The sequence below is a fragment of the Aristolochia californica genome, unplaced genomic scaffold (genome assembly GCF_029961685.1).
Source record: "Aristolochia californica isolate CCGP_79_NKW_82.1479 unplaced genomic scaffold, dmAriCali1.0.hap1 SCAF_16, whole genome shotgun sequence".
Lineage (NCBI taxonomy): Eukaryota > Viridiplantae > Streptophyta > Magnoliopsida > Piperales > Aristolochiaceae > Aristolochia > Aristolochia californica.
Genome location: NW_027181837.1, coordinates 11,728,793 through 11,800,881, shown reverse-complemented (window position 1 = coordinate 11,800,881; position 72,089 = coordinate 11,728,793). Strand labels below are relative to the sequence as shown.

General features: G+C 40.7%; 2 protein-coding genes, 1 long non-coding RNA gene and 1 pseudogene across 4 annotated transcripts in view; 2 read left to right on the top strand and 2 right to left on the bottom strand.

Moving 5' to 3' along the window:
- The window catches only part of LOC137952515 (uncharacterized), a 7,091-nt gene extending 2,925 nt beyond the window's left edge, over window positions 1-4,166 (top strand). The window contains exons 2-5 of one of the 2 annotated variants that reach the window (XR_011112295.1): window positions 2,595-2,726; window positions 2,839-2,898; window positions 3,589-3,753; window positions 3,823-4,166. This is a non-coding gene — a long non-coding RNA (uncharacterized lncRNA). Of the gene's footprint in view, window positions 1-2,594; window positions 2,727-2,835; window positions 2,899-3,588; window positions 3,754-3,822 lie in introns of both variants that reach the window. The other variant, XR_011112294.1, reaches the window with a different exon arrangement.
- Window positions 4,167-35,032: 30,866 nt separating this feature from the next.
- Window positions 35,033-35,638, bottom strand: LOC137952588 (uncharacterized). Its single transcript, XM_068799666.1, has one exon. The coding sequence runs from the start codon at window positions 35,636-35,638 to the stop codon at window positions 35,033-35,035; it is 606 nt and encodes a 201-aa protein (XP_068655767.1).
- A 1,661-nt stretch (window positions 35,639-37,299) lies between these two features.
- On the top strand, window positions 37,300-58,851 carry LOC137953738 (large ribosomal subunit protein bL28m). Its single transcript, XM_068801232.1, has 3 exons — window positions 37,300-37,553; window positions 39,312-39,510; window positions 58,251-58,851. The coding sequence occupies exons 2-3, from the start codon at window positions 39,314-39,316 to the stop codon at window positions 58,660-58,662; spliced, it is 609 nt and encodes a 202-aa protein (XP_068657333.1). The 5' UTR covers window positions 37,300-37,553; window positions 39,312-39,313; the 3' UTR covers window positions 58,663-58,851.
- Window positions 58,852-69,302: 10,451 nt separating this feature from the next.
- The window catches only part of LOC137953216 (serine carboxypeptidase-like 42), a 3,579-nt pseudogene continuing 792 nt past the window's right edge, over window positions 69,303-72,089 (bottom strand).

Sequence of the window (72,089 nt, the reverse complement as noted above, 5' to 3'; positions counted from 1 at the left end):
GACTCTGCGACTGGTCTCTGAAGTCAGTTCTAGGTGGTTTCTGTTCTCTTCTGTATTCTTCATTGAAACAGATTTTCCTCCTGAAATCACTCTTCTTTCTGTAATCCTTCTAATATTTATCTGCTCGGTTAAGGTTCTGTGTGCTCTCAAGGTCTGTGCATGTCTGTTGTGTCGCCTGCTGCACTCTTTGGTGAGTATCTTTTTGGTTTTTATTTCATAGAAGCAAATATAGATTTCAAAAAATTTTATTGATATTTTCCCTTATCTGGAATGCTAGTGAGGTTTTTTTTTCTTACCCTTCATTCTCTTTTCTTTGTCAAAGGGGATTCAATTTACACTTATCTAATAGGGGATTCAATCATGACTCGGTCAAGTTAAGTTATCGTGGCTGATTGGAACACACCGAGTCAACTAAAGGATAGGTGTAGCTCGGGTTAAATAAATTTTTAGGAAGCAAACAGAGCAAAAGAAGTAAAGGAAATGTTGGTAATCTCCATTAGGCTACTTTGCTAGTTCCTTGTAGCCATGCAACACAAGTTTCTTGAAGATTTGGAATTGTGTGTAGGAGACTTTTATCTAGACTTAATGCTTATGGGCCAGCGGACCAAAGAGCTGATTAGACGTTTATAATTTATCAATGACCATGGCTATATGAGAAATGAATCAAATTTTGATAAGCTAGCTGCACCTCCTTACTATTTTACCCGTTTCATTTAAATTTAATTTTTTCCAAGTCTATTTTTTTCCTTTACTGTGTTTTCATGGTAAATTTTTGTTCCAAAACTTATAAAGTATTTTCTATTTTTTATGTTGAAATGAATCTAGGGGTATATTTGAGTTATAATGAATGAGAAGTAATTTTGGCCAAAGATACGTCATATAACAGTCTCATAAATTGTAGATAAAGCCAAATGTGAAAAGCAATAGCAGCCTGGTACCAGGCCATAAGAATAATAGTTATATTTCATAAGGTTAGTCGTGGAAAATGGAATAAGATAAAAAGATAGGGGCATTTTAGTACTTCTGAAGAAAAGGATTTTAAAAAAACCACGAAAAGGGGGAAAGAGGAAGTAAAATGCAAGGGAGAAGTGTAATTGATTACACTGTTCATTCACTTGAACCTGTTAGTGCAGTACCCGGAGCCAACTTCAAGTGGATGAACCAATTCATTCACTTGAACCCGCTCCTGAGTAAAGTGGGTGAATCAGGATTCCCACTGAAATCTTGGTTCATCACGTGAACTCATCGGGTCGTGAAAATTTCTCCCGACGCTCGCTCTCGACAACCTCATTCGGCACCCTCTCCTTTCTCCCTCTCGCACTTGCTCTTGCTCTCGGCACCGTCTCCCTTCTCCCTCGCGCACTCACTTTCGCTCTCGGTACCCTCTCCCTTCTCCCTCTTGCTCTCGGCACCTCTCGCTCGTGCTCTCGCTTTCGGCCTCCCATCTCCCTCTCCTTCTTGCTCTCTCTCTCAGCGACTCTTTTTTTTTCCTCATCTTCCTCTTGCTATCAACAGTGATCATCTTTTTTTCATCGTTACTTCCCAAATCTTCAATTTCATCCCAGCCAAGATCATCTTCCTCATGAGAGGACTGTTGGCTCGAAACGACTGAAAAATCACTATCTTTGCTTGACTCACTAGGCTCCGCCTTTCCTTCCAAAGATTTCTCATCAGACTTTGCAGCGGAGTCATCATTATTGGGTTCAGAAGAATCAGTCATTGTCTCTGAGGATAATTTCTCCTCAATTCCGTGGATTCCGACAGTCTCCAGAGATTCTTGACCAACACAGTCACTGGCTTCTAGAGATCCAGGGGGGTCCTAGATGACTTCTGGAAGAATGGATGTTTCCTTTTTGAGTTTGGAGCTGAACTCTTCTAAATCCTGGCGGTAAGTTTGGATCACTGTATCGGACCTTGCCGTGATTGTTTTGATGAGACCACCGAAGGACCAAACGCCAGCACTCTAGACAAGGAAGAATTGGGGCTAGGGCTTTGGTCAATCGATGATTTTCCATCATCCTATTCCATACTCTCCATGTTTCACTGATTGTGATTGCTTAATATTCCATATTTATTAATGCGATTTTATCCCTTGAGCGAGTGGGCAGTGAATTTCATTGTTATTTGAAGTGCACCTGGTAAATCAGAGTGCCGGCGCCCCAACAAATACTTCTCCCTCCTTTTGGCGTGTCTGGACTCGCTTAAGTGGCTGTAGATTTAGTAAACACAGCAGAAGAAAGCAGAAGAAGAGGAACGGTAGCTGTAAGGGTTGCATATATGAGCTCCTTAGCATGCTTATCTCTGTAATCTTCTTCGGGTTCTCTTTTATTTTACTGGGTGTGGTAGTATTCTGGGTTGGCGTTTTATGGCTTGCTCTGTAGCCTTGCATACCTTATGATTGGCAAAATTTTGTACAGAGAATTCATAATGCGACCTCTGATATTTCTCAGATTTCTTACTTATTTAAGGACCCCATGGGTTGAATTTTGCTTTGTTTAGTGTTGGAGATTATTTGTTCTGGATTTTGGCTCACGTTAATTGTTTCCCTTTTTCGTTTTTAAGCGAGAGTGAATTGTCCCACTGCTTATGTGCAGAGGTGCCCAAGTTGTTGAAGCTACTGCTTCTGTGTAATCTCTTGTTGTGGTGGATTTCTAAATAATGACTAAGAAAAAATCCCGGAAGGTTCTTGAAGCTTCGAAGCTTGGTTCTGCAGTCCAGGAAAGCCAGTATGTCCTTCATTTTCTCGGTTCTGTTATGGTTTAGTTTTGTAAAACTGTTCCTGTTCGTAGCAGCATTGATGGTTTCCTAATACGTCTCTTGTTTGTTTTCATTAAGTAGCTCAAGGACCATTCACTATGAAGGAGAGCGCCTTGCTGCGCTGTTGCAAAGACTCTCAGGGTTAGTAGAAAAATACTGGATAATGTTTTGAATCAGCTCCATTCAATGTCATTCTTAATGTTTATACTATGTGCTCTTATCATCTTCTATATTTTAAACTTGTTAGGGAAATAGAAACGGCAAAACTTAAAAGGGGTTCCCTGCCTAAAAAAATATGGAACTCTGTTTTCTGTATTATTTTGTCAAAAAAATTTCACTTCTGAAATAACTTAAAAGAACTACAGATATGATACAAATTTGCCCTTTATAGCAACAATTTTCAATTGGGGTCAATGATTTCACGCGTATCCTGGAACGAATGCCTCCCGCGGAGAGAGGAAGTTCAGATAAAGAATCTCCTCCTCTTCAAAATTGGTCAAAAACCAACTTTAGTTCAGGTTCAGGTTGGAACCACCCCGATTTTCTTTTTTCATTGTAGCCTATTGTGATTAATCAACACTTTCCTTGGTCTTACCATTATTTTGTTTTAATATGAACTCTTATTTCGATATCATTAAGTGATTTTGTTTTCCTGCACTAAAACAAATTGTGCTCCGGTAAGATTTAAACACCCATACTGGTGTGTATGTAACGCTTATTTCCATGAGCTGTTCCTGTGATTATTGAGTTTCTAACAAAAATAAAAGATGAGAGTTATCTTTTAATTTGTGTAATTTCTGTATTTGGTGATTTAATGCTTATTTGGTTCAGGCTGTTCTTTTGGCTTCTGATTGTAATCCAAGATGGCTAACAAAACATCTTCCAAGTTTGGCATCCTCTCGTAAAGTACCATTGATACTTGTTAAGGATCGCAGAGGTTCCCTGAGATTAGGCGAAGTGGTTAAGATCAAAACAGCTATAGCTCTGGGAGTAAAAGTGAGCTATATTTCCCTCTTCTCCCTGTGCCTGTGTAGAACTTGCGGTAATGTTCTTCTTTCCTTTCAGGCACGCGGAAGTGGAATCAACAAGATCATTGAGCAAATTCTTCAGACGTGAATCAAGATAATATCTATAATGATTGTAAAATGCGCAATCAATCATATATGTATACAGCATCTGATTTGTTGCTAACAATTTTTTCAGTAGCATGCCTGCTGACTGCTGAGAGCATCGTGTAGATTGAATGGTAGATCAGAATGGAGTAGAAAATGAAAGTTTGCTGAAAGTTGATCTCTTGCACATTACATTTCTTGTGTTCGATTACTTGTGCAATAACTGTAAGAAAAAATAACAGGATTTACAAAGAACTGTGATTGAATATTTTTGTTTATTTCTTCTATTTTTGTCATTAATTAAACTAAATATTGTTAATTTTGTGGAAATATATTATTAATATATATGACGTAAAAATTTATCTTATGTTATTAATAAAATAATATACATATTATATATATATATATATATTTGTTATTTATTTATTTATTTATTATTTATAATTAATTAGTGCACCGTTTAGGGGTTAAAATAAATTGTAATAATTTATAAATGAAATATTTTATTTAATTAATTAATACATTTTAATATTACATTACATTACTTATTAGTATAGTAAATATGTTTGTTTTAATTAATTATCTGTTTAGGTATAAGTTCAATTTAGATATATTATAAAAATTTATTCATTCTTTTATTTACATTATATTTTTTATTTAGACACTAACACAGTAAAAGTATTTTCTAGTGCACTTTACAACTACCGTATTAACACCAACAAATGATTTAATTTTACTTACATTGGGGGTGTTAATTAACTTGAAGGACGAGATGATCTTCAACCGCATAACGCCCTTCAACACTTGAAGTCGTTAGTGGAGCGCAGATGAAGCTTCATCTCGATACAGGGGATGAAGGGGTCCTTCATCTCCATGCTTTAATTTCGATCATGTGGAAGAAGGCCTTGTTTGATCTTCTTTGAATTGAAGGACGGGCGATGCTCGGTTTTTCCCCTCTCTCCTCGCACCTCCCCATCGCGCGTCGTCATTTCTCATTTTTTCTTCCTCTCTCCCGCACTCCCTCTCTCGTCTCCCTACGCCCCCGACGTCGCTGCTGCTAAAATCGATCTCGTCCTTCGTCTCCGGCCATCGTCTCAGTTCCCTCTCGCCTCCGACCTCATCTCTCGGTCTTCTCTCAGCCTCGCCCTCTCTCTCGTCACTGTGACTCCCTCTCTTCTCCCTTTCGGCCTCCCACTCCCTTCTCTCTCTGGCTAGTCTCCTTTTCCCCGAAAATACCTTCCGATTTCGTTCGATTTTCCCATTTCTATTTCGATTTTCTTCGATTTTGGACATTTGGGCATCAATTGCTTAATATCTACTTCGATTAGGCATCGATTTCACCCTTCGGCTTCGGATTTCCCCAAATTTCAAAAGGTATGCCTAAACCCTAATTTTTTTCATTAAATTAGTGTTTTATTTGATTTAAATTTATTTTCAGTGCGTAATTGGGGGTTATTTGTGCATTATTTTGGGATTTAGGGTTACGGTTTATAGTTCTTGATTCGTGTATGGATTATTTTTAGGGTTTGCTGCTCGGTATTTAAGGGTCCAGTAATTAGGGTTTAGGGTTTATGGTTAAGGATTTAGGGTATTTTGGGGATTAGGGCTTTTAAGGTTTAGGGGGTTTAGGGTTTTTAAAGGTTTTGGGAGTTTTGTGTTTTTAAGCTATAAGTTTTTTTGGGTTTAGGGTTTGGAATTAGGGTGTAGGGTTTAGGGTTTAGGGCTTTTAATGTATTAAGTTATGGAATTAGTGTTTAGGGTTTAGAGTTTAGTAGGTGATAGGGTTTTTAAGCTCTAGGGTTTTTTGGGTTTAGGGTTTAGGATTTAGGGCTTCTAAGGTTTAGGGTACTGTGTTATGGAATTAGTGTTTAGGGTTTAGAGTTTAGTAGGTGATAAGGTTTGATTTTAGGGTTTGATGGTTTATGGTTTAGGTTTTATTAGGGGTTTTTTAGTCCAATTCAAACAAGGCTGAGTCGCCTACACAGGCGTCCATTAGCCAACGAAACCCGACCCCATCACTGACGAGGTACAGTTCGTAGTGACTACGAAGTTATATGGGGCTCTACCAGGGGTGTTCGGTGAATTTGGACTTGATGTGTGTGTTTTCTCATTGTTTAGTGTATATGCAGTAGTGAAAATAGTTTAATTAATTTTGAAATATTTTAGAATGTTGTTGAGGATTTTTGAAGTGTTATGGAATGTTTTTGCCATGTAGTGAGGAGATTCGCGTGTTATACATATCCACCACATGGTATTTTCTTTTTTTTGTGGTTTCGATTTAACCCTTCGGCTTTGATTTTTCTCAAATTTCATAAGGTAAGTCTAAACTCTATTTTTTTTATTAATTTACTGTTGTATTTGATTTGCCTTATAGACAACTACTTGTGATTGATATATCCTACTTTTGATATTATTGAGAACTTGTTGACCAATGCCATTTCAACCATTGTTCTAAGATTTTGTTTTCCAATCTTATTTTTTTGAGTAGGAGACTTTTGAGTCCGGAGGCTTGCTTGAGAATGTCTTATCAGGGCAATATTTATATCCCTATTCAGAATTTTTAGATTGTTAAAAGTAAACTAGTAAAGAATTGGCCCTTTTTTTTTTACCATAATCACGGATTTATTCTGGATGTTCTTACTTGCATGTCAGGGCAATGTGGATGAAGTAACAATTGCAGTATTGAAGGAGTTGCCTCCTCTACAAGAGAAAGATCAATCAAGGGGAAGATTTGGAGATCAGTTCTTAGGGGGAAATGGGCGAGGAACAACTAGCATGAAGAGAAACAATTATAGTTTGTAAATTTATAATGGTTTTATAGTTTTTATTTGGGCGATTGTAAATTGATAGTGATATTTCATTTAATTTTGTTGTGTTTGATTATTGTATGGAGTTTATTTATAATGTTATGCAGTGTATGGAGTGTTTAGACTATTTTATGGAATGTATATCAGCAATGAAGAAATCCAAATCAGGATACAAAAGATAGAAGATAGCCTTGAAACAGCACAACCAGTATTGGGAAAGGTTTGTGGTTTGGAAGAAGAGATGAGCTGAATTATTAGCATGCTACAGGAGTTGAGAACAGAGAGACATCAGAGTCCAGAGGTGAGAGAGGTTGCTCAACCATATCACAGAAGAGGGGAGCAGTGGCCTGGGCGCACTGCTGTCCAAGCACCTCAGCATGGAGGCACAATCCCAAGGTACACCAAGTTAGAGTTTCCCTCTTTCAATGGTTCTGTGGATCCCGTAATTTGGTTGCATAGATGTGAAATTTTTTTTTTTGAACCAAGGGACTACTGAATGGGATAAGGTGCAACTAGCCTCTTTCCATATGACAGATGAAGCCATGTTATGGGTGACTCAAGTAGAGAAAGAGAGACCGGGAATGACTTGGGGAGAATTTAAAAATCTATGCACAATTAGATTTGGGTCTCCCGCCAACAGCAACCCATGTGACAGATGAAGCCATGTTATGGGTGACTCAAGTAGAGAAAGAGAGACCGGGAATGACTTGGGGAGAATTTAAAAATCTATGCACAGTTAGATTTGGGCCTCCCGCCAACAGCAACCCCCTGGGAGAGTTAGCCCTATTGAGACAAACGGGTTCGGTGGAACAATATCAAAAACTATTCCAGGAAAAGTTGGCTCGTGCTGGGGAGAGGGTATTGATTGACCAGTAGGTCTCCTTATTCACAGCAGGTCTCAATGAGTATTTACGGATAGAGGTAGAACTCCTTATGCCCACGGATCTAGCTCATGCCATGAATATGGCCCAAGCAATGGAACAACGACAACAACTGCAGCAACGTAAGCCGAGTTGGTCGAGTGATAGGAACACTTCCTCCACGTGGCAAGGGCGCCGCTATAATTCATCTCAGGGAGCATCTACAGCAGCACCATCCAGACACACTCCAACTACGACTCGGGTAGCCGATCCCCGCCCTGGTAATTCCCTACCTAGCTTTATAAAAAAAATTGACTAGTGTGGATATGGCAGAAAGGCGGTCCAAAAATCTCTGTTATAACTGCGATGAGCAGTATCGGGTCGGACACCAATGTAAACGATTATTTTGGCTCGAGGTGGAGGAGTCGGAGAATCCAGAGGAACCAGAAGATATTATCGAGGAGGAATCACCAGAGATATCCTTGCATGCTATTACTGGGCAGAAATCGCCTACTATAATGCAAGTCAGAGCTCATGTCATCGACCGCGAACTGGTGGGACTAGTCGACTCGGGGAGTACACACAATTTTCTGAGTTTGACAGCCGCACAACATCTCCAGCTCCAGATACACACTCATCCTACAGCCACCGTCTCAGTGGCCAATGGCGAGAAGGTCCCTAGCTATGGGATTAGTAAGGCGGTAACTTTTTCCATTGGATTTACTTCATTTAATGCAGAATTTTTTGTTATTCCCTTGGCGGGATTTGATATGGTTTTAGGCATTAAATGGTTACAAACGTTGGGGCCCATTTTGTGGGACTTTTCGGCTTTAACCATGAGCTTTGATTTGGCCGGAAGTCGGGTGCTCTTACAGGGCTGTCAGGTGGACAGGGCCCACCGCATACACACTTTACAGACACAGGATCAGCCTGACAGTACTAGTGCTGGTCTGGTTGAGGAGTTCTCTGACCTCTTTCAGGAGCCTTCGGGGTTGCCTCCCATGAGGCACTATGACCATAGGATCTGTCTGAAACCAGGTTCTGAGGTAGTGGTCGTGCGACCATACCGTTACCCACACCTTCAGAAGGACGAGATAGAGCGTCAGTGCCATGAGATGTTGAAACAGGGTCTTATTCGTCCCAGCCGCTCCCATTCTCTTCACCCGTCTTACTTGTGAAGAAACATGATGGGACATGGAGGTTCTGCGTGGATTATCGGGAGTTGAACGTGCAGACAGTAAAAGACAAGTTCCCGATTCCGGTAGTGGATGAGCTTCTGGATGAGTTACATGGGTCGTGGTTATTCACTAAACTCGACTTCCGTTCGGGATACCATCAGGTCCGGATGTACCCTTTTGATATCGAGAAGACGACATTCCGCACGCACCATGGCCAATTTGAGTTCGTCGTCATGTCGTTCGGGTTATCCAATGCACCCTCCACTTTTCAAGCTTTGATGAACGAGGTATTTAGCCCCTATCTTCGAAAATTTGTTCTTGTATTTTTCGATGATATTTTGATATATAGCAAGTCGGTTGAGGAGCACTTGGCACACTTGAAGATTGTTTTCGACTTGTTAAGAGCACATTAGCTCTATTTGAAACATTCCAAGTGTTCTTTTGCGGCTTCACATGTGGGGTATCTGGGACACATTATCTCACATGAGGGGGTTACGGTGGATCCCAAGAAGATCTGAGCTATTCACCAGTGGCCGCAACCACAGTCGTGTTCTGCATTACGGGGTTTTTTGGGTCTTGCGGGCTACTACCGCAAATTTATTCAGAACTATGGGCCAGTGGCAGCACCATTGACGAGTTTACTCAAGAAAAATTCCTTTATTTGGAATGAGGGGGCTACCACGTCGTTTGTGGCACTCAAAGCTGCCCTCGCATCCGCGCTAGTATTACAACTTCCCAACTTCGACGAATTGTTCGTGGTAGAGTACGACACATCAGGCGTGGGCATGGGGGCCGTTTTACAGCAGCTGGGCCATCCTATTGCGTATTTTAGCAGATAGTTGGCAGCCGCCATCACAAGCTGGCAGCCTATGAGCGCGAATTGATTGGGTTGGCCAAAGCAGTCCAACATTGGAGGCCTTATCTCTAGGGCCGGGCTTTTCTCATACGCACGGATCACTACAGCCTTAAATTCCTACTGGAACAGCATTTGACAACGTCGCCACAGCAGCACTGGATCAGTAAGTTGTTGGGGTTTGACTTCTCGGTGGAGTATCGTGCAGGGAGATTAAATAAGGCGGCAGATGCCTTATCATGATGTTTTGAAGATCAGCAGTCGGTCCATTCTATCAGCCAGCCGAGATTTCTCATTATGGACTTGGTGCGAGAAGCACATGCCACTAACCCTGCACTGCAGGAACTGCATCAACAGATCTCAGAAGGGACAATGAATGTGAAGTAGTCCATCCAGGATTCACTTATTTATTACAAGCAGCAGATTTTCCTTCCACCTGAGTCCGAGTTGATTCCAGCTATTCTCTCGGCCTACCATGACAGTACACACGAGGGGATCCAGAAGACCTTGCACAGAATTCGAGCTGATTTTTACTGGCAAGCCATGAAACCCTCTATTACGACTTATGTGGGCGACTGTTAGGTATGTCAGCGCAACAAAGCCGAGCACTTGAGTCCAGCCGGTCTTCTCCAGCCTCTGGCCCTTCCTACGCAGGTTTGGGCCGACATTTCAATGGATTTTGTGGAAGGCCTGCCCCTGTCAGCCGGCAAATCGGTACTTTTCGTAGTGGTTGATAGATTCTCCAAGCACGGGCATTTTATACCGATGGCTCATCCGTATACAGCAACACGGGTTGCTCAGACTTTCTTGGAGCAGATAGTCCGCTTACATGGCATTCTAGAATCCATTGTGAGTGACAGAGATGCAGTTTTCACGAACACCTTTTGGTGGGAACTGTTTCTCTTGAGTGGGACGAAATTGAAGTTCTCCTCCGCCTATCATCCACAGACAGACGGGCAGACTAAGGTGGTGAACCGCACCATCGAGATGTATCTACGGTGCTTGGTGGGGGATCGTCCGCGGCAATGGGTTCAATGGCTTCCGTGGGCCGAATACTGTTACAACACTTTGTTCCACTCTGCATTGCAATCCACTCCTTTTCGGGTTATATATGGCCGGGATCCACCTTGCCTCCTCTAGTACAACCCAGGGTCCACCCGCGTGGACACGATTGATCAGGCACTCATTGACAGGGATATACTGCTACAGAATATCACAGAACGACTACGACGCGCCCAAGCTCGGATGAAGGATGTATACAATAGAGGCCACCGTGAGGTCTCTTTTGAGGTTGGGAAGTATGTGTGGCTACGGCTCCAGCCCTCCTGTCAACAGTCTCTTGCGGGACCTCCACGTCATAAGCTCTCACCCAGATTTTTTGGGCCGTTTCCCATTCTTCGACGCGTGGGACCAGTCGCCTATCAACTCAAATTACCGGACACAACCAGAATTCACGATGTGTTTCATGTCTCTCTTTTGAAGCCGCATTCCGGAGCACAGCCTACATCCACTCCATTCCTACCACTGGTTGATCATGGCGAGGTTATTCTTAACCCAGCTGCAGTGTTACGCGCACGGCTGACCAATGACCATTGGGAGATTCTCGTCCAATGGATGGACACTGACCCCGACGCTGCAACATGGGAACGTGTGGACAACTTCAAACAAGTCTACCCAGCTTTTGAGCTTGAGGACAAGCTCTTTCTCCATGGGGAGGCAGATGTTGTGGACTCAATAGCACACCGAGTCACACAACGAAGAAGACAACAACAACTCACTCAATAGGATTTAATTCTTATATTTCTTTGAGTAGGATTTATTTCTTATATTGTTTTAAGTAGGAGTTATTTCTTATACTGTTTTAAGTAGGAGTTATTTCTAATTACTTTATATGTAAGGGCATTATGGGGAATTATTGTAACCCTAACCCTAAAACTCCTTGACGTGACCTATTTAAGGGAAAGGTATGAATGAAATAGGTAAGCTTTGAGATTTTAGAATAACCTAGTCTAAACAGGTTGAGATCACCTCTTGATCTCGAGTTTAGGGTTTACTCCAAAAATCCAACCTATCCTTCACCCTCCATTGCCATCCATCTTCACCCAAATTCATCCCTCATCATCCATACTAAGAAAAGGTGCTTCCTACCCCTTTTCCGAGCCCAAAGAGAGGATCTTCTCTCATCACTAGCGTCAACAAAAATTTGGGTTCAATCCCATCTTGACGAGTAGCAAAAGAGGAGTAATTCTGGTTCTCTCACGTGAGGGATTAGATCAACTCTTCTTGCTGGGAATTCATCACGAAAACAGAGCAAGGACAGCCATCAACGTGAGCCAAGGCTGCCCCATCAAGCTAGGTCTTCAAGTCCTAGAACGAGCTGCATCAAATCAGGGTTGAAACCCTGATTAACGTGACCAAAATAGGTATTTCTCCATTCTTTCTCCACCTGAATTACTTCCATTCTAGCTATAACTTTAGGACTAGAATGAGATCATAAAAAGGGAGATTGATCACTGGTGGAAGAGTACCCAAAGAAGGGACCTTTAACCCTCCTTACCGAATCCAGCAATTCAGTACCAGTGCTGGATTCACAACTCCCACGCCGTGTTACTCGATCCATGACCCGGGACCGTAACATAAATCTCTTCTTTGATATCACCATTGAGAAATGCAATTTTTTCATCCAGTTGATATAGTGGCCATGATGAATTGGCTGCCAAAGATAATAATATACGTACCAAAGTCATTTTTTCCACTGGAGAGAATGTTTCATCATAATCAATTCCATAGCATTGAGTGTAACCTTTTTGCAACCAGTCGAGCCTTCAGTCATGCAATGGTTCCATTCGGATTATGTTTTACTGTATAAACCCACTTGCAACCAACAAGTTTTTTATCTTTAGGTAGAGGAACCAGTGACCATGTGTTATTATCATTGAGTACCTTCATTTCTTCATCCATTGTTGCCTTCCACCTTGGATGTTGTAGAGCCTTCTGATATGACTGAGGAATAGATATGGAGGAAATAGAAGAAAGAAACTGACAACGTAAAGGTGAGAGGCGATGATGAGACACAAAATTGGAAATAGGATGAGAAGTAGAAAGTTGAGTGCATGATCTAGGTTCTTTTCGTATAGCAATAGGACGAGTATCAAATTGAGGACCAAAAATGATTGGTGATGAAGGACTTACCTCTGGTGGATCTGATAACATGACAGGTGTGGTATCGATCACTTGCTCTGGAAGTTGAACAATCTCTGTATCATGAGGCACAACCGGTCGAGGAGAACTCGGTACTGATGACAAACCAGGAGGAGCGCTATCAGGATAATATGAGGAGTCTTCAAAAAATGTTACATCCCTAGACATAGATAAACGTTGCAGAGGAGGACTATGACAAACATAACCCTTTTGTGTGCGAGAGTATCCCAAAAAATACACTTGATAGATTTAGGATCAAGTTTGCTGTGTCTAGGCAATGTATTATGAACAAAACATTGACAACCGAAGACTTTTAATGGTAATGCAAACGGTCATCATTTTGTAATAATATAGAGTAGGGAGATTTATTACCAAGAATAGTAAACGGGAGACGATTTATAAAAAAACTCGTTGTAAGGACAGCATGGGGCCAATAAAAGTATGGAACTTTCATGGCATATAATAGACCTCGAGCTACCTCAAGAATATGACGATTTTTTCGTTTGGCTACACCATTTTGTTGAGGAGGGTAGGCACACGATGTATGATGGAGAATGTCATTTTCTTGACAAAATGAGTCAAGGTCTTTTGAAATATACTCTTTGACATTATCTGACCTGAGAATTTTTATCTTTTGACCAAATTGTGTGAGTACCATAGAATGAAATGACTTAAATATGGATGGTATCTTAGAACGCTCCTTAAAATAAACAACCAAGTTGTGCGAGTGAAATCATCAATAAAAGTAATAAAATATTTTGCTTGAGAAATATTAGAGACACTCAAGGGCCCCCAAACATCAGTATGAATCAACGTAAAAGGAGTGTCACTTTTGACTTCTGGACGAGGAGAGTATGTACTCCTTTGATGTTTACTTAACTGACACACGTCACAACTGAATTTTGACCTAATCTTAAGAGATGGAAAGATATGATGAAGAGACTGTATAGAAGGATGTCCCAATCAATTGTGCCATAATCGTGTCTCATTCTCAGTAGTAGACACCATATTGATCTTTGGCACGTCCAAGTAGTAAAGCCCTGTTATGGACTCCATAGCATCACGAGTTATCCATAGGCATAGGAATTAAATTATGTCAATTTACTTTTCATGTAATTTCAATTCGGTTTGGTTTACTTTATTTGGTTTGGTTTATTTTGGGTTGGTTCAGTGTAATGTGGCGTGAACCACTTGACCTAATGGGTCATCTTTGTATTTTCGTCCTCAACCCTATTTAGGGGGACGTGAAGGAAAAGAGAGGCAAGTATTGAGAAAATTATATTTTACAAGTCTGGTTCTCCCTCAGAGGTCAAGGTCGGATTCTCCCTTTGAGGTCCAAGGTTGAGCTTCCTCCAAAGCTCCTTCATTCTAAATTGAGTTCCACCATTACTCGTTCAAGAAACAAAGTTTCTCTTCCAATGTCAAGATCATCCATGGAGGGAAGAGAGGAAAGAAGGGTGACTAGATCCATGGCAAGGGAAGAACCTAACATCTTTGTATCAGACAGGTCCACCCTTGGGGATTCCTCTTCCCCTGACGATTTGAGACAGCGAGTGGAAGAAAATAGGCAAAGGACAGATAACCAGGCTCATGCCCTGGAAGAGGTGCATCAAACAACCTCTGAATTGCGTGAAGCAATAAAATCAACGGATGCTGCCATCTAAGCTCTCCTCCGGCGACAAGAGGACCATGAGACACGAGCCCAACCTCCAGCTGCCTACTCTCCACCGGCCGAACACCATCCATTCCACCCACAACCACCACTGCGTCAACACCATTCCCATCTGGGGCCTGCCGTTCAAGGACCAAACACTGTGCCCAGGTATTTAAAACTTGACTTTCCTACGTATGATGGGTCTAAGGACCCTTTGATTTGGTTAGCCAAGTGTGATCAGTTCTTTTACCATCAAAAAACACATGCGGATGAGAAAGTGTATTTGGCCGCCTACCACATGCTCGATGAAGCGCTTCTATGGTACCACCAATTCCGAAATGACCAAGTGGTTCACGATTGGGCAACTTTTAGACAGTCTTGCATGATGAGATTTGGTCCTCCTGCTAGTAGTAATCCATTGGGCGAGTTAATCAATTACAAACAAACTGGCACACTAGAGGTGTACCAAAAGACCTTCCAGGAAAGATTAGCCCGAGCAAACCAGTTTGTTAGCCACACACAGTATGTTCATATTTTTACTGCTGGTTTGACAGAAGCTCTGCGTTTAGAAGTTGAATTACATGCTCCTACAGATTTAGACCATGCTATGAACTTAGCCAGAGCAATTGAGCACAAGCAGCGTGTTCTAAAGGAGTCACTGGTCAGAAAACCAGCTTGGCCAGGAAGGCACAATGCCTCTGCGCCAAACCATTCCTATGGACCTCCAAGATTTAGAGACAGTGCAGCCCCACGCCCAAACATTCTAATTCAGCTCCACCTGCTCCTTACTTCAAAAAACTTACTAGACAGGAAATGGAGCAGAGAAAGGCCAAGGGCCTCTGTTTTAACTGTGATGAACAGTATGTTTTTGGTCACCACTGCAAACGATTATTCAGTATATGTCTGTGGGAGGATGGAGAAGAAATACCACAAGAGGAAGAAATTGTGGAAACGGACCAAGAAGGTCCAGAGATTTCCCTTCATGCTATGACTGGTCTACGCAGTGCAATCACAATGCAGGTTAAAGCCCAATTACATCATTTACAGTTACTGGCTTTAGTTGACTCGGGTAGTACACATAATTTCATCAGTCAGCAGGCGGCAGAACAACTTGGGTTAGTAGTACAGCAACAGAATGGTCTTTCTGTATCAGTAGCCAATGGGGCTAAAATTACTAGTGTAGGCATATCACCAGCCACACACTTTGATATTGAGGGATATAAATTTGTTGCAGATTTTCTGGTGATTCCTCTGTCAGGATTCGATTTGGTGCTAGGAATTAAATGGCTTCAATTGTTGGGACCAATACTATGGGATTTCCAAGCACTCACCATGTCTTTTATAGAGGACCAACATCAGATTATATTGCATGGCACACAAGCACCACTCACCTGCGCACTACAGGTTGCCCAGGTCCAGTCCACAAATACATGTAAGTTATCACACTTACTTACAGAATTTGAAGATATCTTTCAAGACCCTACTGCCTTACCGCCACTTAGGCACTGTGATCACCGTATCCGTTTGAAAACGGGGACTGAGCCGGTAGTGGTACGTCCGTATCGTTACCCTCACTTACAGAAGGATGAGATTGAAAGGCAGTGCCAGCAGATGTTAGCACAGGGTATTATTCAGCCCAGCAGGTCTCCTTTTTCTTCACCGGTATTACTAGTCTGCATGATAAGTCATGGAGGTTCTGTGTGGATTACCAACAACTCAATGCCCATACAATTAAAGATAAATTTCCTATTCCAGTGGTGGACGAGCTGTTAGACGAGCTACATGGAGCTACTATATTTACTAAACTCGATTCGAAATCTGGCTATCATCAAATCCGAGTTCATCCATCCGATGTGGAGAAAACAGCGTTCCGCACGCATCACGGGCATTTTGAATTCCTCGTAATGCCATTTGGTCTGTCAAATGCACCTTCCACCTTCCAGGCCCTCATGAATGAGGTATTTTCCCCTCTCTTGCGCAAATATGTATTGGTCTTTGCGACGATATTTTGGTTTATAGCAACAGTTGGGAAGAATATCTTCAGCACCTTCACCAGGTATTTTCGCTTATACGTTCACATCATTTCGTTTTAAATCGGTCAAAATGTTCTATGGGCACATCAGAAGTGGCATATTTGGGCCACGTTATTTCAGCATCAGGGGTGAAGGTAGACCAGAGTAAGATACAAGTGGTCACAGATTGGCCAATTCCTACATCTATTACAACCTTAAGAGGATTTTTGGGCCTAGCTGGATATTATAGAAAATTTATTCGTAGCTATGGCCAGCTTGCAGCTCCGCTCAACAATCTCCTCAAGAAAAATGCTTTTACCTGGTCAGAGATAGCAGCTCATTCCTTTCAGCAATTGAAAGACGCCTTATCATCAGCCCCAGTTTTGCAGCTCCCCGACTTTGAGGAGTCCTTTGTAGTGGAATGTGATGCTTCAGGGGGCGGTATTGGTGCAGTGTTGCACCAACAAGGCCACCCGATTGCTTATTTTAGCCGTCAACTGGGCCAACACCACCACAAGTTGGCAGCTTATGAGAGGGAATTGATTGGATTGGCGAAAGCTATACAGCATTGGCGCCCTTATCTTTGGGGACGTTCTTTTTTGATTCGCACTGATCATTGCAGCCTCAAGTATCTTCTTGAGCAGCGTCTCACTACTTCACCACAACAGCATTGGTTAAGTAAGCTTATGGGGTTTGACTTTTCTGTCGAGTATAAACCGGGCAGTTTGAATGTAGGGGCTGATGCCTTATCTCGCCGGGACGTTCCAGAGCCGCAATTAAACGCCATCAGTCAGCCCAGAGCTCTCTTGTTGGATTCTATACAGGAAGAGGCACAACAGCACCCAGATATTATCTCCTTATGCCAGGATATCCAGCAGGGCACAGCAGCACCACATTGGACGGTTCAGGACAATCTCGTCCTCTACAAAAACAGAATTTTTCTCCACCACACATCCCCTCTGATTAACAGCATTTTGGCCTCCTTCCATGACAGTACACATGAAGGCCGATAGAAAACATATTTTCGAATCAGTAGGGAATTTTATTGGAGGGGCATGAAGTGCAGTATAGCTGATTATGTGGCAGCTTGTCAGACTTGTCAACGGAATAAAGCTGAAACATTAAGTCCAGCGGGGTTGCTCCAACCACTTCAGCTTCCGTCACAGGTCTGGTCTGATATTTCTATGGACTTCATAGATGGACTTCCCTCTTCGTCGGGTAAATCTATTATCCTTGTAGTGGTGGATCATTTCTCTAAATATGGGCATTTCATTCCTCTAGCACATCCTTACACTGCACCGCAGGTCGCTCAACTTTTTATGGATAACATTGTACGATTACATGGGATGCCTAATTCAATTACCAGTGATAGGGATGCAATCTTTACAAGTACCTTCTGGAAAGAACTCTTCAAGTTACAAGGCACAACGTTAGCCTTTTCTTCAGCCTACCATCCACAGACTGATGGTCAGACAGAGGTCGTCAACAGAACCATTGAAATGTATCTCCGCTGTTTCGTGGGGGACTCACCTAAGAGGTGGGTTAAGTGGCTCGCCTAGGCTGAGTTCTGTTACAACACCTCCTACCACAGCGCACTCGGCACAACCCCATTCATGGTGGTATATGGTAGAGAACCTCCCCGTCTTTTAGCCTATGAACCAGGGGCCTCTAAAGTCGCGACTTTGGACCAAGCATTGGCTGAAAGAGACTCATTCATCACTGAGGTGTGCACTCATCTACAGAAAGCACAACATTCTATGAAACAATATTATGACAAGAAGCACCGGGAAGTCTTCTTTTCTCTTGGAGATTATGTTTGGTTGCGTCTCCAACACTACAGGCAGATGTCGTTGACAGCCTCCAAACGTCACAAGCTCTCTCCAAAATATTATGGTCCCTTTCAGGTGATGGACCGCATTGGGACAGTGGCCTATAGATTGCAGCTTCCGCCAGAGGCCAGAATTCACAACGTCTTTCATGTCTCACAATTAAAGGCCTTCCACGGTGATTCGCCCTTGCTGCACACCCCGCTGCCACCACTCCATGAGGGACGTGTACTTTCTACCCCGGCACAGGTATTACAAACTCGCCGTATTCAGGGTGATTGGGAGATCTTAGTGCAATGGGCATATGCTGACCCCAGTGACACGACATGGGAGCCATTAGCGGCGTTTCGCAGTCTACCCATACTTTGAGCTTGAGGACAAGCTCTTTCTCCAAGGGGGGTGATGTTATGGACTCCATAGCATCACGAGTTATCCATAGGCATAGGAATTAAATTATGTCAATTTAATTTTCATGTAATTTCAATTCGGTTTGGTTTACTTTATTTGGTTTGGTTTATTTTGGGTTGTTTCAGTGTAATGTGGCGTGAACCACTTGACCTAATGGGTCATCTTTGTTTTTTTCGTCCTCAACCCTATTTAGGGGGACGTGAAGGAAAAGAGAGGCAAGTATTGAGAAAATTATATTTTACAGGTCTGATTCTCCCTCAGAGGTCAAGGTCGGATTCTCCCTTTGAGGTCCAAGGTTGAGCTTCCTCCAAAGCTCTTTCATTCCAAATTGAGTTCCACCATTACTCGTTCAAGAAACAAGGTTTCTCTTCCAACGTCAAGATCATCCATGGAGGGAAGAGAGGAAAGAAGGGTGACTCGATCCATGGCAAGGGAAGAACCTAACAAGTCCCCCCTTGTTCATGGCCTCCACCAATCACCTGCTTCGTTATGAGATCCTGAAAAACACATGAAGTAGGTGAGAAGGTAACCGAGCAATTAAAATATTTTGTCAGTTGGCTAACAGATAGTAAGTTCAAAGGAAATGTAGGAACAAAAAGAATATCAGTGAGCGGAAGTGGTGGGGTGACAAAAGTAGAACCTTTCACTTGGACTTTGGTTTGAGAACAGTCAGCTATGGTAACAAACTTGTGTGAAAGACTCGGAGATAGAGAATCTAATAAAGTTTTGTTACCTGTAAGATGCTCGGAGGCTCCTGAATCAATTATCCAGGATGAAGATGAGGTAGATAGCATACCTGAAACAGTAGTGGCAGAAGTAGTTGTTGAGGGACTAGGAGAAGAGCCTAGCATGTTCTTCATTTTCTGAAATAACTCATACTCTTCATCGGTAATATTTTTCTGTGCTGCTGATTTTGTGGGATGGTCTTCTTTTGCATCACTCATAAGGGGTTGATTAGTCCTTGTCAATTCTGACTTGTCATTAGCTTTATAGCATATTTCTTTATAGTGGCCATATTTTCCACAATAAGTGCACATGCCTTGTAATGACACTGGTCTATAGTGTGGCCAAGAAATTTACAATGAGTACATATAATATCATCTGTTTTGCCAGTACTAGTCCCTCCACCTCTTCCTCTGCCCTCTCTATAACCTCTACCTCGGCCTCGGCTACGGTCAGACAATGTTCCTCTATTATCAGAATACATAGCGGATGATACATCAATAGTGGAGGAAGAAGTGTCTAGAATACAAAGTAGCGTTGCGAACACATCATCAAACTTAGGGACATCAGAAGTACTCAAAAGTTGACTCTTGGCAATCTCAAGGTGAGGCTTAACATTTGCAAGACAAATAGCCGTGATGAAGGATTCTTTCTATTTGTCTTGGATAGAGATATCAATGGTTGAAGGCTGAGCTAGCTTCCACTCTCGGAGAAAACCTCTAAAATAGGCCAAGTACTCATGAATATTTTCTCCTTGTTTAGTATGCAACATTCTTTGGAGAATATCATAGGGTCTATGTAGTGTATCTGGGCATGAGTACAGTTGAGCACATGTCTCCCAAATTTGTTTAGTAGCGTCAAGATGAATAACATTGCTGGAGACATATTTTCCCATGCTATTTATAAGCCAACCAATTACCAAAATATCATTTTCAACCATTTCATATAGAAAATATCATCTTCATCAACAGGTTGTCCTCGGGTGGTGAGGTGACCTAGTAAGTGTTTTGTGACAAGGAATCTCCGAACCGATGTGGACCAACTCATAAAATTGGATACCCCACATAAGGGTAGGTGGTGATTCTTAGTATATCACCTCTGACATTCATGTTTTCTTTGGCCATGATATGCCCTTCTTCAAAAAAAAAATTAATAACACCAAGTAGTACATCTTCAATCAACTCGATGTATGGGAAATTTTAGCATTGATGCTAAATTATCATTCTGAAATTTTTATACCACTCATAAGATACTTAATAACAATCTTCTATATCAGGGAACTCTTATCCCACAAAATAAAAAATTCCAACAATCTGATTATGGACTGGTTTCGGTAAACAGAATTTCCAAACTGATAAAACTGTATTGATAGCTCCTTCTAGATAGAGAGGTATGCATATCCATAATATAATAAGATGAAAAAATTTACATATTCATCCTTGAATCATATTCTAAATTATGAAACCAGTAACATGAAAAAAAACAAATTTTGAACACTTATCTCTCGACTTGTGTTCTTCCTTCATAAAAGAGCCTTCTTTGAGTGGTGTTGATCATCACTTCTCTAGAGCATTCCTTTGACGAGGGATCCTAAATATAATGCTTTGATACCATGTTGAATTTAGGATCCCATTTCCATAATTCCAAACAAGAGAAAGAAGAAATAAAAATAGAAAAGGGAAGAAAAGGTCTCGGGTAGAGAGAAGAAAAAAATAAAAGGGGAAGAAGAGGTTGCGCAAATCAAAGAGAGAGAGAGAGAGAGAGAGAGAAACCAACTTGGGATTGAATGTGTGACTTGATATATTTCGATTGACAAGACCTCTATTTACAGTAGAGGAGGAGGTAGAGTCCTTATACAATTAATCATCCAATCCTAATTACATTCCAACTCTAACTCTTTATGATAAGTCTAGTTAAACCAAACTACTACAAGCCTAATATAAGTTGAACAAGGATTCTTGATTTCTTCACGTGCATAAGGGAGAAGGCCAGCTCGTAGCCTTATCCTTGTGGGCCCCTCATGATCTTCCAACTCATCATGATAAGGTTGCAAGCTCATGAGATACTTGTGGATCCCACTTGATCTTCAAGTCTTCTATTTCAATTCAGCCTGTGCTTCTTGATTCCTTGACTCGTGCTTGCTTGGGTGAGGACTCTTCTTGGTGTCCTACGTCCTAATGATGGGTCCACCAGCTAGAGCACCATGATGGGTCTCACATTTTAACACACCTCTTCCTCTGCCTCCTCTATAACCTCTACCTCTGCCTTAGCCACGGTCAAATGATGATCCTCTATGATCGGAATACATAGCAGATGATACTTTATTAGTGGAGGAAGAGGTGTCTGGAATACGAAGTAGTGTTGCGCATACATCATCAAACTTGGGGAGAGTAGAAGCACTCAAAAGTTGACTCTTGGTAATCTTAAGATGGGTTTTCACATTTGCAGGATGAATAGCAGTAATTAAGGCTTCCTTCTGTTTGTCTTGGATAGAAATATATGTGGTTGAAGGCTGAGCTAGCTTCCACTCTTGAAGAAAACCTCTAAAGTGGGCCAAGTACTCATGGATATTTTCTCCTTGTTTAGTATTCAACATTCTTTGGAGAATATCATATGGTCTATGTAGAGTATCCGAGCAAGAGTATAGTTTAGCACATGTCTACCAAATTTGTTTAGCAATGTCAAGATGAATAACATGGTTGGAGACATGTTCTTCCATGCTATTGATTAGCCAACTAATCACCAAAGTATCATTTTTCAACCATTTTTTTAAAAAAATATCATATTCATCAATAGGTGGCCCTCAGGTGGTGAGGTGACCAAGTAGGTCTTTTGTTATAAGAAACCTCCAAACCGATGTGGACTAACTCATAAAATTTCATAACCCATATGTAAGGGTATGGTGGTGATTCTCAGTATATCACCTTGATATTCATATACTCTTCAGCCATGATAGACCCTTCTTAAAAAAATTCTAATAATAACTCAAAGTAGTACTCTTCAAACAACTTGATATATAGGGTTTTTTAGCATTGATGCTAAATTTATATCTGATTTTTTTCTCTAATACCACTCATAAGAGACTCAATAACAATATTCTATATCATTGAACTCTTATCCCATGAAAAAAATCCAACAATCTGATCATGGACTGGTCTCGGTAAACAAAATTTCCAAACTGACAAAACTGTTTTGATAGCTCCTTCTAGATAGAGAGACATACATATCCATCATATAACAAGATGAAAGAATTAACATACTCATCCTTAAATCATATTCTAAATTCAGAAACCAGTGACATGAAAAGAAAAAAAAATTGAACACTTATCTCTTGGCATGTGTTCTTCCTTCATAAAAGAGCCTTCTTTGAGCGGTGTTGATCATCACTTCTTTAGAGCATTCATTTGATGAGGGATCCTAAATAGAATGCTCTTATACCATGTTGAATTTAGGATCTCTTTTCCATAATTCCATGCAAGATAAATTAGAAAGAAAAAAGAAGAAAAGGGAAGAAGAACTCTCGAGTAGAGAGAAGAAAAAATAAAAGAGAAAAGATAGAGAGAGAGAGAGAGATTAACTAAAGAATGAGATGTGTAACTGGATTAATTCGAATTAAAACACCTCTATTTATAGTAGAGGAATAGGTAGAGTCATTATAGAAATATCCTTTAAATCCTAATTACAATCCAACTCTAACTCTCTAAGATAAGTCTATTAAAAAAAATCTACTAGAAGATTAATATGAGTTGAACTAGAACTCTTTCTTCATTCAAGTGAAAATAAGAGAGGAGGCCAGTTCGAGGCCTTATCCTTGTGGGTCCCTCGTGATCTTCCAGCTCATCTTGATAAGGTTGCCATCTCATGAGACATTTGTGGGTCCCACTTAATCTTGAAGTCTTCTAACTCATTTCAGCTTGTGCTTCTTAATTCCTTAACTCGTGCTTGCTTAGGTGAGGACTCTTCTTGGTGTCCCACGTCCTCATGGTAGATCCCACATTGTAACATTGTGATCTATTTGCCTTATCTCTTTTTTTACGAGATAAAAGGAAAAGTGAAAACTCATGTTTTGATTTAAGAAAAAAGTATACATCTAAAATGGAAATGCACAAATGTAGAGAGAGATAATTCCAAAAAGTTTTTTTAATTCTTAAGGATTGTAAAATCTTTCTAGTTTTTATATATTAGCTTTTGCAATCATCGGGAAAAGGGGGAGGTGGGGGATTTTTAACTGAGTGTTGACTACCAATCCATAAGTCATTTCTTACAAAAATATAGCTCATTACGCATGATTGACCGATAAATCACTTTACAATCATCTATGATTGTTAGGTCAGCTTTTTGTAAATGGGAAAAATGTTACAATGTGGACCCATCATGGTGCTCGAGCTGGTGGGACCCACCATGAGGACATGGGGCACCAAGAAGAGTCTTGACCTAAGCAAGCGCGAGTTAAGGAATTAAGAGGCACAAGCTGAATTGAGTTAGACGACTTGAAGATCAAGTGTGAACCAAAAATATCTCACGAGCTGTCAACATTATCAAGATGAGCTGGAAGATCATGAGGGACCCACAAGGATAAGGCTATGAGCTGGCTTCTCCCTTATATTCACGTGAATAAAGCAAGAGTTCTAGTTCAACTCATATTAGGCTTCTTGTAGTTTGGTTTGAATACACTTATCTTAGAGAGTTAGAGTTGGAATGTAATTAGGATTGAAAGGCTAAATGTATAAGGACTCTACCTGCTCCTCTACTATAAATAGAGGTGTTGTAATTCGGAATTAATCAAGTTACACATCTCAATCTCGAGTTACTCTCTCTCTCTCTCTCTCTCTCTCTCTCTCCCTTAGCTTGGCACAACCTCTCTTTGCACTTTTATTTTTTCTTCTCTCTAGCCAAGAGCTCTTCTTCCCTTTTCTCTTTTTTCTTTCTTTTTTATTTTGGTCAGAATTGTGGAAAAGGGATCCTAAATTCAACATGGTATCAAAGAATTATATTTAGGATCCCTCATCAAAGGAATGCTCTAGAGAAGTGATGATAAACACCACTCAAAGAAGGCTCTTTTATGAAGGAAGAACACGAGCCGAGAGATAAGTGTTCAAAATTATATATTTTTCTTTCATACTGATGGTTTTCAAATTTAGAATATGATTCAAGAATGAATACGTGAATTCTTTAATCTTATTATGATATGGATATTCATGCCTCTCTATCTAGAAGGAGCTATCAAAACAGTTTTGTCGGTTTGGAAAATCTATTTATCGAGACCAGTCCTTAATCAGATTATTGAAATTTTTTTTTCGTGGGATAAGAGTTACCTAATATAGAAGATTGTTATTGATCCTCTTATGAGTGGTATTATGAAAAAAAATAAGAATATTAGTTTAGCATTGATGCTAAATTGTCCCATACATCGAGTTGATTGAAGAAGTACAACTTGGTGTTATTATTTGAATTTTTTTTAAGAAAGGCCTATCATGGCTAATGAAAATATAAATATCAAAGGTGATATACTGAAAATCACCACCATACCCTTACGTGGGGTATCAAATTTTATGAGTTGGTCCACATCAGATCGGAGGTTTCTTATAACAAAAGACCTACTTGGTCACCTCACCACCCGAGGACCACCTGTTGATGAAGATGATATTTTTTATAATCTCACTTCGGTTATGGCAGGTGGTGGTGTCACCGTCGCCATTCCTGCGGCTGGGGCCAGTGGTGGCACCATTGCAGATCCTGCTGAGGAAGCAAAGAAGGAAGAAAAGGTTGAAGAGAAAGAAGAATCAGATGAGGTTATGGGAATCAGTTTTTTTGATTGAGTTTTTTTTATGCCTCATGATAAAGGGATTATTCAACCCCCAGAACAAGTGGCAGACAACACACCTGCCGAGTTAACAGATCCACCAGAGGTAAGTGCTTCATTACCAGTCATTTTTGGTCCTCAATATGATACTCGTCCTATTGATATATGGAAAGAACCTCGATCATGCACTCAACCTTCTACTTCTCATCCTATTTCCAATTTTGTGTCTCATCATCACCTCTCACCTTTATGTTGTCAGTTTCTTTCTTCTATTTCCTCCATCTCTGTTCCATAGTCATTTTAGGAGGCTCTAAAACATCCCAGGTGGAAGGTAACAATGGATGAAGAAATGAAGGCACTTAATGACAATCATACATGGTCACTGGTTCCTCTTCCCACAGATAAAAAACCCGTTGGTTGCAAGAGGGTTTGTACTATCAAACATAATCTGGATGGGTCTATTGCATGACTGAAGGCTTGACAGGGACAGGTTGCCAAAGGTTATACTCAGTGCTATGGAATTGATTATGAAGAAACCTTTTCTCCGGTGGTAAAAATGAACTTAGTACGTATATTATTATCTCTGGCAGCCAATTCATCATGGCCAATATATCAACTGGATGTAAAAAATGCATTTCTTAATAGTGATATTAAAGAAGAGATTTACATGCAACAATCACCTGAGTATGTGGTTGAGGGGGAGTCCGTATGCCGCCTTAAAAAAAATCTCTATATGGTCTAAAGTAATCCCTTTGGGCATGGTTTGAGAAATTTAGTCAAGCCATCATACGGGCCGGGTTTCACTGATGCTCTGCAGATCATTCCATATTTATTGAGAGTACATCGAGAGGTAAGGTGATTCTAGCTGTATATGTTGATGATATTATTTAACTGAGCGATTCCGAGGGCATTCAAAAAAAAGGATAAAATATGTGCTGAATTCAAGATGAAGGATCTTGGATTACTCAAATAGTTTTTGGGTATTGAAGTATTACAATCCAGACATGCGATTTTCCTATCCCAAAGGAAGTATGCCCTTGATCTACTAAAAGAAACAAGAGTGATGGGTTGCAAACCAGCAGACACTCCTATGGATGAAAATACAAAGTTATGTGGAGGCACTGGAGAAGATGTAGATATTTGAAAATATCAAAGACTAGTGGGACGACTTATTTACCTGTGTGTAACAAGGCCAGATATTTCATACGTAGTAAGTCAATACATGCACAAGCCACAACTTAGTCATTGGTAGGCACTTGAAAGAATACTACGATATGTAGAAGGAGCTCCTGGAAGGGGGCTTCTCTATAAAAATCATGGTCATTTCAACATCGAAGGATTCTCAGATGCAGACTGGGCCGGATCCCCAGATGACAGAAAATATACTTCGGGATTTTGTACGATGGTTGGAGGGAATCTGGTTACATGGAAAAGCAAAAAGCAAAATTTAGTAGCACGGTCGAGTGTAGAAGCAGAATATAGAGCCATGGCACACACTGTTAGTGAACTCATATGGAAAAGATCTCTTCTCACTTAATTGAGGTTTTACACAGAAGCTCCAATAGATCTATACTGTGACAATCAAGCAGTAATACACATTACATCGAATCCAGTCTTCCATGAAAAAACAAAGCTTATTGAAGTGGATTGCCATTTTATACGAGAAAAGTTCCAAGCAGGATTCTTATCTCTGAAGCATACATCATCACAGGATCAAGTTACAAACATTCTCACCAAGCCAGTTACTCACAAGATTATGTCTACCACATGCAGCAAGTTGGGTATTTAAGATGTCTTCTCACCCCCAACTTGAAGGGAAGTGTTACAATGTGGACCCACCATGGTGCTCGAGTTGGTGGGATCCACCATGAGGATGTGGGACACCAAGAAGAGTCCTCACCCAAGCAAACACGAGTCAAGGAACTAAGAGGCAGAAGCTGAATTGAGTTAGACGACTTGAAGATCAAATGGGACCCACAAATATCTCACGAGCTGTCAACATTATCAAGATGAGTTGGAAGATCATGAGGGACCCACAAGGATAAGGCTACGAGCTGGCTTCTCCCTTAAATTCATGTGAATAGAGCAAGGGTCCTAGTTCAACTCATATTAGGCTTCTAGTAGTTTGGTTTGAATAGACTTATCTTAGAGAGTTAGAGTTGGAATGTAATTAGGATTGAATGGCTAATTGTATAAGGACACTACCTCCTCCTCTACTATAAATAGAGGTGTTGTAATTCGAAATTAATCAAGTTACACATCTCAATCTCGAGTTACTCTCTCTCTTTATCTCTCCCTTTGCTTGGCTCAACCTCTCTTAACTCTTTTATTTTTTCTTCTCTCTACCAGACTGCTCTTCTTCCCTTTTATCTTTTTTCTTTCTTCTTTCTCTTGCTTGGAATTTTGGAAAAGGGATCCTAAATTCAACAAAAAATAATGGCTTGTTTGACTCAGATAAATATCCCACCGCTATTATAACCCCGGGTCATGGATCGAGTAACACGGCGAGGGATTTGTGAATCCAGTACTGGTATTTAGTTGCTGGATTCGGTAAGGAGGGTTAAAGATCCCTTCTTTGACTGGTCTTCCACACGTGATCCGTCTCCCTTTAGATGAACCCCTTTAGTGCTAGAATTATAGCTAGAATTGAAATATTATCTTGTGGAGAGAGAATTGAAAGAGGTACCTTTTCTTGCTCATGTAAATTAGGGTTTCAACCCTGATTTGGTTGCTACTCGTGCTAGGATTGAAGTCCTAGGTTAGGGGTAGCCCTTGGCTCATGTTGATGGATGTTTCTCATTTGTTTCCATGATGACTCCCAAACTAGAAGAGTTGCACCAGTCCTTCATGTAGAAGAACCAGAAACCCTTCCTTTTTCTGCTCGTCAAGAGGGTTAGAACCCCTGCTTGCTGTTGATGTTGAGGAGGAGGGAAGACCCTCTCTTTGGGATCGGAAAAGGGGCAGGAAGCTCCTCTTCCAGCTATGGATGATGATGGACGAAGGTGGATGAAGATGGATGGCAATGAAGAGTGAAGGATAGGTTGGATTTTTGGAGTAAACCCTCAACTCGAGATCAAGAGGTGATCTCAGCCTGTTTACACTAGGTTATTCTAAAATCTCAAAGCTTACCTATTTCATTCATTCTTTCCTTTAAATAGATCACGTCATGGAGTTTTAGGGTTAGGGTTACAATAATTCCCCATAATGCCCCTAAATATAAAAGTAATTAGAAATAACTCCTACTTAAAACAATATAAGAAATAAATCCTACTCAAAGTAATATAAGAAATAAATCTTATTGAGTGAGTTGTTGTTGCCTTCTTCGTTGTGTGACTTGGTGGGCTATTGAGTCCACAACATCTGCCTCCCCCTAGAGAAAGAGCTTGTCCTCAAGCTCAAAAGCTGGGTAGACTTGTTTGAAGATGTCCACATATTCCCATGTTGCAGCGTCGAGGTCAATGTCCGTCCACTGAACGAGAATCTCCCAATGGTCATTGGTCAGCCGAGCACGTAACACCGTAGTTGGGTTAAGAATAACCTCGCCATTATCAACTGGTGGTAGGAATGGAGTGAATGTAGGTTGCGCCCCAGAATGTGGCTTCAAAAGAGAGACATGAAACACATCATGAAGTTTGGCCGTGTCCGGTAATTTGAGCTGATAGGCGACTGGTCCCACACGTCGAAGAATGGGAAACGGCCTGAAAAATCTGGGAGAGAGCTTATGTCGTGGAGGTCCCGCAAGAGACTGCTGACGGTAGGGCTGGAGCCGTAGCCACACATACTCCCCAACTTCAAAAGAGACCTCACGGCGGCCTTTGTCGTAGACATCCTTCATCCGAGCTTGGGCGCGTCGTAGCCGTTCTATGATATTCTGTAGCAGCATATTCGGGTCCATGAGTGCCTGATCAATCACATCCACGCAGGTGGACCCTAGGTTGTACGAGAGAAGGCGAGGTGGATCCAGGCCATATATAACCCGAAAAGGAGTGGATTGCAAGGCAGAGTGGAATGAAGTGTTGTAACAGTATTCGGCCCACGAAAGCCATTGAACCCATTGCCGCGGATGATTACCCACTAAGCACCGTAGATACATCTCAATGGTGAGGTTCACCACCTCTGTCTGCCCGTCTGTCTGCGGATGATAGACAGAGGAGAACTTCAATTTAGTCCCGCTCAAGCGAAAAAGTTCTTGCCAAAAGGTGCTCATAAAAACTGCATCTCTATCACTCACAATGGATTCTGGAATGCCATGTAAGCGGACTATCTGCTCCAGGAAAGTCTGAGCAACCCGTGTTGCTGTATAAGGATGAGTCAGCGGTATAAAATGTTCATACTTGGAGAATCTATCAACCACCACAAAAGTACGGATTTTCCGGAGGATAGGGGTGGACCTTCCACAAAATCCATCGAAATGTTGGCCCAAACCTGCATAGGAAGGGCTAGAGGCTGGAGAAGACCGGCTGGACTCAAGTGCTTGGCTTTGTTGCACTGGCAAACCTGATAGTCGCCCACATAAGTCGCAATAGAGGGTTTCATGGCTTGCCAGTAAAAATCAGCTCGAATTCTCTGCAAGGTCTTCTGTATCCCCTCGTGTGCACTGTCATGGTAGGCCGAGAGAATAGCTGGAACCAACTCGAACTCAGGTGGATGGAAAAGCCGCTGCTTGTAATAAATAAAGGAATCCTGGATGGATCACTTCGAATTCATTGTCCCTTCCAAAATCTTCTGATGCAGTTCCTGCAGTGCAGGGTCAGTGGCATGTGCATCTCTCACAAAGTCCAGGATGAGAAATCTCGGCTGGCTGATCGAATAGACCGACTGCTGATCCTCAAAACACCGTGACAAGGCATCTGCCACCTTATTTAATCTCCCCTCATGATATTCCACTATGAAGTCAAACCCCAACAACTTACTGATCCAGTGCTGTTGTGGCGACGTCGTCAAACGCTGTTCTAGTAGGAATTTAAGGCTGTAATGATCCGTGCGTATGAGAAAAGCCCGGCCCCAGAGATAAGGCCTCCAATGTTGGACCACCTTTGCCAACCCAATAATTTCGCGCTTATAGGCTGCCAGCTTGTGATGGCAGACTGCCAACTGTGTGCTAAAATACTCAATAGGATGGCCCAGCTGCTATAAAATGGCCCCAATGCCCATGCCCAAAGCGTCGCACTCTACCACGAACAATTCGTCAAAGTTGGGAAGTTGTAATACTGGCGCAGATACGAGGGCAGCTTTCAGTGCCGCAAACGACTTGGTGGCCTCCTCATTCCAAATAAAGGAATTTTTCTTGAGCAGACTGGTCAATGGTACTGCCATCGGCCCATAGTTCTGAATAAATTTTTTTGTAGTAGCCCGCAAGACCCAAAAAACCTCGCAATGTAGAACAAGATTGTGGCTTCGACCACTCATGAATAACTCAGATCTTCTCGGGATCCACCGTAACCCCCTTATGTGAGATAATGTGTCCCAGATACCCCACATGTGAAGCCTCAAAAGAACACTTGAAATGTTTCAAATAAAGCTGATGTGCTCGTAACAAGTCGACAACAATCCTCGAGTGTGCCAAGTGCTCCTCAACCAACTTGCTATACATAAGAATATCATCGAAAAACACAAAAACATATTTTCGAAGATAGGGGTTAAATGCCTTGTTCATCAAAGCTTGAAAAGTGGAGGGTGCATTGGATAACTCGAACGACATGATGACGAACTCAAAGTGGCCATGATGAGTGCGGAACGCCGTCTTCTCGATATCGGAGGGGTGCATCCGGACCTGATGGTATCCCGAATGGAGGTCGAGTTTAGTGAATAACCATGACCCATGCAACTCATCTAGGAGCTCATCCACTACCGGAATCAGAAACTAGTCTTTCACTGTCTGCACATTCAACTCCTGATAATCCAGGCAGAACCTCCATGTCCCATCATGTTTCTTCACAAGTAAGACGGGTGAAGAGAACGGGGAGCGACTGGGACGAATAAGACCCTTTTTCAACATCTCCTAGCACTGACGCTCTATCTTGTCCTTCTGAAGGTGTGGGTAACGGTACGGTCGCATGACCACTACCTTAGATCCTGGTGTCAAACAGATCCTGTGGTCACAGTGCCTCAGGGGAGGCAAACCCGAAGGCTCCTGGAAGAGGTGACAGAACTCCTCAACCAGACCATCACTAGTACTTTCAGGCTGTTCCTGTGTCTTTAAAATGTGCATGTGGTGGGCCCTGTCCACCTGACAGCCTTGTAAGAGCACCCGACTCCTGGCCAAATCAGAGCTCATGGTTAAAGCCGAAAAGTCCCACAGAATGGGCCCCAATGTTTGTAACTATTTAATGCCTAATACCATATCAAATCCCTCTAGGGGAATAACAAAAAATTCAACATTAAACGAAGTAGAGCCAATGGAAAAAGTTACCACCTTACTAATCCCATAGCTAGGGACCTTCTCGCCATTGGCCACTGAGATGGTGGCTGTCGGATGAGTGTGTATTTGGAGCTGGAGATGTTGTACGGCTGTCAAACTCAAAAAATTGTGTGTACTCCCCGAGTCGACTAGTCCCACCAATTCTCGATCGATGACATGAGCTCGGACTTGCATTGTGTTAGGCGATTTATGCCCAGTAATAGCATGCAAGGATATCTCATGTGGTTCCTCCTCGATAATATCCTCTGGCTCCTCTAGATCCTCTGAATCCTCCACCTCGAGCCAAAATAATCGTTTACATTGGTGCCCCACCCGATACTGCTCATCGCAGTTATAACATAAAATTTTGGACCACCTTTCTGCCATTTCCACACTCGTTAATGTTTTGATAAAGTTCGAGATTACCAGGGCGGGGATCGGCTACCCGAGTCGTAGTCGGAGTGTGTCTGGAGGATGGGGCTGCTGGAGATGCTCCCTGAGATGAAGTATAGTGGAGCGCTTGTCACGTGGAGGAAGTGTTCCTCTCACTCGACCAACCCGTCTTACATTGTTGCAACTGTTGTCGTTGTTCCATTGCTTGGGCCATATTCATTGCATGAGCTAAATCCGTAGGCATAAGGAGTTCTACCTCTAGCCATGAATACTCATTGAGACCCGTTGTGAATAGGGAGACCTGTTGGTCAACCAATACCCTCTCACCAGCACGAGTCAACTTTTCCTGGAACAGTTTTTGATATTGTTCCACCGAACTAGTTTGTCGCAATAGGACTAACTCCCCTAGAGGGTTGCTGTTGGCGGGAGGGCCAAATGTAACTGTGCATAGATTTTTAAATTCTCCCCAAGTCATCCCTGGTCTCTCTTTTTCTACTTGGGTAACCCATAACATGGCTTCATCTGTCATATGGAAAGAGGCTAGTTGCACCTTATCCCATTCAGTAGTCCCTTGGTTCAAAAATGTTTTTTTCACATCTATGTAACCAAATTAAGGGATCAACTGAATCATTAAAAGAGGGAAACTCTAACTTGGTGTACCTTGGAACTGTGCCTCCATGCTGGGGTCCTTGAACAACTGTGCACCCAGGCCACTGTTCCCCTCTTCGGTGATATGGTTGAGCAACCTCTCTCACCTCTGGACTCTGATGTCTCTCTGCCCTCAGCTCAGTTAGCATGTTGATGACTCGGCTCATCTCTTCTTCCAAACCACAAACCTTCCCCAACACTGGTTGTGCTGTTTCAAGGCTATCTTCTATCTTTTGTGTCCTGATTTGGATTTCTTCATTGCTGAGTGTATCCCCCTTGTTACCCTGCTTTGATACCACATTTTTATGGTCCCAGGTCATGGATCGAGTAACACGGCGTGGGATTTGTGAATCCACTACTGGTATTGACTTGCTGGACTCGGTAAGGAGGGTTAAAGATCCCTTCTTTGACTAGTCTTCCGCACATGATTAGTCTCCCTTTTGATGAACCCCTCTAGTGCTAGAATTATAGCTAGAATTGAAATATTATCACGCGGAGAGAGAATTGAAAGAGGTACCTTTTCTTGTTCACGTAAATCAGGGTTTCAACCCTGATTTGGTTGTTGTTCGTTCTACGATTGAAGTCCTAGCTTAGGGGTAGCCCTTGGCTCACGTTGATGGATGTTTCTGCTCTGTTTCTGTGATGACTCCCAAACTAGAGGAGTTGCACCAGTCCTTCACGTGGAAGAATCAGAAACCCTTCCTTTTTCTGCTCGTCAAGAGGCTTAGAACCCCTGCTTCCTGTTGACGTTGAGGAGGAGGGAAGACCCTCTCTTTGGGATCGGAAAAGGGGTAGGAAGCTCCTCTTCCAGCTATGGATGATGATGGACGAAGGTGAATGAAGATGGATGGCAATGGAGAGTGAAGGATAGGTTGGATTTTTGGAGTAAACCCTAAACTCGAGATCAAGAAGTGATCTCAGCCTGTTTACACTAGGTTATTCTAAAATCTCAAAGCTTACCTATTTCATTCATTCTTTCCTTTAAATAGATCACGTCATGGAGTTTTAGGGTTAGGGTTACAATAATTCCCCATAATGCCCCTACATATAAAAGTAATTAGAAATAACTCCTACTTAAAACAATATAAGAAATAAATCCTACTCAAAGTAATATAAGAAATAAATCCTATTGAGTGAGTTGTTGTTGCCTCCTTCGTTGTGTGACTCGGTATGAGCCTCAAACAAGGAAGCACGAACAACCTCAAGAAGGTGGCGGTTCTTTCGCTCTACAACCCCATTTTGCTGAGGGGTGTACGGACAAGTAGTTTGATGAATAATACAATGATCATCTAGATATTCTTTGAAACTTTGATTCACAAATTCTCCACCATTGTCACTTCGAAGAGTTCGTATTGTAGAATGATACTGAATGACTATCATTCTGTGAAATTGTTTGAACAATGAACTAACTTCACTTTTTGACTTCATTAAACAAATCCAAGTCATACGGGTGTGATCATCAATAAAAGAAACAAACCACCGTTTATCACTAAGAGAGGCTATATTTGCTGGACCCCACACATCAGAGTGAATAATCATAAAAGGTGGTGGACTCCTATTCATGCTTATTGGGAATGGAACACGATGGCTTTTCGCTAATTCACATACATCACACTTAAAATTTGAAATAGATAACTTTGCAAAAAGTGTAGGAAACAATTTCTTTAAATAACCAAAGGATGAATGACCCAACCGTTTATGCCATAACCAAATGTCAGAATCTGCAGATTTATTCTTCATTGAGAACGCTTGGGCTAACTGATGAAAACTCTCTAGCTGCAGATCAAGGTAATAGAGCTTCCCCCTTCTAGTACCATACCCAATTGTCTTCTGAGTTCGAATGTCCTTAAAAACACAAAGGTTAGGCCAAAAAACCACAATACAATGCAGAGTACGAGTTATTTGAGCAACTGATAATAGATTATGATTGAGGGTTGGAACAACTAATACAAAATCAAGACTCAGATTTTCAGTAAGAGTGATAGAACCTTCTCCAATAACGTGAGATGGAGTACCATTTGTTGTAGATACGATATGTTGTGCAGATGGTTTCATACTTTTAACATGATGATTGTCAAAGGTCATATGATCAGTAGCACCAGAATCAATTATCCATTCACTATTTCTACTAGGAGCGGAAGTATTAAGAACCTTATGAGATGTAGCGATTAAGACTGATGCATCCTCAGTTGTGTGAGAGGTGGAAGGTTCTGCTACTACAATGGAAGCATGATTATTTGATTTGGAGTTCCATTTGCGAGACGCTTTGGTATGATCCCACCATTCTAGATACCTGATAAGTTCATAACATCGTGACTTTATATGCCCAGTCTCACCACAGTGAGTACAAATACGCTCTGATTTGGTTGTTCCAACCTCATAGCTACGATTCTGAAATCATGTTCGATTTTGATCATTGTTAGGACCAGTTGGTCGAGCTGTTTTAGGCTTAGCTCGACGTTCTACCATTGCAAATGTCTCAACGCGATCAACTTCATTATGTAAAGTGGTTCTACGAACAGAGTCACGACGTACATAAGCATAGGCTTCTTCAAGATCCAATATCGGGTCTTTTCTGAGAATTTCACCACAGATTTGTTCGAATTCTGCATCCAATCCGTTTAAGAAAATATGAACACGCAATCTTTCAACGGATTTTCTATACGCGATAACATCATCAGGATCTTTCATTGTAATCCTGTCACGATGATCAAGTTCTTGAAAAATTTCCACAAGATCACCATAATACGTTGATAAAGGGCGACCAGTCTGTTTGGTAGAGAAAGCTCTCTGATTCAATGAAAATAATTGGGATTCATCTGACCCATCATAGAAAGCTTTTTCCAGAGCATTCCATATTTTGCGTGCGGTACGCAGCCGAATATAGCGCTTCATAATATCTGGTGACATAGAGGTTAACAACCACCCCTTGACTTTTTGATTTTCAGCATACCATTTCGCATAGGAGGCATCCGTTTCTTGTGGAAATGGTGTTTTTCCCATAATATATTCGAGCTTTTCTCATCCCGCAATTTGCATCTCCATGATCTGGGACCATACATCATAGTTGACTTCGGTAAGAGTGACGCTGGTTGTAAAACCAGAATTTTCGGATTGCACATGAATAATCGGTGTTGATTCCTTCGACATGATGAAATAGAAGATCGGTAGATTGGTGATCACCCAAATAAAAAAACTGGTTTGGTCCGTTTTCTGTTCGCTGGGTTGACCCGGTTTGGGTCTCCGATTGTGGTCCGGTCCGGTCTGATAAGTGGTCCGGGTCTCTGTTTCCGGTCTGGTTCAAGAAGATCTCGCGACCCGCCAAAAAAAAATAAAAAATTCGGACCTAAGTTAACGGAAGCGATTTTTTTCGTACCTTTTTTCTTCGTCGACGGTGCGGCTTCTTCGTTGTCGGCGACGTTCGGGCTGGCGGTATGCTAGAAGGCCGAGCGGTGGCTCGGATTCAGTCTTCGGTGTCGTCGACGGTCCACCAGAGTGATGGCGACGATGGAGATAATGCGGCTCTTTGTCTTCTGCGTCGGTGACGCTGGTGCCGATCGCTGGAATGTGGTTCGTTGCCGTCAACGTTCGGGCTGGCGGTACTTCGACGGATTTTGGGAGTTCAGGTGACGGCGGTTTTGTTGTAAAGTGACGGCCGAAGAGAACCTCAACAGAGTTGCAGACCTGCTCTGGTTTTTTTGGCAATAGAGTTGGAACTCTATTCTTCGGCTACGGGAGAGACAACGGGACAAAGCTTTTGCTCTGTTCTTCGGCGACGAGAAGGAGAAGGATTCTCCTGCTCTGATACCAAGTAAAAAATAATACTTCAATTATAATCTTGATTTCTCATTCACATCATCGGCTTAAATAACCGTTTTACAAAATATACATGGAAGAATTTGAGTGATTAATAGGATTACCCCAATCACCGGATTTACAGAATATTTACATGATTTCTCTTTAAGGGAAGAAATCTCAGAGTGAATCTTAACACAATATGAACCAGGAATTTTTATTTGCCTTTCAAAATAATGAATTAGAAGATTGTTGTTGACAAACAAAGAGGTTGTCGGGAGAAGAAAATTTCTAAGTAAAAAAATTTGAAAAGAATATGTGACTAGGGAGAAATCTTAATTCATTGCTAATGGAAGAGAAATAGGGGTTTTTCATATTCTATTTGAAAGGATGTGGAAGCTAGAATGTTTGGTAAAAAAAAAAAGATACATGAAGCTTAAGAGGTAAAAAAAAAACAAAAAAAATGGGACGTGTGGTGCCCGTGTGGCATAGGCGTGGCTTACGTGTAGCAAACACGTGGTTCATGCCTGGCGAACTTGTGAGCCACACGTGGCACCCTCTTAATCACTAGTTATTATTATTAACTATTATTATCAATAATTATCACTCTAATTTATTGATTACTAATAATTATAAATTAATAAATAAATTGAAATCTATATTATCAATATTAAATTATTAATTATTAATAATTATCGTGTCTCTATTATTTCTTAATATTTATTAGTTATTAATTATATTAATTACTGATTTATTCAAATTATTATTTATTATTATTATTTACTATTATGATCAACAATTATTATTACAGAACCTATTAATTATTTTTGAGATAATATTACTGATATCCCCGTTCCCGCTCCCCGCTCCCCGCTCCTCGCTCTCCTTTATTTCCGTCGCCGCGTCAGCCTCGCCCTCGCCGTCTACTCCCGCCTCGTCCCGCAGCCTCGCCCTCGCCCTCCCGCAGCCCTCGCCCTCGTCCCCGACCCCGACCCCGTCTCTTCCTCCGTCGCCCCCTATCTTGAACCCTCAACCCTAAATTTCTCTAAGCTAGACCCTAAATCTATCGTTCCCACCCAAATTTTCTTTCAATTTCTGTAATCCGAAATTCAAAAACCTAAAGGTATTGAACTCTAGACCTAATCTTTGGATTTTTTTTTTAAATTTCTGTGAATTTTTTTAATTTCTGCAAATTAAGGGGTTCCTAAATTGTTCGATATTATATTTTTGTAATTTCTATGTGTAGGGTTGATATTGACTGTTTACTTTAATAAATTCCGTTAATAATGAAATAATAAAGTTATTGAAATTGGATTGATAATGAATTAATTTCATTTAATTATATTATTTTATTTTATTTAAAATTTTAGTTGAGTCAAAATGAATTAATTGTGTTTCTTTTAATAGTTGAATATTTACTTTATATTTAATTTCTGGATTAGTTTATTTAATTAATTCTTTATGTATGTATTTAAATTTATTGATTTAATTGATATTGAATATCTGTATATTTTAAATTTTTTATTACTTTAATTGGTGTTCGGGTTTAATTTCTGTATTTAATTGTATTAGTTGATTTAATTTCATATTATGATTTAATTTAATTGAATTCGTATTAATTGATGATTTGTTGAATTTGGGGTTCAGGGTTGTAGGGTGGTTTAGGGTTTAGGGTTTATCAACACCAAAACTTTGTTGGCGTGAGAGTGTTTTCTTGTTCAGCTTTTGATTGAATTTCTAGTCCATAATTAAAGTGGAATGGGAGAAAAGGTATTGTTTAACTAAATTAACAACCAACAAGAGCGAATATTTTCCTGCATATTGGTGACTATTTGCAGTCCCAAAAGTTTGGATAATAATCCCTCGAGCAGAAGCCTGTGCGGCTCCCATTTGCCAACAGTAAGAGTCAATAACCTCAATTACTATATGAGCCGGTCCTGTGTATGAGTAGCTTGAATGGAGAAAGACCTTGAAGTGGGCAACGTCCTTTGGATCATAAATAAGTCTCACTTTTGGCAGCTTAAGGTGTAGGGGTTAGGGTTTAGGGTTTAGGGGTTTTAAGGGTTAAGGTTTACGGGGTTTAAGGGTTAGGGTTTAGGGGGTTGAGGGTTGGAAGGGTAGATTTGTTTAAGTTTGATGGCTATCTACTACTTTTGCTCAATTGGGAAATTCATTACACAAAGATTTTTATAGTAGTTCACAAGCACAATGAACTGATTTTACTTTTTCAATTTCTTGGTTATTTCTTTTCATGTCCTTTTATCCCTAGTTTCTCATCTTGTCTCCCTTTTGGAGTAGTCCATATTATAGTATCATATCTGTGTTGTCTTTTTGAAGTATAAGGCATTAGTATCTAAAAGCGGCTGGTAGCAATCTTAGCTTTCTTGTCAGTGTACTGTTTGTAACGTGTTGGTAAAGAGGTGAAAAATTTGGGACTTTTATTGACATATGATGATTTTTACTTTCCCACTGCCAATGTTTACACTTTTTCTCCCCTCTATTATCTGTCATCTGCAAGTGATCAGCTCTGAACAGATTTCTCATAGTATCTAACATGATATTACTCGATATTTTCAGTATTTGATGAATTGACCTTTTTCCATGCATCTAGTATGTTTCTGTTCAGTTGCTTGTGGTTTAGATGCCTTCGCCACGTAAACATAAAGAAAAGATTATCATCTTTTAACTCCAGAATAATTATCTAATTTGAATTTCTCAGATTTAGTCTTGAGCGCTGGTGATCTCAAACTATCATAAGTTTGCTTTTGAATCTACTTTTCTAGTTCGAAGCTATCTTTCTCTCACCAGTGCTTTACTTTGGGTCTGTTATTCATTTCATCTCCAAAACTTGCGTCTCATCTGTTTTATCTTGTTCATGTAGCTATGTCTTTCCGATCACGTGAGCTACTTAACAAGATTGTTCGCAAGATGGGGCCCGACACATTGACTCCACAAGGAAAGGAGACCTTGAAAACTTGTCTTCCTAACAGCAAAGTTGTGATGGGTAGAGCCAAAAGAGGAATTTACGCTGGAAGACACATTCAGTTTGGAAATAAAGTTAGCGAAGATGGAGGGAATAAGTGAGTGAATTATTACTACCTTTTCCTATTAATATTTCATTCATAGATGAGTTGAAAGTATATATTTCTTTTTTTCAAAAAAGAATATGTGTATATTTGTCTGAATTTTTCGTACTTGTAATTCTCAAAAATCTATATAGTGTAAGTTTTTGGCTGCCCCATGGGGGACAGAGTAGCCTTTCCGACCTCAACTCAGGGTGGAAAAACCCCACATGGTTTAGGAGGGGGTGTGTGGTTTCTCCATTCATTCCATGTGGGGATTGCTCCCACCAGGAAACAGACAGAGCGAAAGTTTGGTGGGGTTATCTACCTCTGCCATCCTAATTTTAAGCTGAGCAGCATTGATGTGCCAAAGGAACATATGCTTATTGTGATGATACCTAATTTTGGAAGTAATAATGCCCAAAATTGACTGAAGGCAAAAAAGTATAAACACTGCAATCTGAAAATTATTACATATGATGAATCTCATGTACATGTGATGGCATTGTATCCAAATAATTTGGGATCTGTAATACCAGTCAAGTAGTTGCATGAATGTTATGGTCCTGGGTTAAGTACCTATGTCTTCCGCTCCTAACAGGCTAGTCTTTTGGGTAGTATTAGCTAGGTGCTTAACATTTGGTATCAGAGCGGGCTCCCACGTCGCGAGTTCGAGTCCCGGGGCGCGCAAAGGCTGGATTAAAATTACTGGTAGGTTTGGAAGGGGCGACCTAGCGGAGGGGGCGACCTGGAGAACTGCGAAGGGGCACTAGGAGTAGGCCGCCGCTAGAGTAGGCCACCGGGTTGGGCCAGTGTCGTTACGCCGCCGTGGTCGTCGGCTCGCGAAGGTGGGGTGTGATGTTATGGTCCTGGGTTAAGTACCTATGTCTTCCGCTCCTAACAGGCCGGTCTTTTGGGTAGTATTGGCTAGGTGCTTAACAATGAATTATTAGAAAACCCATATTTTACTGCTGCCTTTTAGGTATGGGGCCTCAAAAATTTTCCAGCTCTGCCAAATGGGTACCGGATCCAGCTATCTTTTCCTTTGGCAATCTTCATCACAGTCACCTTGATGAATGCTAGACAAGTGTTAAGATAGTGGTGAGGACCGCTGATTACATGAGTGTATACCAGGATGCATTGGACCACGGCTGGACACACCACATTGTGGTTGGATAGTGATTCATTTAGGATTGATTAGATGATATTTTGTAATTTTATTATTCATATATTGGATTGTCTTTAGGAGTTAATTATTTCATTTGATTGGAGGCATTTTTCGTCTTGAATTATTAATTAGGGGTTTGAGTCATTATATTAGGATTATAAGACTTTTTTTTTTGAAAAAGAGGATTATAAGATTTTGAAACATCAATGAATGATTTTGGTAATTTCTTTGATTTGCTTTCTCCCTCTTTGCTCCCGCTCATTTGTTTCTTCCTTGGTTCCTTTTTATCCCCTGTTCTTCTTCATCTCCCTCTGTTTTCCTTCTTCTCATCCTCAATTTCAGGAAGAAGCCTACATGGTACCGCATCAATTTGGTATCAGAGTGATGATCCACCAGCGAACAACCTTTGGTACAGCTGGACCATCCCATCATCGTCGCCGGTTGTTCGCTGACGATGAAAGACGATTATAGATACAACCAAAATCAGAATTCTCAGCCCGAGATTACCTCTGGAGCGTCGTTGTTGAGCATCCGGGGCAATTCCAAATGAAGGTTGTCGCTAGAATTCCCCCGAATAGTCGCAGATTCTCCCCAAGATTACCTCCATGTCGCCGCAGAAATCGCTTTCCGCCGCCACCGTCGACCTTCTGCAGCTCTCCGTCATCGACCTTCACCTGCCCTTCACTGTCGACCTTCATTGTTAGTTGACGCCATTGCCGACACAGCTGAGCCCCCTGTCCGCTATAAGCGCACTCCTTCGAACTTAAAGAGGAAGGGTGCTTTGATTAATCGAAGCTCCTAAAGAAGGAGATCATGCACGTGTGCTGCACACGCATCAGCTTGCATGTGCATGAGTCACACGTGCCGCTTCGCAATTGTGAAGACGTGTAGGTCACACGTGCCAGGTTCACACATGTAAAAAAATAAAAAGTCCTTGTTTGAGGATTGCCTGTTTGTTTGTTTCAGCTTCAGTTCACTGTCTACCTTACGTTCGTCGATTTGGTCAGCCCTAAACCGGTATACAAGGTTACGTAGTTCCAATTCCTTTTTTGGTATTCCATTGTTTGTCTTAAATTCCATTAAATATCTATTTTTGTGCTGGTAGCTAGTTTCTTCCCTTGTTAAGCCCACATGAATCAAACTTGACCTCGAGACCTTTGCCAATAAAAAAACCCCTTGTTTGATTGACTAGTACATGTGTGCATTCAGTCCTTGGTGTTAAGTTTAGAGCTTATCCAGGTTAACCTTGGGACCCGTGTCAAAAAAATCTGTTATTCAATTGACATAGTACATGTGTGCAGTCAGTCTTTGGTATTAATTTTAGAGCTTAGCCAGTCGGTGCGATCTGCATCATTACATGAGATTAACCCTTTCCTTACTCAGTGGTGTTTGCACTCTCGTTTTGCAATTTTAGAAATTTGAATCTTGACTAGTCACAAACACAAATAAAAAGCTAACCATAAGATGCATTAAGTTTGTTTGGGCTTTTACTTGTTGGAGTTCAATAATACATGCATTTGCATAGTGGTTGAATCATGTCAAACATTGCTTCATCTTCCGTTGTAGACAACAAAATTGACACACTCAAAAAATCCTAGAACAGTTAGGCACCATCAATGATAGGCTCATTGCCCTAGAAATTCGGTCATTGAAAGGGAAAAGTCCTGTAGAAGCTAGGTCTCCTAGGGGTTATGATATTGAAGATGAGGAATTTGATCGTACTTGCCCTCACATATTCCCTCCTTGTAGGAACCACACATCCTACATCCCATGCCAAGAGGGGCCTGAAGACAAAATGTTGAAACACATCAAGGTCGAGACCCTCATATTTGATAGTCGCTTAAACCAATGAGTATTTTCCACGTGGATTCATGAGATAGACAATTTTTTTGAAAGGTATGAACTATCTGAGGATAGGAAGGTTAGGTTCGCAAAAATGAAATTGACAGACATCATTCAACTTTTTTGGGAAAAATGTTGAGAAAGATATTGCGAGAAGATGTGAATTGCCTATTACTCATTGGGAGGAAATGAAACTCAAGTTATGGACAAAATACGTTGCACCTTCCTACATAAGCACTCTTTTAGATCAATGGCACAATCTAGGCTGGGGAGTAAGTCAGTCATTGAGTACATTGCTCAATTTCATGAGTTTCAAATGCTGTGTTCTGTCATGGAAGATGAGGTGATCACTTTGAGTAGGTTTCTAAAGGGCATTAATGACGACCTTAGGTCTGAGATGGTGCTTGGGGGTGTCACTACAATGAAAGATGCTTATGCACTTGCCTATAATTACAAGTTAGCCTCTAACTTTCAGACAACACGTGGGTTAGACACCCTACAATGTTTTTTTCCGTTTTCCATAGTCAATCCTCAAGTCCTGGGAAAGTCAATTTTGGGGGTTCCCCCTCAAATAGTGAATCACAATTTGGACCTCCCTACATCGGGAATAGGGAAAGAAGTGCCAAAACTCAACTTTAGGATTTGGTGTCACTAGTGTCAAGGATTTGGGCTCATCACGTCCAATTGTAGCACTTAGATCCTTCTCATTGAGGATGAAGAATACTCACTAGAAGATTAGGACAATGTGGAGTATGAACCTGACCGTGCCGACTTTGATATTTTAAATGAGACATGTGAGGCAAGCACAACCATTTTGAGTTGCATCGAGACCACTCCGAGCCTCGTTTTTTTTTTTTTTTTTTTTTTTTTTTGACAATTTTTCATTCAATTCCATTCAACAACAATCTGCCTACCTCTACTACATACCGTGAATTGGTATTCGTAATCATGATTGAAGAAAAAGGAAAAGAAGCAAGAAACAACACAATACTAAATCTTAAAATTCTTACAAGACTAACTGCAATTCGACTGGTTAACTCTCGTTTCTTTACAAGACCAACAGAGCCACAAAAACCCTAGATCCATCACATCTGCCAAATCAACCACCGAAACCGTACAAGGTCCTGCCCTGGCGCTTCAGAGCATAGAGCCCCGTTCACAAGTTGAATGTAGTCAGCCCAAGGAGTTTGATGACTGGTATCAGACTATTATCTTTCATACTTACATTAAGTGTAGAGATCAGGGTTGCAAGGTCATAATTGATAGTGGCAATTGCATCAACGCCATTTTATCCTACACTATTGCCCACATTGGCCTTAAGATTGTTCCACACCCCAAAACTTATCAGGTTTCATGGGTCGATGACACTTCCATTTCAGTCCAGGAAAGGTGTCTTGTCCCTATTCAATTCCTTGAGTACAAGGAAGATATCTAGTGTGATGTAATCACTATGGATGTGGGCTATACGGGAAATTGAAATTGCAGCCCTTAGTCTTCCTCTGGATCACGCACTGAGCCTGGACGGATTTAACTGGGAATTTTATCGTCAATGTTGGCCCTTCATCAGGGACGACATTGGCTGCATGGCCCGCTCCTTTTATCAGCATGACATCAGATATAGAAGCATCGAAGCGTCGTTTATTGCTCTTATCCCTAAAAAAGATGGAGCAGAACTCCCATCCGACTTTCGACCGAACAGTCTCACCACCAGTGCATATAAGGTGATTGCGCACCTCCTTGCTAATCGCCTCAGGGCGGTTCTCCCTATTACCATTCATCATGGCCAGAGTTCTTTTATCAAGGGAAGGAGCATACTTGATTCGGCCATGACGTCACGAGCTCATCCACCACTTTAAGGTTTAAAGCTCCCCAAATTCATCCTCAAGCTTGACGTCGAAAAAGCCTTCGACAAAGTTAACTGGAAGTTTCTGGACACCCTCTTGGGGAAGATGGGATTCGGGGAAAAACGGTGCTTCTGGATCCAAAGCTGCATCTCCTCTGCAAGCTACTCCGTCCTTCTCAATGGAATAGTTTGTGGGTACTTTAAGGGAACCAGGGGAATCAGACTGGGAGACCCCCTTTCCCCCTTGATTTTCATTGTGGTGGCAGAATATCTATCCTCCTTGATCTATTCGGCCAAGAACATGGGATTACTCCTTCCCACGACAGACTGCACAACCTTTGATATTCCGATCCTCCAGTTTGCAGATGATACTATTTGTTTCAGGGTTGGTACTATGAATTAGATTAGAAAACTGCGTGCTGTTTTGGGATTATTTGAATTGGCTTCTGGTCAGAACATAAACTAGAAGAAAACCACTCTTCTAGGCTACTACATCAATCCAATTTGGCTTCGAGGAATGGCTGTTGTTGGAGAGAGCAGCAACGATCACCAACGAAGGTTGACGGAACAACCAAGAACGAGAGAGAGTCTTAAAAACAGGAGAGCACCCCTTTTCTTTTCTTTCTCTTTCCTATTTAAACATAGGATTAGGTTTAGGTTATACAAGACAGCCCATGGGCTTAATTACAATCTAACCCATATAACTTATTAACCTATATACATGTAAATATCTAAACAACTAACATTAATATAAATTCCAAAATATGGTAACAGAAGGGGCCCACGAGATGGCTTTGGAAGATCTGAAGCCCATTGAGCAATCCGGAGAGTTCTGCAGGGGTAGAGACGAAGACTCCAAGTGGCTTGGCAAAAGAGAAAAGGAGACGACCATTTTCATCATGGATTACTTCGCCATAACCCGTTGGACCGGGACAACCAAAAGCGTTGCCATCAAAGTTTATTTAGTAGGGGACCGCCGATGGGGGAGCCCAAGTTGCCATAATCGAAGGATGAGGAGGATGCGTCACACCAGCTACCAATTGCCAGTTCCGCTCTAATCTTAAACAGTACTTTAACCATAAGGAAACTCAGAGGTCACTCCGACATGGCGACTAGAGTAACCATCTACAATAGAGACAAGAGGTCTTTCATCTCCATCCTCGATGCTGCCAGTGACTCTTTCATCAAACAATTTGAGCAAGCCAGTCTAGGTCGCCACTCCAGAATCAGTACAAAGGAGCTTTGGATTGGGAATCTTGTATTCTATTTTCTATCTTCAAATATTAGCAGACCAAGGAATGCAAGATTATCCAGTGTGGCCAAGGAGCTATCATGACAAGAATCTATATCCCAGAGACAACCTCTTCTGACTTCAGGTAGAACACCTTCAGATGCTGCCTTCAAAACCTTTCCCCTCTTGCAACTCCTACCTTTCATAACCCCGGCACCATGCCAACCTTCCTTGCCCTTTCACCCACTACCAAATCACCCACTTCACCGGTCTTGCTACTGCTACTCATCACAACTCCCCATAATATCTTTACTTTTGATCCCACCAAAACACCCATCAACCATCTCACCATCTCCTTAACCACCCAGTACCTGACATATGTCCATGAAAGGCTCACCAACTTTTTGGTTATTACTACTACTTGCCATTTAGTTGATGGAAACCCCATTGTCAAATGGATATCCAACTAGCTACAACTTCAAACTCCTCCCATGACTTCCTACTTGGGTCCATTTGATTGGTTACTCCCTATTAACCTTGCCTGAAGATATGTCATCAACCGCGGCCCTCACACCCAGCCCAGAGTCCAACATCCTCATCATTAAGAAATGGACCCAAGTGCAGTGAACTCCTTCTGCCAATAGATATGTATTTGGGGGCTCCCTTCTGAGCTATGACATGGCCCGACAATCATTACAATTGCTGATTTATTTGGCGAGCTTATCAAACAAGATGATATTACAACTCAAATGATTAGACTCAACTTTGTGTTAGTGTTTATTTCACTAAATGAGCACTTGATCGGCCATAAGCTATTTGAGATCGTTGTTGGCAATATCTTTTTCTAGCTCAAGATCAATTTTGAGGAATTCTACCCTTATTAAGTCTCTGTTGAGGATCTTGAACATCGAGGAGTATGACACCGAGTCCAATCAACTGACAGTTACCACCGAGTGTCAATTGAGTTGACCAAAGTCATGATTTAGATGTGGAGACCGATAACTCACTCAACTCCCACCCATCCATCTACTCAGATTCAAATTCAAATTCAAATCCCAACCTACCAACCGGTTCACGGACCACCACTTTCCCAACCAACTGTGTTGACAAGACCTAGACATGTATGCTAACAGCTAACAACTCCCAAAAATGCCCATTTCCTCTGCCCCTCGCATGCCACATTCCTTCTTCACCATCACTGAGAACCAAAAGATTCCAACCCCGTTGACCAATCGAACCCTCATCCTAAGACTGTCCAATCTTAATGGCACCATCTTATCCTCTACCAGTCAACCCGAAAGCTACTGGCACTCGCCCACAAACCCTCTGCCGCCTACCCAATCACTTCCTCACATGCCTATCAAGGACAGAACGAAAGGTATCGAACTTCCACTTGATCAGCCGCAACAATCTCCTATTCCGATTACTCTAAAAATCTATCCTCTCATTCCTTGCTACTTAACAAAGAAAAGGGAAAGATCCCAACGACATTTCCTCCAAGGTGAGCTCAACAAACCGGATCCATTTCCTATGGATGCCACTACCGGCCGCCTCATCTTTGCCCCGCCCAATGAAAGATGCCACAGACTCGTTGTTGAGCTTCAATCCGAGAGGCACAAGTATGATGATAAGACTTGGCGCCAGATGATGGAGCTGGCTAAAATTATTGAAGTTCACAAAGGAGAGCTGCCCGTCTTCCCTAAAGACGATGGATTTGCAAAGCCAAAATCTTAGAAGAAATGATCATTGGTACATCTGTGGAGTTGGCTAAGAGAAAAAAGAGCCACTATTCGAAGCCTTCTCACCACCACCAACTCTTCTGTTATCATTCTCTAGAAGACTTATGGATGATCAATTGCTCACAACATCTGGTCTTTCTCGCACTCAATTGGACAATTGTAAATGCTATCAGTGACTTTGGGGGCATTTTAGAATCCACACCTGGTTGATGTTTGTGATGTCGTTCATGGATCCTTTGCTATTGCTCTCAGACATTGTGATTGCAGTTTCAGGAACATTTGGTGCTTGGTTGGTGTATATGCCCCCACAAAGTATCGGGAGCGAAAGTCTTTTTGGGAGGAGCTCCTCTTCTCTCAGTTATGGCACCTACCATGGCGTTTCGTGGGTGATTTCAATGTCATCCGTTTTTGCAACTAAAAGTCTTCCCATGACACCTGCATCTCTTCCTAGATGAAATCGACATGTCCGACAAATTATTCACTTGGCCTAATGGGTAGTCACATCCCATTCTTTACAAGCTTGACCTTTTCTTGGCAAATGGTGATCGACTTCTGCTCAATGAAAACGCTGTTGGTAAAGTCCTCAATTGAGCAGGCTTGGATCATTGGCCAATCCAGCTAGATACCAAAGTTGGGAGGTGGGGAGCTAAGCCCTTCTATTTTGAAAACTCGTGGCTCCTGAATGAAAATTTTGACTCGTTCCTCTCTCATTTGTGGTCTTCCATCATCACCTTTGGGGCTGCTGGTTTGCATCTTCCTCAAAAGCTCTAAGGAAATGCAAAAGCTTGATCGACATGCAAGCAGTGTCGAGAAGATGTCTCTTTTGTTCCAAATTGCTCATCTTGATGAATTGGAAGAACAAACTCCTCTCTCCCACTGATTTCTCCTACTGTATCTCCCTCCACAAAAAATTCCAGTCCATATCTCACCTCGAGCACATTTGGAAGCAAAGTGCCCATTTCTATGGAGGACTGAGGGAGATGGCAACACCAGGCTCTTCCATGCCATTGCCTCAGCCAGACGTAGGGGTGGGCACGGGTCAGGTCGGTGACGGGTTTACCAAAACCCGAACCCGAATCATCAAACCCAACCCTTACCCGATCACTATCCTTGTAACCCCATCCTTGTAGATCTGATTTAAACCCAACTTTTCCCTGTAAATCCGACCTGTCTCAACCCCGTTTTATATTTTTGTCCCATATGTGGGTCGGGTACCGGTCGGATTTGGGAAAAGTCCATCCTTGACTCGATACCCAATAGGTTTTTTTTTCTGCCCCATCTCCGATCCATGGGGTGAAATTTGAAACTCGAAACCGGGTTTTTCGGGTCGAGTCGGGTTGGGTTCCCAGTAAAACCTGACCCGATGCCCGCCCCTAGCCAAACGGATATCCATTTGACCATGCCCTTGGTCCAGATGGATTCAATGGTAAATTCTATCATAGATGTTGGCCGGTCATAAAAGATTACGTCCTCAACACTTCAAGCTTCTTCTATATGGGAATTTACCTATCGAGCGTTGGGAACGTCCTTTGTTGTACTCTTCCCCAAGAAAATTGCAATGGAGCACCTGGGAGATTTCCGACTTTTTAGTCTCGTATTTAGTCCCTACGAAATCATCGCCAGAATTCTTGCCCACATGCTTAAGGCCATTGTCACTATGGTCATCCTTCGGGACTAGAGTGCTTTCCTTAAGGGGTGCAACATTCTTGACTCAGCCATGCAGCACACAAGATGGTCGACCACTATAAGAGATCCGGAAAGCCCAACGTCATTATTATTCTTGATCTTGAGAATGCTTTTGACCATTGTTGGAAGATGGGCTCAAGCCCACAAGCTCAAGACAAGAAGCCCACACGTCAAAGGAGTGGCATATGTGCAAAATATGGTACTTTCCATAAAGATGGCATAGAAGTGTAAATATGTGTTCCTTTTATGTCTTTTGTTTTATCAAGTTGTAGCCCTAAGGGTATTGTAAAACTATAAATAAAGGCATTGGCTAAGAGGTAGGGCATTGAAGCACTCTCCTCTCTTTCCACAAATTCGTCCAGCCCTCATTTTTCTTTTTGACGCAACCCTCTTCTCCCTTAATCCAAACTCTCTTCTTCCACGTTCTTCTTCTTCTCTTCTCCTTCTCTCTTCTTCTTCTTCTTCTTTCTTGTTGATCTAAAGTTCCTTTCATGAGATCCTAAATTCTACATGGTATCAGAGCAAGGAGTTTAGGATGTCTTCATGGAGTTATTATGAAATCTGTTCAAGAAGTTATAAAAGGAGTTCAGTCATAAAGAGATAAGTTCATCATCTTCTTATTTACGTTTTTTTTTTGTTTCCTTTTCTTATTTACATACTCCTTTTTACTGTTTTTCTTTACTTCTTGAATTTTGAGTCACATCAAGTCAAGATAAATCTTTATATGTTGTAAAGATTTATTTCTATGACTAAATTGATGTTATAATCTTGACTCCTTGTAAATCAATTACAAGAGTGATCAAGATCATTTGCTGTTTGCATCTTATTAAGATTGATGGGTGAAATTCAATTACCTTTATGTAATTTGGATCCATCTCATTTGAGGTAGAATTCTAGCACATGTTGCTGTATCTTCTCCTACTTAAGGTTGCTCATGGGTTTGTGTTATGTTGTTGGATGCCCATTATATGTTTGATGAAATGCCAACATCCATTTACCCTTTGTAGTTCCGTTTTTTTTAACTTCAACAAATTGAATTTTTTCTTATGTTGAAGTCTCCCATGAGCTAAAGATAAATCTCTTCCAAGTGTCTTGGTTTGTCGTTAAATCTTCTCTAAATTTTTGTCTATTGCTCGTTTGTGTTGGAGTTTGGATTAAGGCCTAATCGGTTGCATCTACTTTCTTCTCTTTGTTCTTATGAATACAAGAGAAGTTGAGTGATGGTTGGATGTTATTATCACTTTCTAAAGGCACAAATTTGTTGATAATTTGGTGTTTGCCAGTGTGAAAGAAATTGGTTCTTGTTCTCTTTTGTTGGTGATTGATTTGGTCTACGGGTTCTTCAAATTACATAGAGTAATTGTTCTTTGTAGAAGGCCTTTTTCCCTTGACCTTCATATTTTACTTGCCTCATTATGGAGATTGGATACAATAGTAATAAGAGTGATATGCTCCGTGTTACTACAATTCCACTTAGAGGTCTCTCCAATTACATGAGCTGGTCACAATCGGTTCGGAGGGTTCTTATTACTCGTGACCTCTTGAGCCATGTTGTTAACTTTCCTCCGATTGATGAAGAAGATGTGTCCTACCACAAGTGGGTTAAGGATGATAACATGGTGATAAGTTGGCTCATTAATAGCATGGAAGGGCAGGTGGCCAACAATGTGGTCCACTTGGAAACCGCCAAGAACATATGGGACACTTGTGCCAAGCTTTACTCAAGCACTGCTTCATTACAAAAAATATATGATGTCTTACAAAACATGCTGCATACGAAACATGGAGATAATATTCATGAATTTTTGGCACGGTTTCGCAGTCTTCTTCAAGAATGGAAACTAGCTCAGCCATATTCCACTGATATTGCCGTTCAAGAACGACAAAGAGAAGCTTTGGCAGCAGCCATTTGCTTATCGAATATTAAACCATACCTTGAGGTGGCCAAAACTCAACTTCTAAGTTCTTCTGCTCTTCCATCATTTGATGATATTAGTGCTACATTACTTAGGATACCGGATCCATCCCCTCCTTCTCCTATTGATGCTCCATCGGCGATGTTCTCTGGCAATCGGGGAACATCTTCCTCATTCCGAGGACGGGGCAGAAATATGAGAGGGGGTCGAACTATGAGAGGGGCTGAAAATAGAGGTGGTAGAACGGGTCAGAATTCTTTCTGAATTGAGCCTCAACTTTGCACTTATTGTGGCCGTCAGAACCACCTTGTGGCATCATGCTGGAAACTTTATGGCAAGCCTGATTGGGCCACAGCTAACCCAGTCTCAGTTAACGTTGAGAAAAATGAAGATAAGGCTGAATCATCATCTGGAAATGTGACTCTTACGGCTGAGGACTATGCTGCATTTCAGAAAATGAAGTCCTTCATGGAATCATCTATTCCTTCATCATCTACTGCTGCCACTACTATTGCCACAGGTATGCTTTCTTCCTCTTCTTCCTCTTCCTCTTGGATCATCAACTCCGGGGCCTCCGAACATCTATCAGGTAACAAACACTTGTTGCAGTCCTTATCTCCTTGTTATCCTCATAAATTCGTTACTATTGCTGATGGTACCCAAACCAAGGTCCTTGGCAAATGTTCCTCCTCTCTTACTTCATCTATTCCCCTTCAAGATGTTTTGTTTGTTCCTCAATTTCCTTTAAATTTGCTCTCGGTTAGCCAATTGACCAAACAATTAAATTGCTCTATCACCTTCTCACCGTCTTCTTGTGTCTTTCAGGATCTCACTACGAAGCGGGTGATTGGTGGCGGCCATGAAAAGGGGGGTTTGTACTACTTCACTCTTCCACCATTAGCTGCATTATCTTCCACTACATCTGAGGCCCAACTTTGGCACAACCAACTTGGTCATCCGTCTACCCCTTCACTTCGTTCTTTGGTTCTATCTTTAAAAGGACTTTCTAATATCAGTTGTGAGGTTTGTCAATTAAGTAAACATGTCAGGAGTACATATTCTCCTCGTCTTACAACTACAAGTACTGCTCCATTTGAGCTAATACATTCTGATGTATGGGGCCCTTTATGTGTCTCAAATATTTCCCAAGTTAAATATTTTGTCATTTTTGTTGATGATTTTACTCGACTGACTTGGTTATATCTATTTAAAGAGCGTTCCGAAATTCTTCCTTTGTTTAAAAATTTTCATGCTATGGTCTTGACACAATTTGGGAAGAAAATTCAAACCCTTAGATTTGATAATGCTAAGGAATACATGTCTCATGACTTCAAATCATTTTGTGAGAGTAATGGGCTTATTCATCAAACATCATGTGCCTATACTCCTCAACAAAATGGTGTTGCCGAAAGGAAGAATCGTCATCTTCTTGAAGTTGCTCGGGGCCTCCTCTACTCCATGAAGGTACCCTATTTCTATTGGCCTCATGCTATACTTACAGCATGCTTTCTCATTAATAGGTTACCTTCATCAGTCCTTCATCATAAAACTCCTTACTATGTGTTATTTAATGGTGAAGATTCTTTTTCTCTTCCTTTGAAAGTGTTTGGATGTACATGTTTTGTTCTTGTTATATCTCCACATAAAAATAAACTTGATCCTCGGTCTATGAAGTGCATTTTTTTGGGATACTCTCGCACCCAAAAAGGTTATGTCTGTTACAATCCTACCATTCGGAGGATGTTTATCTCTAGGGATGTGACTTTCTTTGAGGACACTCCCTTCTACTCCTCCCATGATGCTCCTCCAGGATGGACTTGTCCTTCTTCTACTCCTTGTCCGCTTGTGCCGTTCAATCTTGAAGTGGATCCATCCCCTGATACACCGGCCGTACCTTCACCTGTGGAGTTGTCGGATCCACCCGAGGTAAGTCCTTCTCCTCCTATGTATGGGCCTGAATTTGATACTCGGCCTATTGCTTTCAGAACAGAACGTCGCTCCTGTACTACTTCGCATCCTATCTCAAATTTTATGTCTCACCATCGCTTGCCTTCTGAGTGTTTTCAGTTTCTTGCGTCCCTTTCTTCTACTTCCGTTCCGCAGTCGTATCAGGAGGCCTTGAGACATCCAGGATGGAAGGCAGCTATGGATGAAGAAATGCACGCCTTATACGAAAACCAAACCTGGTACTTAACATCACTCCCGAAAGGTAAAAGACCTGTTGGTTGTCGATGGGTTTTTTCGGTGAAACATAATCCGGATGGATCGGTTGCTCGTCTTAAAGCTCGACTGGTTGCTAAGGGCTATACGCAGTGCTATGGGATAGATTATGAGGAGACCTTCTCTCCTGTTGCAAAATTGAATTCGGTACGCATCATCTTATCTATTGCTGCTAACTCCTCATGGCCCGTCTCTCAGTTGGATGTTAAAAATGCTTTTTTAAATGGTGATATCAGTGAGGAAATTTATATGGTTCAACCACCTGGTTATGTGGTTGAGGGGGAGTCAGTATGTCGGTTAAAAAAGTCTTTATATGGGCTTAAGCAGTCCACTCGGGCATGGTTTGATACATTTAGTCAAACACTCCTACGGTTTGGTTTTCATCGGTGCTCAGTTGATCATTCCGTATATTATAAAGATACGGTCAAAGGGAAAATATTATTGGCCGTATATGTGGATGATATTATCTTAACCGGTGATGATGCTTTGAGCATACAAGAGGTGAAACAGATGATATGTCAGGAATTCAAGACTAAAGACCTTGGTATGCTTAAATATTTTTTGGGTATAGAAGTTCTTCAATCCAAACATGGGATAATATTGTCTCAAAGAAAATATGTCTTGGATCTCCTTGAAGAAACAGGAATGAAGGGTTGTAGACCAGTTGACACACCTATGGATACAAATATAAAATTATGTGCCACAAATGAAGAAGATATTGATATTGGCAAATACCAAAGACTCGTGGGAAAACTAATTTATCTCACGGTAACTAGGCCAGACATATCATATGCTGTAAGTGTGGTGAGTCAATTCATGCACAAACCACAAATTACCCACTGGCAGGCTTTAGAGAGAATATTACGTTATCTAAAAGGAGCTCCAGGAAGAGGATTGCTGTATAAAAAACATGGGCACTTCAACATAGAAGGCTTCTCAGATGCAGATTGGGCTGGATCTCCTGATGATAGAAAATCTACATCAGGATATTGTACTTTGGTTGGGGGAAACTTGGTTACATGGAAAAGTAAGAAGCAAAATGTGGTTGCAAGATCTAGCGCCGAAGCAGAATACAGAGCTATGGCCCATACCGTTAGTGAACTTTTATGGATTAGGACCCTTCTTACCGAACTAGGTTTTTATAAAAAGGGGTCCATGAATATGCATTGTGATAATCAAGCAGCCATTCATATCACTTCAAATCCAGTTTTTCATGAAAGAACTAAACACATTGAGGTGGATTGTCATTTTATACGGGAGAAGTTTCAAGCAGGAATAATCTCTCTCAAACATGTGTCATCTCAAGAGCAAGTGGCTGATATTCTCACTAAACCCGTTACATCTAAAATCCTATCGTTTATATGTGGCAAGCTGGGTATTTATGATGTCTTTTCTCCTCCAGCTTGAGGGGGAGTGTTGGAAGATGGGCTCAAGCCCACAAGCTCAAGACAAGAAGCCCACACGTCAAAGGAGTGGCATATGTGTAAAATATGGTACTTTCCATAAAGATGGCATAGAAGTGTAAATATTTGTTCCTTTTATGTCTTTTGTTTTATCAAGTTGTAGCCCTAAGGGTATTGTAAAACTATAAATAAAGGCATTGGCTAAGAGGTAGGGCATTGAAGCACTCTCCTCTCTTTCCACAAATTCGTCCAGCCCTCATTTTTCTTTTTGACGCAACCCTCTTCTCCCTTAATCCAAACTCTCTTCTTCCACGTTCTTCTTCTTCTCTTCTCCTTCTCTCTTCTTCTTCTTCTTCTTCTTTCTTGTTGATCTAAAGTTCCTTTCATGAGATCCTAAATTCTACAACCATGTCAATTGACAACTTCTTCACGACATTCTTGAGCACATGGGCTATGGGAAGCAATTGTGCTTCTGAATGAAGAATTGATCCTTATCAATTGTTGCTTGTGTTTCAAGGGCAATCGTGGTATCCGACTAGGGGATCCCCTCTCCCCTCTCCTCTTTAACTTCATCATTGAGTATCTCTCATCTATGATTTACTCAATAAAGGAAGTCGGATGGCTCTCACCGAGTGTTGATCAACGGGAATTCGATGTCCCTCTTCTTCAATTCGTTGATAACCCTTTGGTTTGGCGATGACACCTTGGACCAGATCAAGCGATTCAAGGCACTCTTTGGCCTCTTTGAAGTTACCTCAAATCAGTTGGGGAAAAACCACACTTACGGGCTTCATCATTGACGAGGAAGAACTCCATGTCATGGCAGCCGATCTTGGTTGCCCCCTTGCTACTCTCCCCACCTCATATTTGGGGCTCCTGTTAATTGATTGCCGCTTACCTCTTGCGAGAAATTAAGTTGGAGCAAAACCACACTTACGGGCTTCAACATTGATAAGGAAGAACTCCATGTCATGGCAGCCTATCTTGGTTGCTCCCTTGCTACTCTCCCCACCACATATTTGGGGCTCCTGTTATTTTGACTGCCGCCCACACAAAAATCTCTGTTCCCCTTTGATTGAGAGGATGAATTGCCGTCTTGCCATTTGGTGTGGAAAACTAGAAGCTGGCCATCTTGTCCTCATGAACTCCTACATCGTTGGTCTTCTAATTCTTTTCTTTCTTTCCTCGCCTAGCCTCCATCTGCAAGCAAACTGAAAGCATCCAAAGGTGCTTCCTTTGGTGGGGGGTTGACAATGGTTTTAAATACCATCTTGTGAATTGGAAGGACATCTGGAAGGCAAAGGCTCTTGGTGGTTAGGGGATTAGATTCACCAAAGACATGAATTCTGGTCTCCTTCTATGGTGGTTGAGGAAATTCGATACCTCTCCAAAAACCATTTGGAGACCCATGATTGCTTCTATGCTCAGGCGGGATCTGACTTGGTGGATCTCCAGAGGCTTGCGTCACAAGCTCTCCCGTCTTCCTCTTGCTCCTGACTTTCGTAGCAGCTACCAGACTATACGGAATTCTGGAATGATTGGTGGAGAGGTCATCTCAGTGGTTCCTTCTTGGGATCTCAGTGGTTGCTAAAACCTCCACTTTCTTCACGACCTGAATGTCTTGAAGGCCCAAGATGTTTGTAACCTCCTTAATCATCTCAATCCGATCTAAATCAAAAGCAATTTTAAGGATAGGCTGATCTGAAGACCTGCTGACAGTAGCTTATTCTCGACTCCACATTTTGGGCCAGACCGTTAATCATGTGACACTCCCTCCCTGAATCTTTGGAGAAGAGGCAACTTGGACCCCTCCAATGCCCCCTTTGTTGTGCTGATAATGAGACTATCTCCTACCTCCTTCTCCACTACCCTTTCGGCTTGGAGAGTTTGGACTTGGTTGATCGACATGATTGGGAACCACATTTGCCTTCCTAGTGACCTCTTCGCCACCAGGTACTTGTTGATTGGCTTCTCCCTCCCTCAATTGGGCAAGCTCCTCCTCTCGGCTTGCCTTGCACATGTACCTTGGGGCTTATGGAGATAAAGGACAACCGCTGATTAACAAATTCTATAGTGCTCATGACATCTCTAGTGCCATAATTGGCCAGGTCACTACTTGGATTCATTCAAGGAAGGAATTCCAATACCTTGGTGGGGTCCTTTGCAGCAATTGGCAAGCCATTGTTCAGATGTCTGCCCCCTCCTGTGGCCCGACTTTGCAAGATTGGCATCCTCTACCCTTAGGCGTCCTCAGACTCATCTTTGACTGAAGTGTTCTTAACAACCTTGGACCTGCCGGCTTTGGTGGGGTCATCTGGGATTCTGCTGGCTCCATTCTCATCTCATACTCTGACCACTGGAGACTTCAGACTCCACTTTCATTGAGCTCATGGCTTTCCTTCAGGGCCTCATTGTTGTCCCCCTTACATTGAAGGCCATTCAAAGGTGGTGATATGCTCCTCTTCCTTTTCTGAGCCCCTTTGGTGCCATTGGACGACTTTCCATGGCATTAGGGATATCTTCTCCCTTTTTTCTTGTTTTTGGTTCCATGTACCGAGATCAGTAAACTCTGTGGCTGTTTCTGTTACAAAACAAGGGATTTCCCTCTAATCTCTTGTTGTAAGGGAATGCTCTTTAGCAGATCGGTTGTTTTTTCTTTAATAAAGCTCACCATTTTTTTTTAAAAGTGTGTGTGCAAGGTTCTTATACTAGCTGGATATGAGACTAATGGTTTTGAAATTGTATGGGATACAAGGAATTTCCCTCTAATCTCTTGTTGTAAAGGGAATGCTCTTTAGCAGATCGGTTGTTTTTTCTTTAATAAAGCTCACCATTTTTTTTTAAGTGTGTGTGCAAGGTTCTTATACTAGCTGGATATGAGACTAATGGTTTTGAAATCATATGCGATTCTTCTTATCCTTCTATTTTTTAACCAAAGCAATGAAAAAGGAGTTCATGGGTTTGCTGCAGTACCTGTTTGAGCTTTTGCAAGAAGATGCTGAAATGGAAAAGATTTAAAGGTTTTTTCTAGGCCGTCTACTCATCCATAAATTTCTCATTAGATAGACTTTCATCTTAGAAGCCTTGTGCACTAATTCCTCTGCTCTAGCCCTTAACATTGTAATTCCCTCCATGTCCCTCATACACACAAATTACATCAATATCGCACATAGTAAGGCTTCTAACATATTGTACAATCATGCAGAGCCGTTAGGCCATAGTGACTAGTCATTGTGAATCAACAGGGTTACTTTTTCAGTCTCCTTCAGTGCAAGCGTAAGAGTAATGCTATTTATGAAGGTGATCTACAGAAAGAGTTTACCTTGCACCTGCACGAAATTTTTTACAGACGACTACTTGCTCTGAATTAGAAACTATGCAGGACATGATGTCACGAAGTTGTGTGGGAATCTTATTACGTGTTTATGGCGTCCCACCTGGCTGTGGGCGTTGGATTGGGCAAAGTTAGTGGGGATAGGTTTAAGGGCGTAATATTTTGCAATGATCTTTGAAGCTATCACTATCATTTTCAGATATTTAATGTTTTCCTTGGCAATATCAAAACGGACCTGAACTTTATGATGTCCTCTTTCTCTGTGAAAGCCTTTAGTATGATTTTCTCTTCAATTGCTAATCATGAATTTCTATGATTATTGTGTGTTCATCTTGGTTTAACTCTAAAAAATTAGTTTTTCTTGATATCTTGACAGGTCCAGGCGGACATGGAAGCCAAATGTCCAAGAGAAACGCCTCTTCAGCTACATTCACGATCGGCATGTACGTGTCAAAGTTACAACACATGCCCTACGGTGTATAGATAAAGCTGGTGGGATTGACGAGTACTTACTGAAGACCCCTTACCACAAGATGGACACTGAATTGGGTCTAATGTGGAAGGCCAAGGTTGAGAAGATGTATGAAGCTCTCTCAATGACAGAAGTGGGTTTCTTCTCGCTGGAGGAAGAGGCGAAGCTTGTGGAAGGGTTTAAGGAACTGAAAGTTGCAAGGAAAGAGGCTCGGAGAGAGGCTAGAAGAAATACGATTGAATCATCAGGAAAGCAAAAGTCAATCAATGTAGGGACCCCTGATCTTAAACAGGCTACTCAAGTGGCAAGATCATAGAATGATTTCTGACTATAAAACTTTAATGTTTTGACTTATGTCTGATCTCCCAACTAACCTAAGTCAAGAAGGAAAGTCAAGATTGTTGTTGCCATTGCCAGTGGGATTTTTTTGTTTTTGTTTTTGTGGTCTTCCTAGAGTCATTTCCATTGTTATAATGAGGCTTGATGAACTTGCTTCTCCTGTCAATTTTCTGTTGTGAAAGTTTAATTACAGTTGGTATTTGTGTTTAACAATGCCATTGCAGCTAATCGAAGTTGTGGGAGTTGAGCAGAAATTTGAAAATGTAGACATAAGGGTGCATTTTTGCTCTCATAGAAAAATTAAATTAAAAAAATTTGTGTTAAAATATTTTCCTTGATCAGTTTTCTTGTGTTTATTAATGTTTGTGAAATAAATAACAATAAAGATTCCACCTTGTGCTTAATCCTAATAAATATATATATATATGTGTTTAAATAATAAGCCAATATTTTTGTACTATGAAAAATATGTAAGGGCTTAAGGTGTAGGGTTTGTGATTTTTATGATTTAAGTTTTTAGGGTTTACAGGTTAGGGGATAGGGTTTTATGAATTTAGAGTTTAATCATCTTCATATTTAAAGTTGAAGATAAAGATAAAATTAAAGTGTCACAGTTTATTGGGTGATAATTTACCTTTTGAATACATCCGTGTGTTTTAAAATGCTACTAACTAATATTGTAATTTGTTTTGTTCTCCATCTCATCATCCATACTTTTTAAAAATAATTTTTAGAGAAAATAAATTATATATTTTAAGAAAATTAGTTAATTTATTTATTTTCCATTTTGAGGTATTTGAAGGAGTTATATCACATCTGATTTATAGATTCTAATAATATGGTCATATACACATAAATATACAACAAAGAATAGCAATGTGTTAGGAGAAGGTCCGATTTATGAAAACATCTTGGTGTATAATTTGAAGGAGTTATTTCACCCATCTTATAGTGTAGTTTTTTAAATGCAGTTTACCTAGAAAACAATTTTTGTTTATTTCAATTAAAAAGTCTGTTTTTTTTTTAAATAAAAAATAATGGCTATAAAAATAGTTATTAATTGGTAGATAAAGCTTATGAGTAGAGAGTAAGGAAAACTCAATACTTACTTAAATTTCATCTTATACCATGGGTTAAATATTGTAACAATGCATTGAGTTTTTTTCTCACTACTTCTCTCTTTGTCTTAAATTTAAAGATAAAAGAGATTTGTGTTCAAAGTAATCACGAGCCTTACTCATATAGGAGAGGTAGTGTGCATTGTATTTCAGAAAGAGTTACATTTGGTAATTGAAGATTGGGATAGCCCACGGTTGCTTGTTGGTGACTTCAATGCCTTCCAAGTTTGCAATGAAAATTCCCCACAAGCAGCTCGCTTTTCTTTATCAATGAGGGGTTTCTTTCATTGCGTCGTAAATCTTTCGCTTGGGGGGAGTACATTTTGTCTTAAACCGGATCATGGATCCTTGGTGCCAAATCTATCTGGAGCCTAATCGGGTTTTGGGGAAGGCCATTTCAGACCACTGACTTCTTCTCCTTGACACCAAATCATGCATTTGGAGCTGTAAACCTTTCAAGTTTGAGAATTCTTAGATTGAAGATAAATCTTGTATTAGCCTTGTGAAGCGGAAAAAAGTCTCGCATTAAGAAGTCTTAAGAAAAAAAGGTTATAAGGTTGGACAATAGGCTTCCTTAGTGCCTAATCCTTTTTTTTTTTTTTTTTATGAAATCGGGTTCAACCTAGCAGTAGTATTAGAATTGGTTGTATGAGTACTGTATGCTCCAAAAGTTATTTGTATGGTACAAACATTATGAGGTGAGATCCAGGTTGTTTCTGTGTTGTGAATTTGTAGTAAACACATTACATGTAATCCTGAACGTGAGAGGGAAATAGTTCCATATTGAGAAGTATTAAAAAAAGTAAATATTGAGAAAATTTGAGCCACCGTGAATTGAGTGAGTGTGCGAGTAAGAAGAATGAGAGAGCTTCAAGGCACACAATACAAAAACCACAAAGAGAGCAAGCCAAACAAGGGGACGATTTCTTTTGTGTATTGAATGAATGAATTGTTGAAGAATTACAAAGGTTTATAAATGTTTTTTAAAACCCTTAATTGAGAAATAAATTATCTTACAAGTTTTAATCTAGGTGTCTTGACATAACTACATAAATCAATTCAAATTAAAGTTCAATCAATCTTGATTTTCTCGATTGATTTTGCCTTACCTTCTTCCTTTGATTGAGTAGTTTGAGATAATTTATCTCCTTGATTGATTTGATGATGATTTGTAGAAGATCCAAGAGTTGGTTGTAGTGGGACCCGTATGTGAGAGATTGAAGGGATTGAATTATCTAGAAATGTCACCCTTGATGGTTTTGCATGGGTAAATATGTTCTTCTTTGCCTCTTGTGCCGCCTTCGAATGTATATGGTTTTCCTATGTAGTGAAGGGCTAGTAGTATGGAATAACGCATCTTTTTGTATATGTCTTTGTTGCTTTTCAGCTATAAGGTTAGGCCTCCTAAATAGTTAATCATTTTGGAACAGAACTCACTCGACTAAGCTTAACAATCTTTATGGAGACTTGTTAGGGGGGTGGGGGGAACGAGTGTCTGGGATCATGTGGCCGGTGTAGTGGCTATGAAGCTAAAAAAAATGAAATTGAAGCAAAAACAATGGGGCAAATTAAAATCATGCCTTCCTCTTTGCCCAATCAGAAGCCTTGCGGTTGCAAATTGATGCCTTTGATCTCTTAAAAGAAAGGTGGAGAGTTCAATGAGCATATCATTATTGCATCTAATTCTCTTAAAAAAATATAAATCATAAAAGAATTAAGTGGAAGCAACAAACTTAGATTTCACTGGCTGAAGGAGAGAGACGCTAACATGGGTTTCTTCTAATCGTTGCTTTGAGGTCGTATATGGTCTAACTATTTCCACATTAATGGGGAGTTAAATTTTGGAGCATGTCATTCATCAATTCTTAACCTTTCATGGCCTCACTCATTTGTGCCTTTTACTTTTATTCTTTTTCATTTCTTTTTAATACTATATGCCTTTTCTCCCCCAGAGAATAGTTGCACATCATAAAGGCAGGTTTATATATTTGGACTATATTTAATTGAGAATTTTATTAAAGCACCGCCATCCCAATATTCTTCAAATTGACACAGAAGCTATCTAAAATAAAATACTAAAATTACACGTTTTCCATTTTATTTCACAAAGAATTTTGCTAACAGAACAATGAAGAGGGCGAGCAAAGGACAAATTTTCTCCCTCTCACATGCCAATGATAATGAAGGAATTTCGAATCAAAAGGAAACCCAATGCAGTAACCGAAGGATCTTCGTCAACATTAACGTATTGTACATGTTCACCTTTATTTTCCTTATTTCTTATGTCTCTATTTACCTCACCAAAGCTGCAGTAGGATCCTATCATAATGCATGACCATGACTAGGTGAGAGTTTATTGAAAATTAAGCTAACTCTCCCCCCCAGTCGTCTTGCAACCTAGGATCTGGACCCCACTCTGTGTCTCCTAATCTCATGTTGGTTCAAAAATATTAAAAAATAAGCAAAAAATAGATAAAAATATCTTCATTGTCACATATAAATATATTATGTATAAATAGCTAAATATCATAATGATTTGCAGGCATAAACATCGTGGGTTGTGAGTCTAAATACATGTTAAGCAAAAACAAAACAAAACAAATATCTAAAGTCTAATAATGCGAGAATCATTATTTTCGGATTTGGGATGAATATTCGACTTGGCATCCTACTTTCTCGAGTCCTTTCTCAATGTCTAACTTTCTCGAATGCGGACTTATCCAACGATCCTGAGCCCTAACTTGCTCAATCGTCTACCGACTCAATTGTATAACCTTCTACAAGTTGACGTAGCAAGAAATACATTTCAAAAAAATATTCATTTTGATATATATATATATATACACATATAATTCTTATTCATAATCAGTTGAATATAGTAACAATGTCTAAGAGATAAATAAATATAAATATAAAGACATCACAGTGAAAATATTGAGTCATTTTTAAAAAACTTAATATTGTTAGTTAGACATTAACCATTGATATTAGTAGTATTACTAAATGTTATCATAATTATTAGTTATTATTATCAATTATTATTTCTAAAATCACTTGATTAAATTTTATATTATTATTATTATTATTATTATTTGGTATTATATACTATTATAGGAGTCCTATTAAAAATAAATATGTAAATAAAATTTATCAATTAATTAAATTTAAACTATACTTTTAATGAATTAAAAATATTAATTATTTTACAAAATTGAGGACTATAATAATCACATTATATGCTATTAATTATTATAATAATATTATTGGGTATTTTAGATTTAAATAATTATTGATATCTATTAATTATTTTAAATAATAATTATTGGTAAAAATTAATTTATACTTATTATTTTTATCAATAATTATTTATAAAAATTATTGATAATATTTATTATTATGCTATTAAAGAATTAAAAATATATTAATTATATGCAATTGTTAATGTTACAATGTGAGACTCACCATGGTGCTCGAGTTGGTGGAACCCACCATGAGGACGTGGGACACCAAGAAGAGTCCTCACCCAAGCAAGCAAGGGTGAAAGGATTAAGAAGCACAAACTAAAATGAGTTAGAAGACTTGAAGATTAAGTGGGACCCACAAATATCTCACGAGCTGGCAACCTTATCAAGATGAACTGGAAGATCAAGGGGGACCCACAAGGATAAGGCCATGAGTTGGCCTCCTCCCTTATATTCACATGATTGAAGAAAGAGTTTTAGTTCAACTCATATCAGTCTTCTAGTAGATTGGTTTGAATAGACTTATCTTAGAGAGTTAGAGTTGGAATGTAATTCGGATTGAGAGGCTAAATGTATAAAGACTCTACCTCTTCCTCTACTATAAATAGAGGTGTTGTAATTTGGAATTAATAAAGTTACACATCTCCTTCTTGAGTTAATCTCTTTCTCTCTCTCTTTGCTTGGCGCCACATCACTTTTCTCTTTTATTTTTTCTTCTCTCTACCCAAGAGCTCTTCTTCCCTTTTCTTCTTTGCCTTGCTAGGAATTATGGAAAATGGATCCTAAATTCAACTATTAATCCTATGTTAATGAATTTATTACTTACTAAATAACCCTATTTGGCAGGTCCCTCTCATAAAAACAAATTTTCCATGTTGGTTGGCCACAAAAATCAAAACAATACAATTAAATAAAAATAAAATCCCAAATAGCATAGTACCTTACATAATTGTCATTAACAATGCAATTACTTGAGTTGAACGTCCAATGACCATAATATTTTACACAAATGCCCGTAAATTAAAAAAATGACCTAAGTTAAACTTAGGTAATCAATTTTTGTTATCATTTCCCAACATTATCAATTTTTATGTTGTCATTATTTCATAATTAATACTTATACTTATTAACATCAAATAAATCAAACACTAAAAACACCTACCAACATCATATTAATGATAGAAATTAAAACAAGATACCTAAGTCCAACTTAGGAAATCTAAGTAAAAAAAAAAAAGAGGGAAAGGAGACGAGGATGAAGATCGAAGAAGGAAGGAGAAGGACGAGAAAAAAACATAAGATATTTCCATTAATGCCTCCCAAGGTTGTCTATATCTTTCAACATTCCCCTTCAAGCCGGTGGTGAAAAAAATCGTATATCCCCAACTTGGTATATGCAATAGAGAAAATTTTGGAGTTGAATGACTTAGTGAACATATTAGCAAATTCTCTATGAGTTGTGAAATGTTTATGGCTTATGATTCATGCTTGCAAATTTTCTCTCACAAAGTGACAATCCATCTTGATATGCGTAGTTCTCCTATGAAAAACTAGGTTGGAGGTAATTGTTGAATTTAGGATCCAATGAATAATACCTCGAGCAAGGGGTGTGAGAAAGAAAAAAAGGAAAAAGAGAAAAGCTGTCGGTTAGAGAGAGAAGAGAAGGAAAATAAAAGAGAGTAGAGAGAGAGCACTTCACACGAGAGAGAAGAAAAAAAAATAAGAAACTTGCTTGATGAATTCCAAGTTAGAATCACCTCTATTTATAGTTGATGAGGTGATAGAGTCCATGTACAAGTAATTTTAGGACTCCCAATTACATTCCAACTAGAACTCTCCAAGATAAGCCTATCATGATAAGATTACATTATCTATTTAAGAGACTAATTTAACTCAACTACAAAAACCTTCTTTAAGGACGTGAATCAAGCTAGAGAGCCAACTCTTGGTCTTATCTTGTGGGTCCCACATAATCTGCCAACTCATGTAGATAGAGATACCAACTCGTGATATTTTTGTGGGCCCCACTTGATCTTCAAATCTTCTATTTAATTCCAGCACATGTTTCTTATCTCTTAGCTAGAGCCACTTTGTATGAGGACTCTTGTTGACACCTCTCTAGCTCAAGGTGGATCCCACCAGCTTGTGGGGCCATTGTGGGTCCCACATTGTAACACTCCCCCTCAAGTTGGGGGTGAAAAAACATCGTAGGTGCCCAACTTACTTTAAATATTGGACAAAATTTTGTGAGTGACTGGTTTGGTGAGAATGTCTGCAACATGGTTCTGTGAAGATACATGCTGGAGAGATAAGATGTCGATAGTGAATTTTTCTCGTATGAAGTGCTAATCTATTTCTATATGCTTTGTTCTCTCATGAAAGACTTGATTTGATGTGATGTGAATTACAGCCTCATGATCACAATATAGATTCGTAGGAGCTTCTTTATAAAAACCAGTTCAGTTAGGAGAGATTTTATCCATATGAGTTCATTGACTGTCTGTGCCATGGCTCTATACTCTGCTTCTGCACTACACCTTGCAACTACATTCTATTTCTTGCTCCTCCATGTAACCAAGTTTCCTCCAACCCTCGTACAATATCCTGAAGTAGATTTTCTGTCATGCGGGGATCCGGCCCAGTCTACATCTAAGAATCCTTCGATGTTGAAGTGTCCATTTGAGGAGCCCTCTTCCTTGTGCTCCTTTCAGATATCGTAATATCCATTCTAGTGCTTGCCAATGACTGAGTTGTAGTTTGTGCATATATTGACTTACCACACTGACTGCATATGAAATATCTGGCCTTGTTACGCAAAGAAAAATAAGTCTTCCCACCAATCTTTGATATTTTTCGACATCTACTTGTTCTCCAATACCTGCACATAATTTTGTATTCGAGTCCATAGGAGTTTCTGCTGGTCTACATCCCAACATTTCGGTCTCCTCAAATAGGGCAAGTACATACTTCCTTTGAGATAATATAATTCCGTGTCTAGATTGTAGTACTTCAATACCCAAAAAATATTTGAGCAGTCCGAGATCCTGTCTTGAATTCAGTACATATCCTTTCTTTTTTCTTTTGGATGCCCTCGGGATCACTGCCAGTTATAATAATGTCACTAATATATATGACTAGAATTACCTTGCCCTTCGGTGTGTCTTTAATAAAGACAGAGTGATCTTCAGAGAATCTGTGAAATCCGGCCCATATGAGTGTTGAGCTAAATTTATCAAACCATGCACGAGGCGAATGTTTGAGACCATAAATAGATTTTTTTAGTCGACATACGGACTCCCCCTCCACCATATACCTAGGTGGTTGCTGCATATAAATGTCCCCCTTTATATCCCCATTCAAAAAATAATTTTTTACATCGAGTTGATAGACTTGCCAGGAAGAGTTAGCTACCAGAGATAATAACAAACGTATCGAGTTTAATTTAGCCACTGGAGAGAAGGTTTCATCATAATCAATGCCATAACATTGTGTATAGCCTTTAGCAACAAGGCGAGCTTTCAACTGAGTCACGAACCCATTCGGATTGTGTTTCACCATAAATATCCATTTGCAACCGACAGGTTTCTTATATGAAGAAAGGGGACTAGAGCCCATGTATGATTTTCATAAAGAGCCTGCATTTCGTCATCCATAGCCTCCTTCCACCCTGGATGTTTGAGAGCCGAACCAATACAACCCGAAAAGACTAGTCGTTTATGGTGCGGAAAGCCAAGTACCTAACTCAGACCACAAACTCTAACAAGAGTGGACGGAAGCACTCTGACACCCACCTCGCCCACTCTAGAGCTGCTTCTCACGGGATACGAACGCGGGCTGTGGCGTGCCTAGCTCTGATACCATGTTAAAGTCCTAAGCAAGAGTACTTCCCAAGAGGTTACCCATCCTAGAATTACTCTTGCCCAAGTTCGTTTAACTTCGGAGTTCTGAGTCAGATACCTAGCCAATACAACCCGAAAAGACTAGTCGTTTAAGGTACGGAAAGCTAAGTACCTAACTCAGACCACAAACTCTAACAAGAGTGGACTGAACCACTCTGACAGTAGAAGGCATGGTGCATGATCTGGGCTCTTTCCTAACAACAATAGGACGAGTATCATATTCTGGGCCAAAAATAATCGGAGAAGATGGACTTCCCTCGGTAGGATCTGACAACTCAATAGGTGTGGTGTCAGCCAGTGTTTCTGAGGCCTGTGAAGTTTCTGCAGCACGGGGCACAACCGGTCGAGGAGAACCTGGTACAGAAGATAAGCCTAGAGGAGAATTATCAAAATAATATGGAGAATCTTCAAAAAATGTAACTTCCCGAGACACAAGTAAACCCTTAAGAGAGGAATTATAGCAAATATAACCCTTTTGTGTGCGAGAGTATTCTAAGAAGATACACTTCATAGATTTGGGATCAAGTTTACTATGTTTTGGGGAGGAAAATGGACAAAATATAGACATCGAAAGACTCTCAAAGGCAGTGAAAAAGAATCACCATCAGGTAATAATAGAGAGTACGGAGATTTTTTTTCCAAGAACGGAAGAGGGTAACCTGTTTATAAGAAAATATGCGGTAAGAACTGCATACAACCAATAAAAATATGGAACTTTACGGCATATAGTAATCCGCAAGCTACCTCAAGAATATGATGGTTCTTCTGTTTGGCTACACCATTTTGTTGAGGGGTGTAGGCACATGATGTCTGATGAATAATGCCATTTTCTTGACAAAACGAGTCAAGATCTTTGGATGTGTATTCTTTGGCATTATTCGACCGAATGACATTAATTTTCTTCACAAACTGAGTGAGTACCATTGCATGAAAAAATATTAAATATCAATGGTATTTCAGAATGCTCTTTAAACAAAAATAACCAAGTGGTACGAGTGAAGTCATCAATGAATGTACCAAAATATTTCACTTGAGAAATGTTGGAGACACTCAAGGGTCTCCATCCATCTGTATGAATTAATGAAAAAAGAGAGATACTTTTAATTTCTAGATGAGGTGAGTATGTAGACCTCTGATATTTACTCATTTGACATGCTTCACAATGAAGGTCCGAGCACACTTTAGGAAAAAAATGATGAAGAGATAGGGTGGACACAGGTTGTGCCATAACCTGGTTTTAGTGTCACAGGTGGATGCAATATTTATTTGTGGCACATCTAGGTAGTAGAGCCCCCTTGTTCACAACCTCCACCAATCACCTGGTTCGTTGTAATATCTTGAAACACACATGAAGTGGGTGAGAAAGTGATAGAACAATTAAAATATTTGGTAAGCTGACTAACTGATAAAAGATTCAAAGGGAAAGGAGGAACAAAAAGGATATCAGTGAGCAGAAGTGATGGTTTAACAGAAGTGGATCCTTTCCATTGAACTTTAGTTTGTGAACCATAAAAAATGGTAACAAATTTATGTGAAAGACATGGAGAAACTGAGTATAGAAGATGTTTGTTACCTGTAAGATGCTCAGAGGCTCCTGAGTCAATTATCCAGGATGAAGAGGAGGCAGAAAACATACTTGAAGCTATGGTGGCAGAGGTTGGTGAAGAAGTACTTGGGGAGGACCCCATCATGGTCTTCATTTTCTAGAATAGTTCATAGTCTTCATCAGTAAAAGTATGCTTTGGAGTTGTTGTGGTAGACTGTTCTACTTTTGTATCACTCACTAATGCTTGGTTAGCCTTATTCTCATTAGCTTTATAACATCTTTAACGAAAGTGGCCCAATCTACCACATATAGAGCATTCTTTCAGGTGAAATAATGTGTCTGTAGTGTGGCCATATCCCTCACAATGGGTGTATTTCTTCCCATCTGTTCGATCAAAACTAGTCCTTTCACTTCTTCCTCTTCCTCCTATATAAAATCTGCCTCGGCCTCGACCTTGGTCAGATGGTGTTCCCCTATGTCCAGAGTACATAGTGGATGACATTTCAGTAGTAGAGGGAGAAGCGTCTGGAATACAAAGAAGTGTAGTACATACATCATCAAAAGTGGGAACCGCAGAAGAATATTATGGTCCAGATCCCACAATGTGACTGGTAGGGAAGAACAAGGAGGAGAAACAAATCAAGTTCGAAGGGGAGCTTAAAACCCTAGGTTCATTGAGGAGAACACCGATGCTTGGGTTTGTTTTTGGAGAACACCGATCCTAGGGTTCGTTGAGGAGAACGTTGATCCTATGTTTTTGGTGAAATTAGGCTTATCCATTTCATTCCATGTCGTCCCTTAAATAGGGTTCATGTCCACAAGAGAAAATTACAATTTTGCCCCTCCATGGTATTTAACTTGAAAATAAACTAAATGACTACATAACTGACTCACTCAGAGTAATTGACTCAGTTGTGGTGTCTCTGCCTGACTCGGCCCACTATTGGGTTCATAACATTACACCCCTCTTGGAGAACGAGCTTGTCCGCAAGCTCGAAGGTAGGGAGGTGTTCCAAACGTCTCCAGTTCTCCCCAATTAGCATCTGTGGCAGCTGTCATCCATCCAATTCAGATACACGCTATCATCCATCTTGTACCACTGCCCTTGACTATTGCTCCCATTGCAGATGGAGTTCCCAAAAATTGCCCTGTTGTTGAGCAGGCCAGTTGTGTCCGACTGCAAGCGCTGGACAGCAAGCGGCAGAACACTAGGGCCCTCCAAACTGGTCAGCTGCTGCTCGGCCCTGTCATAGGGGTTGCATCTACCACAGGGATGCTTGATTTCTTGTTCCATTTTGTCGGTAGGAGTAAAGTGCTGCAGTACTCCGAAGTCCCCCTCGTGATTGTTGTTTGATGTACATGGAAGTGAGCTTTGTCGATTTGCTGCTGTGTTATGCTCGCCAATCCCTCCAAGCTGAAAGGCAGATTCCTGGTGGTGATGTATGTTAGAAAAAACATGGTGCTGAGTGGCTAGCCTTTGCTGTGGGTCATCTACTCCCTCTTCATGTAGCGCAGTTTCATGAGCAGAAAGAGTCACAAGTTCATTGTCCACCACGGTCTGATTCTGCACCCTACAAGCTGCAAATGTAGAAGATGCCTCGAATATCAAAGGATCAGCAGCATTGGACACTAAATTTATCCAATCACATCCTGCCATTTCATCCTGAGCTTGGTCGAATTGACACACCCCCTTCAATTTTACCGCAGTCTCCATTGCACTCTGTTGTGCTGGATAACTACCTCGAACAAAGTGTTCAGCAGGCTGCATCTTAAGATTGTTCGTACGCATTTCCTGATTCTTCGCAGATGGCAGCATTCTGCCATGAGGCTGTTGTTGCAGTGCATGACCAGGAGCGTGCTGCGGAACCGCCTGAACAGCATACTGTAGGTATGCCTGACGAACTGCATCCTGAGCATGCTGTTCTGGCCTTGTGATTTGCTGATTGATAATCCTCTCAATAAGATGAGTCATGCTTGGCAATCTTCTACCACATACAAATGAGCTGAACATGTGTAGGGCTCTTGCAGGCTGTGCATAGGGAACCATGTGAGCAGCACCTCTTACAGTAGCAAAAGTCAGCAAATTCCCATACTCCGTTGCCCAACCAGCAGCCTGTCCTTTGTGGAACCAAGCACCGTAAGGAACAGTAGTCTTGAAGTCTAAATCATGGGCTAGTTCACGAACGAGTGTTCGAGAACCCAATAAAGGGACAACAGAATCTTGATCTCCACTGAAAACCAGAATTGGTATATCATGTTGAATAATGGTCTTAAGCAATGGAAGGGTGTTGATGTTACCATCTGTATCCCTGTAGTTCAAAACACCGCTGCACATTGACCAGATATATGGTAAGTTTGTCCTATTTACATGTAGAGCTTTCTGAACCTCGGGAAGATTGAGGTAGAAACGCCTTTCATAAGTCATACACACATCAACACCCACACTTTTCTGGGTTGGATATTTTTTTAATCTGAGCTCTTGCTCCACAATTGATGGGTAGCAAACATCAAGTATGACATCATATGGATTTATGTAATCACCAACCACCTGATTTGCCTCAGCAATTGGATTGTTCCACTTAGTGGCTACGTTATGAGAATTGCTGAAGACATAATCATCAAAATCGCATTCATTCATTATGACAAGGCCAATCTCATCCGAAATCGTTCCATGTGTCCAAAAGTATTCCTAAGTTGCAGGAATATATCTGTCAAGCTTGAGAAGTGGGTTTCCAATAGCTACTTCCTGAATGTTGAACTTGAGGCCAGTGGAATATTTATTGTGATTCAGCAGAGCTACAGCCAACGGGGGTTTATAATGACCTGCATAGCTTTCTCCTGTTAAAAACAGGTCTTTGGATTTGAACTCGGGAAATTTTTCATACCATCTCATCATAAAAACATGCATGTCATCGGCAGTAAAGTCATCTCCACTTGTATAGTCAGATGTCATTGGCAGTAGATTTGATGCTTTATTCCATGATTTTGGGTTTATTCTGAATCCCCGGCCATCTCCTCTAGGGCAAAACGGACCCAACTCTGTGAAGGCACCCCCACCAATTGATGAACAACCTGGACCTCCATTCAACCAGAGTGTCAGCAGCTTGGTATCTGCATCTATATACGCTTCTGCAAAGTAGTAAAAGAGACTTCTCCCAGCCTCGTCATTCACGGTAATGTTACCAGCAAACTGTCTAAAATTCACCTTGGGCTGGCCAGGTAGCCTCACAACCAGATCCTCAAGAGGGTGGCCAGTAACACCCAAAATCAGCAAGGCCAACAAAACCCACACTTGGTCGAAGAGTGTCTGAGCGGACATTACTTCTCTGCAGGCTGAATACATGTGAGCCAAAGAATTCTGCACAAACTTGATCAGAGTGAATGCCAACCTTATCATCCCAGCCTTTAGCTATGCTCTGGAATGAACCAAATAATTTGTTATGAGCTTGAACCAGTGCAAGAAGGAAGCGATATGTTTTGACTGTATCCATAGGCAAAGACTGAGCAATTTTCAACTTTGCCGTCATTCTTAACAGTGGACCCTGGTCACACTTGGCAGTTTCATCCAAAGTTGCATCAATAACAACTTCAGCCTCAGC

Excerpts from the sequence above, each read along its gene's own strand:
- LOC137952588 (XM_068799666.1), bottom strand. The coding sequence starts at position 35,638 with ATGGGAAAAACACCATTTCCACAAGAAACGGATGCCTCCTATGCGAAA.
- LOC137953738 (XM_068801232.1), top strand. The coding sequence starts at position 39,314 with ATGTCTTTCCGATCACGTGAGCTACTTAACAAGATTGTTCGCAAGATG. Across the intron at positions 39,511-58,250 it reads AGCGAAGATGGAGGGAATAA|GTCCAGGCGGACATGGAAGC; the intron begins GTGAGTGAATTA and ends ATATCTTGACAG.